At 36.6% G+C, this 62,079-nt stretch overlaps 1 protein-coding gene across 2 annotated transcripts; it reads right to left on the bottom strand.

Annotated features, from left to right (window-relative positions):
* Positions 1-5,671: 5,671 nt before the first annotated feature.
* LOC107096121 (SLIT-ROBO Rho GTPase-activating protein 3-like) lies at positions 5,672-58,557 on the bottom strand. Of its 2 annotated transcripts, none has more exons than XM_015392630.1 (22): positions 58,069-58,557; positions 44,234-44,429; positions 37,764-37,926; positions 36,513-36,575; positions 27,635-27,826; positions 27,196-27,324; positions 26,862-27,083; positions 26,199-26,300; positions 22,693-22,890; positions 22,519-22,603; positions 21,203-21,230; positions 18,479-18,581; positions 15,915-15,975; positions 15,420-15,497; positions 14,961-15,095; positions 14,774-14,879; positions 14,477-14,704; positions 11,074-11,147; positions 10,771-10,951; positions 9,360-9,506; positions 8,437-8,755; positions 5,672-7,719 (listed from the first exon to the last, which is right to left on the bottom strand). In XM_015392630.1, exons 1-22 carry the CDS (start codon positions 58,133-58,135, stop codon positions 7,255-7,257), a joined length of 3,342 nt encoding a protein of 1,113 aa, XP_015248116.1. In that variant the 5' UTR covers positions 58,136-58,557; the 3' UTR covers positions 5,672-7,254. The 2 variants fall into 2 exon arrangements, with proteins under 2 accessions (XP_015248116.1, XP_015248117.1); XM_015392631.1 differs by lacking the exon at positions 18,479-18,581 and adding an exon at positions 16,301-16,331.
* Positions 58,558-62,079: the final 3,522 nt, after the last annotated feature.

Here is a 62,079-nt window from a genome sequence, read left to right as displayed (position 1 = left end):
CTATCCAATGCTTTGTGTTGGCCTGTGACCAAAAATCTTGATATAACAGAAATTTACCATAGCCTAAATTTAATTGTTTAATTGATATGAATATGTTTGCGAAGCACTGTATACTTTATGAAACTTACAGTATAACATATTGCCAGAATCATAGGTGCTAAGCATGTGCACATTTCTCCTCATAATCAGATTTGATACCATTTTGGGTTATTGACTGAAAGTCCTCACCTGATATTTGCTTCAAACCTGTTGGTCTTACTAATCATATCACAGTGCTAATAAAAAGGCCTTCTGAACACAGAGCCCATAGCCGGTGAGATGGATGCTGATGTACAAGTAGTCTCCCTGAGCCATTCAGGCCTGGTTCCAGGTACTAATCTTGTTACATTCTCAGTCTAATCCCAATAAACAAACCTAACTTAATTAAAGCTGATCCTGGAGGCTGGCCATTACAAAAAAGAAAAAATAAACAATTATTGGCTAATCTTGATAAGGATGCGGAAAGTGAAACACCTGCCAGGCTGCTTAGGTTTTCAGGATGAAATTAAATGTAAACCATTCATTGTGTTGTGTTTACATAGGCTTGCTGTGTTAGAGTGGAAGCTGGGGAACTGTTGAAAGGTTTTCAACATTACATTTTAAAAACAGTAACCAGAAAGAGCAGGTTATAAGCTGTAGATCAGAAAGGAGGAAGTTTTTGTCTACAAATATAATCAGTGAAACAGTTTTACAACGAAACAATTTTAGGGAAGATGTTTTATCAACAGTCTTTTTCTCTTTCAACTTTATTTTTGTTCATCAGATAAACTTATAACTTTCCTTTCTATGCTTATAACTTTCCTTTCTATGCTTTTTGCATTACACTAGCTACAGGGAGATTGTATTATTATATTCTAAAAGTTAACAATGTTTCTTCTTAAACAGGAAAAAAATAAAGATTAAGTAGAGCAGATATCATAACTATTTCTTTGTTGTCTGATATATCCAGTTTGTATTTTGACAGGTCTGTGTTCACTTATTGTTGGGTAAAAAAACAAAAACAAATGTCCAACCATCAATATATGATCAAAAGAATGTCCACAATGCAGAACCAATAAATATATACAATCTGTATTCTCAAGTGACATCATTGACCGCTGTTGGAGTGCATGTGTTCAAGCACTAAAAAAAAAATACTTAATTAAAAAAAAAAAAAAAAGGTTAATAAACCATAAATAATCAAACCTTCCTCTGTGACCTGGCAAATTTTGATTGGCCTAGAGAAGGGGTCTTCAAAAATCATCCATTCTGGGACGTAAGATAGATGGAAAGACCAAAATCCCTTTGTTATGTGTTAACCCCAGCTAATGCTTAAAAAAGTTTTATTCCAATATGTAAGCAAATGTACCAAATGAAGCTTCACTATCTTTTATGAAGGATTTAACTTGGGTATTATTAAACACATATATCAACACAGTAAGGTTTAAAAAGAAAATAGTCCTCAATTTCATAATGAGTTTGTGATACCAGTGCAAACAAAAAACACTGCATGGCTCAAAGCTAAATCATTAAAACTGTTTGCCAAATGGTCGGCTTTCAGACAAAAAAGATGTAAAATCACAGAAATGCCAAACTAAGATATTTTAAAAAGACATTCACTCTGTATTGATCTAACCCAAATTACCTTCTGGAAAACAGCAAGATAAATTGAAAAAAAGTCTCCAACCCAGTTGTAATTGTGAAATACAGTTGATATTGTCATAATCTCAAACATGTTTTAAATGAGTAATATTTAAAATAAACATTTCATGAAATTTGTCTAACAATCAGCAGTCTATCTTTTTTATCATGTAATTACACAGCTGGAGTCAATTTCTGTTTCTGTCTCTTGTACACATTTTTAGCCTACAGCCAGTCTTAGAACAGTTCTACAAGAGTTAATAAGTCTTAAGCCAAAAAAAGGGCAGCCAGGACCTTTTTCATCAGGACTTGGGACTATTGTAGCAGTACCAATAAAGGATGTCATGAATCTCTCTTGAAATACTACTGACTTGAAAAGAAAACAAACAAAAAAACCTGTAGTACTTTCCATCTTCCAGGGCAGAGTTCAGTCTGACCATGATCATTAAAGGTCTGTTTCAGTTGTGCTCCAATGTTTGCCATGTTTGGCAAACTTTGCAGCACAAAAAAATAAACAGCTCACCAATATGATGGATTTAGATCAAGTCATTGCTGTTTAACAGCTTTGAAAGTGCTAAATGACAACCTCTGCTTTACAGAGTAAAATATCCAGTAAAATATGATAGATCTGACTAATGAAGCCTAGATGGAAGTTCAAATGAAGAAACTCATTGCTTTCCTTCATCCACCTGCAACCCAGCCAATCAGCTTTGATCATCCAAAGTTATTCTTAAAAGGCCTCCGATACGCGCCTGTCTGCTCCTGTGCACGGGCGGTGGATACGCTGTGTGACTTCATTCAGATGTTACTGTTTCAACCCACCTCCAGCCCCTTCTCCACCATCGTAGCTAAAGCTTCCATCAGAGTGTCATTCCTCCCGGACTCTTACCGCATTTCCTGTCTCATCTTAACCAGTCCGACAGAAGACTGCCATGTTGAGCCTGGTTCTGCCAGAGGTTTCTTCCCAACGGTGAGTTTTTCCTCTCCACTGTCGCTCCATGCTAGCTCATCTCGCAATCCTCATCTTCTCTCAACCTGTGTTATCCAACTGGACTTCCATCAACCAGGTCCCTGAGTGAAGCTCTTGTATCAGCTCACGCAGTCCACTGGATTTCCCCATAAAGCTCAGCATACCGTCTCGCTAACCAGCAGTCTACAGACTGACCAACTTCATCTATCTCCACTCCACCACCAGTTTCAGGCCTGGAGGGAAAACAGCCCTATTCTTTGCTCCTGTTCATGCATATAAGTCAGATTAAGCGCTATGTTTCCTGCCGAGGTCTGATTGCCAAAGACAAAGTAATTGTATCAATACATTTCTCTTAGTTGTCTTTTCTCTTTATGTGAGTTTTTCAGATTGAAATGTGATTGATAGAGAGGATCATTCTATTCTTTAAAGCAAAGAAGATTGTGTTGCAATGTATAACAACTTTCAGTTATCAAACATTTTAATAACATATACTGACTTCCCGGATGGACAAATTTCCCTTTCAGATAGAACCCAGTATCTAAATTCAGACCTGGACTGAGCTAAATATAGTTTATTAAATCTAGCAATCTTTTTCCTTAAAAAGTGTATTGAAAAAAAAAAGAAGAAAGGTTTGAGGGATAACATATCTTATATAGCTCGAGTCGTATGTGACGCTTTATGGAGTCGTAATGTGATGCTGTGTGCCACTTTACTTTACATTTTATTATCAATCCATCCTTTTGCAGACATCACTGCTGTCTGTATTCCGTTAACGGGTCATTCTTATAAAACTGAAGAAAATTCCACTGCTGAGTGTTTATTTACAAACGTCTAATATGTCTATGCCACCCTATCATTATAATTTGTTACAATTTTTAAGTTTTTCTTTAAAATATGTTCAGCCCAACTTAATATACTTAATGTTTCCCAAATTAAATTGGAATACCCTAAACTCCCCTAAATACATGCATGCTGCAGCAAAAGACTATAACAGGATTCAAAAAGCACTAAAACAAACAAAAGGGTTATTATGAATAAGATTTACAGTAACTTACTGGGTTAAATAGGTTAAAATGCATTCTTAAACTTACCAAGAGTCCAAGACTGTTTTTGATTGAAATTCACTACTTTTTCAGATTGATTTTTAAATCATTCAAGAGTTACTACATTCCACACACTAAAGATGTTTTGAGCATTAACTGTAAGTAGCTGTCTTATTTGGAGGCAAAAAGATTTTTTCAATATTTGATTGAGTTCAGGTACAATCAGCTAATGAAAAATCAAAATCCTATTGGGTAAGTTGTTAAAAAATAAGTCGGGGTTGGGAGGAAAGTAATTTAAAACTTTTCAAGATTTTTCAAAGCTACCGTATGCTTAAATATATACATAAAAAAAAATATGTGTTTAACAAATCTGGAATTACTTCAATTAGTTCAATATGGTCAGTCAGTCAACTTAAAGACAATGCCTCAATCAAGCTGGGATCAGACAGAAACTTGATGTACTAAAAAAAAAAAAAAAAAAAAAAAAAAAAAAAAAACACTTTTAATTTAAACCAATAAAAAAATGCACTGAAAACATCAAGTAAAATTAGGAATACTAAAGCCATAAGAAGACAGGAGCCTTGGTCAATGTTATGGAGTTTTTTTTTTTTTTTTCTCGGTTTATTGTTCAGCTAATATCTGTGCCTTGATAATAATTACAAAAAAATCTATGCATTACACATTATATATATATTTAAATAGATATACCATATTATATATATATGTACTGTTCCTTTAAAATGTCATATTTACAAGCAGTCTCTAACAGTCGCTTTAAATTCATTCAAACTGCATTACATTAAGCCTTTTCTAATACAGCCAGACCTGTACATTTTACCAAAAGCAAAGAACACTCACACAGCCTGCAATGACCACAGACAACCTAAACAAGCTTGTTTCTAGTACATCTCGTAATTGAAGACACATAAACAACTAATGCAGCTCAGCTTCATAAGAGGTTTATTGGTGCTTTACTCAACAAAATTGTGCAATTGCCTTATCCGTTTTTAGAGGTAACCAAGCTGATAATGTTGTAAAGAGAGATATTTTATTATTTTATGAAACTAATATTTACTTCACCCAATATTACAGAAAAGAAAGTGAAAGATAAAACGTTGTGTCAGCTGTCCATTTTAGCTTGGACTATATCGCCACCCTCTGGCCTGTTCTAGAATGACACATAAAGGGAAAGGAAAAAAGCAGTAGACTGACTTCATAACTTAAAAAAAATAATAATTCCTGTCAAGAACTAGCTATACTTCCCATTTCAATTGTATTAATAACCCTGGAACATTTTTGACATTTTCTTACTTTGCAATCACAGAATGGCATTTAGTTAGGATATTATGTGATTAGCCAAAACACAAACAAAAATTTTATTTTTCAATTCAGTTTCTTTTATTCTGGTATCCCTAAAGTTCACCTCTGTGTTACTTAAACTCTTAATCATCTCTTCTCTGAATGCTTAATAAACAAAGATGATGATAAAAAGACAACAGTAAATGGATCAGAAAAAAGGGTTTTAGAGAGGTTTAAAGTAGGATCAGCCTATAAAACAATATCCTAAGCATTGAACACCTCATACAGCCCTTTTCAATGAATCATCTGGAATAGCAAACCAAACATGCAAAGCATTAACCTGTGAAGGCAAGTGACCCTTTAACTTAAGTTAAAGAGATCAACATAAGCTGTTAGCCTTCCATTTGACAAATTTGGTCCCAGTGGAGTATAAGAAGAAAGGCGCTTGGTCTAACAAAAAAATAAAGTAAAAAGTAGTGCATACACAGAAAACATAAAGAAGAATGTGCTCTGGTCACAGGAAACCAAAAATGAAACTTCGAACCGTCAGGCAAAAACCTTTCAAAAATAAAATTACAGATCATAATGAACATCTCATAGTGTAGCATGGTGATGGCATACTCATGGTATGGAGAGGACAGGAACTCCAGTCTGAACTGGTAGGAAAATGGAAGGAGCAAAACAAAGGATCTTAAAAAAAAGTAAGTAAAAGTGTAATAAATTCTTGGTTAGGTATTTGCCAGCCATGTGCTTTACTGCATTTTTCAAGTATTTTCCTGCAGACACCTGACCTGAATAAGTTGAGTTATCAACAGACTTCTGCAGGATTTAATTAGACGCGGATGGGGTAATGCATTCAGACTCAAACATTTAGGTTGGAGTAGAGACAAATGTAAAACGGCAAGAATGTGACATTCTAAGAACCAGGATTTAGAACCAGCGTCTTAGCAGCTGAAAGTCACTTTTGTCTGGCACAAAGCATATGGGGAGAGCAACAATGATAATTCATATTAAAGTATATGCATGTGATAGAATCCTTCACCTAAAGTCTAGATCCAAATGCAATGCACGATCTGTCGCAAAACTTGAACATTGTGATTCAGATGCTTTATAACCAATCTGATTAAGTTTGGAGTGTTTTGCAAAGCAGAATTTCTGAAGCAGGTAAACAAAATACTTGGAATTGGAAATGCAGCAAAACAGTGGTTTGAGACATTGCTGCATTGAAGAGAATTTAATAAATTCATGCAACACTTTTATGAATTTAATTTGTATAAAATGTTGAGAAAACATATAGAACTTTACTTCCAATTCAAAATAAAAGCATCACACCGTTGCTCTACCACAAACAAAATGCTGTATCTGGTTGTAACACAATTTATGTATAAGGGGTATGAACACCTTTGCAAAGCACTATACTCCTCAAATATAAGGAAACAGGTTTACACGATTAGGTGGGTAATTGTACTGATGCTGCAGGCTGGAGAATAAAGCAGCACCATAAGCTGGTATCACAACAGTGCTTGGAGTTATTTTGTCACATTTGTGCTTTATTTGGCCTTCGGTGCCAGTAAATTCTCTGTGCTGCCATGAGTTTCTTCTGGGACCTGCAATATTTCCCAGACTTTAAAAAAATGTAACAAGTTTGAATATGTATCTTATCCAAAAGCCAAATGCCTAAAGGTTTTAGTCAATACAAAAGTTAATCAGAAGAACTGCAAACTGGAAGCAATTATCCATTAGTCATGTTTTCTTCCTCTATTGTTCTAAAGTGGGTTTTCTTAACAGCAACCCCTCTCCATCAGCATAAGTGGTTCTGAAGGGGATATTTAAACACAAGACAATGCAGACCCCCAGCACAGTCTCAATGTCTAAATGGTAAGTGGTGAAGTATTCCTGTAAATGTTTCTCGGTAATGGAGCTACAGTAGAAACCAGACACAAAGCACAAGCTTACAGCATCTTTTAATCTAATAATGTTTCAGTGAGATGTTTCATATCTCAGCAAACAGAAACACTCTCCAGTGCATCTCTTTATTCCAGCTCTATACAAGTCTATTAAATAATTTCTACAGTTTTAACCCCTAGTTCTGTGTAAAATAATCACTGTTAAACAGTACAGTTACTTGCTCCCAGTAGGTGTGGGAAGAAACCAGAACAAGTCATTTAGTGGTAAACATTTAGACATAGTGGATGTTTTTTATTTAAGTAAAGCCATCCTGTAGGGGCATGGTGATAAAATCAGTTTGTCTCAACATTGTTCTCATCAGGTGGCTGACTGGAGCTACATGTTACCCTGTTTGTCTGATGATGAGGAGGATGTGGACGGTGATGGGGAGGGGGCTTTTGGAAAGACCTTTTCAGTGGGAGTAATACTAGGGCTACCCAGACCAGAAGAGCTGGAGCTGCTAGAGCGGTGTGGCACGTGACCAGGTCCGATCACTGGAGCAGGTCTCACTGGCCTGACTGGAGGTGGCCTTAAAGGTGCACTTGGTCTACGTGAAGACAGGGCTGGTTTAAAGGTGGTCATGGTCTCGGAGGAAGAGCTGCTGCTGCTACGTCGTTGGGCTGCATCTGGATCCCTGATTACCATAGTGTGCTGGGGGCTGGCGGACATTTCCTGGGTGGCACCAGGATGTTTGAGGGGCTCCAGCGTGTCGAGGACAACATCTGGGGCATGCTTGGCTACATTCTGCCTCTCTAGCTCTCGCAATTCATGCAGGGCTGTATTCATGGTTTTCTCTATGTCCTAGCAAATAAAAAACAAAACAAAAAACAATATTTTAGTTCAGACAGCAAGTGTTTAAGTGGGGAGTTTTGTAGTGCCAAGCTCACAGCCAGTTAATATCAAAATAAAGCAAAAATATATAAAAAAAAAAAAGTGATATCAAATACTGAATTTATGCTTCCTAACATTACAATTATGCAACATGTAGAAATGCAAAACAGCTCATTCTTGATCATGAATAATTTGAAATATTCTAATCTCCAAGCACATAACTTTCCCCATTTTACAATTTAATTGGCTCATTCAGTTGAGTATTTTGAAAAAAATTTTTTTTTTACGATCCACCAATACTTCAATCCATCCATTTAATAGCTGAAATACATATTTACAAACACATGCATGGCAATCTGTGCTATTGATATGGGAACAACTTTACCTTAAAAACTGTACTGGTTGTTCATGGGTCTAATCTATCACATACTGTCATTACTTCATTAGTATCTTTTATCATAAAAAAACTATATAAGCAACTTAAAATTATTAAAAAATAGAAATAAAAGAATGATTTGGTTTCTATTAACTAGAGTGATGAAAAGTTTTCTGATTGGTACGATCATAAAGGACTATTACACCTGGCTGTTTCATGCTGAGCGCTCCTTTGCTTCCAAACTACCAAAGAGGATAATGAAAATTGGAAGTGATCTAACTATATTTCAATAACTTGTTGCCACCTCTCACCTCTGCGAGTGCCTCAGCCTCCAGCGCTTTGTGGTCCCCTAAACTTGCGTGCCGAGTCGTGCCCGGCGATGATCGCTGAGAGTGGCTATCGATAAATGCCTTCCTGTCAGGGTGATTTATGGAGCCAGAGCTGCCGAATGTGGTGAGGCGTCTTTTCTCCGGGCTGTCGGCGTGGCCTCTGTTGACGGTTATCTTGTGTGGGCTGCAAGGGCGAGGCATAACCCTGGGCGGCTGATCGGCTGCTCTGGTGGGGCTAAGGCTGTCTGCCCCATTGTTCCTATGGCGGGGAACTGCAGCCCCATCTGATCGCACCCTTAATCTAACAGAAAAGGATTTTAAGGGAAAATTAATGTCTTTGTTATGGATGGATATTTTTGCTTGCATTACTATACTTATTTCTTGATGCTATGGGGGGATTTAAATATGTAACCTTTAGGATCACAGGAGGAAGGACATGGGGAAGAAAGAGATAGATCTAGGGCAAAAGAATGAAAAGAAGGAAAACAACTTAGAAAACAAAGGTGAAGGAATGACATAAAAGAAGGTATATAGGACCAGGATGAAAGAACAGACAGATGACATTATTAAAGAGCCAAGGAAGGAAAAGGTTAAGATGAAAAGAAGGAAATGAACTGCATGAGGAAGGAAGGAAGGAAGGAAGGAAGGAAGGACAGAACAACATGTGAGCAGAATGGCAGATGATTATTAGGATGGAAGGAAACAACATGGAAGTGAAGGTGGTAAAAGAAAGGAATGGTGGTACGAAGGTAGTTTTAAAGTAATTGAGAAAATAAAATCTGGAAACGACATTATTTTACAAACTGATTTCTTTCTGTGATTACCCAGTATCATAATATATTGAAATCAAATTCCAAATGTTTCACTCAATTTTTTTATTTTTATTTTTTTTAAATAAACCCCACCTTCCTAATGCAGGTCCGAAACGGTTCTCAGCAGCCTGATCAGAAGGAGCCTGACGCTCATTTCTTGATGAAGTCCTGTCATCATAATAAGGGCCACTGCCAGTCTCAGCTTCTGTCCTTTGAACACTGTCTGAGAATGCATCATCCCTGTAATGAACATAAATCAGTGATTCATCTTTAATATTAACTTCTGTTTTTTTCTAATGCTTATTTATTTTGTAAGGTTTTTAAAGTATGTAAATAACAAAATAATAAAACAGCATAAGCATCCAAAGACTAGATAAAGTCTTTCTGCCACTAATATAAACTGATCAGTGATTCAGAAAGATTATTTACACAATATAATTCAGTCTCCTCTATCATGTATGTCAGATAATTAGCTTCGAATTACAAGTTCTTTCTGGAGAATTCTTTCATTCTGCAAAAAAAGGAGGGGAAACAGTGGAAATGAGAAAAGCATGATATCTGTTTTGTTCAAAGTTTCCTTTCAACAACAGACAACATTTTTACCATGAAATTTAAAATAATAATACATTTTTTTAATGAAAATAATATAATTTAACTAAATTTGCTTTATAAGTTGAGCTGCCCATTTCAATAGATTAATATAACCACATAAAAAGTTGGTCTCTTCCAATAATATTGTTCTTAAAGGGTTAGGCTTTTAGAATTTAAAGTGATATTTTATAAAAAAAAACAAATGGATGATTATGACTTGAAGCTATTTTTAAACCTATACACTACTGTTTATGCTCTAAAAACATTCTAAATGACTTAGTTTCGAGTAAATTCTGGATGCTACCCACTCAGGACACTTGGAATACATTGGACGAGCAGTATGGAGGAATATTGACACGTTTTTTGTGGACTTTTATGGACCTTTCTGCCTCGGGCGCCATAGACCTCCATTATTTGAATGTCAGCAGACAGCAAGAAGCCTCCCAGATCTCCAGATGCATTTGAGATATCAAAAAAGTACTCCAGAGTGTTGTTCAGCATGGGGGTGAGTAGAAAATGAAGGCTAATCATGTTTTGGGTGAACTATTCCTTTAAATTCTAAGAAAACATATATAATAAAAAAAAAAAAAAAAAAAGGGAAATTTAACAAAGTAATGGACCATATATGGACTGTCGCCATAGTCCTTCCTTCAAGAACCGCCACTCAGACATGTCCAAGACATCAGCTACAACTTAGACATTTTTTTTAAGCCACTGCTTATTCACATTTCCTATCATGATTGGTTACATTTTTGCACTGCCAAATGTGCACAAAAAGAGGGTTAAGATATCTATAAAATATGACTTGTCTTTCTTAGACTAATTAAAATATTTCATTTCATTCATTGAAATGTACCTGAACATTATATGTCATTTCATTATTTACACAATAAATGCAATGAATCAAACTTACATGTCTTGCACTACAATGTACTGATGTGGGATCAGCCCATCCACGCCATTGTGCCGGCCCTCCCACCAGTCCGCCGATGCTCTCATGTACAGCAGCAGAGACGCTCCCTTCTTAAAGGACAGCTCCCTGGAACTTCGACCCACGTAGTCATATTTAGCGATTGCCTCAATCGGCTCAACATCTGCAGCCACCGCATGAAAGGGTTCAATATATATATACACAACAAATCTAATTATTTTCTCTGTAAACTCCAAATGCCACAGCTGTGATCTTGAAAGTGCATTGATCGAGTTTGTGTCTGACCTTCATCGCTTGTGTTTGGTCCGGTCCCGTTGTCTATTTCATCCAGAGCTCCCGGCTCACTGTGAGGGCTTTCACTGCCAAAGAAAAAAAAAAAGAAGGAATACAATAAATTAGAAAGAAACACTAAAAAAAGCATAATTCATAATTGTTAACAACGTTTAAACAAGTTAAATATCAGACTTTTTCCAAACATTTAGGCCTCTAAAAGTTAGATCACAAACTGATTTACTCTTGAGGTCTGAATTACAGTGAAATTTGATCTGTGGACCCAAACTACATTTGCAGATGGACAGAAACATAATTAGAAAAATATAATCCAAGACTTGACGCTGCGTTCAAAAACAAATTGAATTTTGCAGATATAGCAACTCATAAAGACATCATAAAAAGAATGACAACAGCACCAAATCTAACCAAGGTACAACAGACATCTTATTGCCTTTTTGTCTTTACACCTTAGGAGCCCTAAACCTCCATATAACATGAAGATTTAACTGGACAGCTATTTTAATTTCAAACCAACATGAGTTAAATATGTTGTGCTTTTTTCAGGTGCAGTCTCTTTATTCTTTAGAATATTTTGTTAGGTCAGGGGCTCAAAGGTGAAAAGGATTATATTTTTATATAAGAAATAACAGAAGTCTTAAAGATTAGACTATAAAAATACTGCATTCTAGCACTTTGTGGGCCTTCCTATAATGTTGAACTTTTGGCATTTTTTCACATTATAATTAGAAACCATAGCGTATTTTATTTTCATTTTATAGGTGAGTTCAACCTACAGGAGAGAGTTGTTGCAAAAGAGAAAAAAAACAAACATGTTTTTCTCTTATGCTGACTTAAGTTGGTGGTGAAAGCTCTATATAAAATTTAGGGAACAATCTATCATGCTCCATCACGCTGCGGATTTTGTCCTATATTGTGACTTCCACACATAGCTAAAACTTGTAAATTCAATGGATCATTACCAAATTTTGATAAGTGGTTCCTTGGCATTAGGTGCATCTCTGGTAAACAAATCCTTAAAATCCACTTATAACATTTCAATTAATCCTGCTTCCTTTTCTTGTGTTTTTGTATTTTTGTCTTCAGTGTAGTACCTCCGTGAATCCGATGCTGAAGCTGTCAATACTCACTGCTGCCACTCTATGGTTTAGAGGGAAACTGCTAGTTCTGCCACATTCCTATCGCACAATTTTAAAAAATTTCTGTTTAAAAAAAAATTCAGTGTCTGGATTATGATCTCAATCATTACCAAATCTTTATTGAATGTTTTTTGGCATAAGGCGCAAAAAAAAAAAGAAAAAGAAAAAAAAATGTATTAAATAAGATTAAAATAAACGTATAACTTTTCAAGTAATCCCGCTAAAACCCAACAAAAACAACCAAAAAAATATATAACTGCCTTGGCAGGGTTAATCATTACTAAAGAAGGTCCAGCCAATTGCCATTCAAACTCTGTATGAACGCAGCTCAATAATGAGAGTCTGAGATACTGATGGAAAATGTAAAAACAGATACCAGAGAAAATAAGCTTATAACCATCAACCTAAACTGACAGGGTCAGGACATTATTAATCATAGGAACAGCAAAGAGGCTGATAGTGACTTGAAACAATCTGCAGCAAAAAACAAAAACATTTTGGTACCCTGATCAGATGGGACAAAATAATAACTTTTAGCCATACATACAAAACATGTGCTGAGAAAAAGAAGCACAGCACACCACCCTGAGCACATCTCCACGGTGAGACAAAGCTGCTGAGGTGCTTTTCTTCAACAACAGAAAACATGTTTAAAGTTGATAGAGAGACGGATTGAGCTCAATACAATTGAGAAAAACCCGATAAGCAAATCTCTGAAGAATAGGGAGGACATTCACATTCCCTAAAAATGCCAAAAGAATGGCCTAATCCAAAATTGAGAATCGGTGGTAACAACCAAAAATTTATGTTCATGAAGGTTTTCCATTTGATCTTAATAAAAATGAGCTATTTTGTAAAGAAGAGTCTTACAAATATTCAAAAATTCTGTGTGCAGATGTGCAAATCTGGTAAAGTCATATCCTGAAGCATTTGCAGTGGTAGTAGCAGAGAAATATGCTTTTACAAAATACCAATAGAGTCAGAAGGGCTTGAAGCTTATGCATGTCAAACTTGTCTGATTTAGATTTTTATAATATCTACATAGAATTCATATATTTTCTTCCACTCCACATTTATTTAGTTTGTGTCGGTATATCATATCAAAACTCAGCAAATTTCCTTAAACTTTGTGGTCCAAAGTTATAAATTATGAAAAAATAAATGATTTCAAATGGTGGAACAGAGACAATTTCAGGAGTCACAGAAAACAGGAAGCACATTTCTTACCATAAATAGCTGAACTGATACTTGTGAAATATTGGAGCAAAAATGTTGCCTTTAAGATAATGTGATACTTTCTCATCTGTCTACAGGAAAGATCTTGAACCGGTCCCTCTGGTAGACGGCAGCTCAAAGGAAGGCAATGGCATTTTCTTCACTGTTGGCCAGGAGATTGATCTTATTTAATTGGGTAAAGGCAGTTCCACCAACTCATAAACGATGGATAGAGGAGGTAATGGCACACCTAAAGCTAGAACATCTTCGATTTACGTCACAGGGTACCATTAAGAGATATTTCAAGATTTGGCAACCTTTTATTTCTTATTTTGAATCCGAGGTTCAATCTGCTTCAGCATAATCAGCAGGTTTTTTTTTGGCGGAATTATTATCATTATGATTGTTACTCATACTTATGTTTTTGGTTTTCAATCCATGGATGTCTGGAACATGGGTTGTATGTGCGGGTGTTGATAGTTTTTTTTTTTTTTTTGTGATGTCGGTGTGATGTAATTATGGAGTCGTTTTGTTTTGTTTTTTATGCCCTGGACTGGGTGTCTGTTGGTTTAATATGAAAAACTAATAAAAATAATTTGATTATTATTAAGATAATGTGATACTTAAAATGGAAATCTGATTTGACTGCTGTCAAAATTTATATTGTTAAACCAGGTTATTCATTGAAATACATTAAAGTAATCAGATGGTTGAAGCAAAAAATTAATAGAAACAATATCATAAATCTAGCTAGGAACTAAAAAGCAACCAGTTTTATGTGGCTTCTTTATCTTCCTTTACAAATCTAAGTGGGGGTATAAGAGACCATAATCATGTTCTTGTGGTACTCTATCAGCGGTAAGCCAATTTATACAGTGCTAAAGCTAATACGACATAAAAAAATTTTTGGTCCTTTTTTTCTGTTTGGCAAATGGTTTTGTTTATCTATCAGTAAACTTAAGAAAAAAAACTTATTTTATTGAAAGTAAAACTGAACCTCATGCACATGTTTGGGCTTTAAGATGCATTTTCTGTGTCCCTACCAGTACTCTTCCCCTCCCGCCATGCATTTTTCATAGACAGGTCCGTCCAACTCCCGCTGGCCTGGAAAGATGGCCTCATGGTGGATGATGATGGTCTTAATAACCTCATTTACGTGTGCTTGACAGGCCACTGGGTCCTGGTCATCCGGTATGGGCATCAGTGTGGGGCCGAAGCAAATAGCCAAGTTGTAAGGATCCATCATGTTCTCATCACTGTATTGGGAAAGACTGGAAAAGACCGCAGCACTAAGTAATAGTAATAGTAACCCTTTTAACTGTTATTGTGAAAGGACCTACTGATTAAGGAAGGCAAAGAGGTATCTCATGACAATGATCACTGGCCGCTGCAGAGTCACAATTATCTGCTGGAGATGATGTGCTCTTTCTGCACCAGATTCAAGCTCTGAAGAAAAATATGGAACAAAAATGGCAAAACTAAATATTTCAGTAAATCTCAGAGGGATTGTCCTGTCATGTGACTTACTGGTGGTGGAGATGAAGTCAAGGAAACGTTCTTTGGGGAACAGTGGTTTTTCCAGCCCTCGGAAGTAGAGCTTGAGTACGCCTGCCACAGAGTTAATGTCATGATCTGTTTGATCGTCCACCAGTGGATCTTCTCCTGCAGATGGACCAAACATTTAATCCTCCAGTTAACCATTGATTGCAGCAACTTTCATCTAACAAGGCTCATATGCAGTCTCTAATATGATTTAAATCAGAGAACCATAATGCAGTGATGCTTACTCATTTAATATCACTTCAGGATGCTAATCTTATGTTTTATGCAGTAGGTGGTTTTCATGTCCATTACATGGCTACAAGCGACATGCAGCCCTTTTAATTGCACTTTAGAGTCCTCTGAGAGCTACAGCGGTTTTAAGGTAGGCAAAATCTAATTTAAAATCGATCAAAGGAAGGTTGGAGATGCAACCAGGGGACTAACCTCTTTCAAATGCATTCTTAATGTCATTGACTTCGACCTGAGATCCTGGAACACGGAATATACCTTGCTGCTGAAGACCTGCAGACAGATAGAGTCGTTAAGATGAAATGAATAAAAAAAGTGCAATAGACAAGACTTGCTAAAAATATCACAGGTGTTTTTAAGCTGCATACCTCCCACCATATATATATATATATATATATATATAAATAAAGGCGCTGTACAGACCCTGTGGGTAGGGAACCTAGATGTCAGACAACATGAGTGTAGCAGCCTGAATTTTAGCATAGTGAGGAGAACTTTCAATGTAGGTGCTCAATATGCTGAAATACGCAGGCAAGAATCATTTTCATTACAACAGAATACATGTCTCATTCATAAACCAATTGAACCATATAATTTGCAAAGAAAAAACCAAAATGTACTTTGGTGTGATCCCACCTCTACTGTATATAAAAAAAAAAAGAGTATAAAAGGTTTGTAACAATGACCTACCATAGAGATTAATGTATCGAATGCAGCTCTCAACCACCACTGGTATAGGCTGTCCTGAATCCTACATAGGAAAATACATCAGAATGACTGGATGTTTGTAAACAGAAAGCAAGTTATAATAAATTATAATAGAGGAAATTAAAACAGTAATGTTAATCTTATTTTTACTAATTGGCAGCTAAACTGGTATAAAATAAACTAAAAAATAAACATAGATATCAAACATACATAAAATACATAGAATGGTATGAAACCAAACAAGTATATGTATCATATTCAGTATTAAACAGCATTTTACAGTGACAGAAAGATACTGAGGGGATGCTGAGAAATGTAAGCAAAAGAAACCCACAGAGATGATCCCACCCTGCTTAAAGACAAAGTACCTGACTCCTGGCACGGACATTTCTTCTTCCCCTGGGCAGAGAGCAGTAAGGCATGGAGAGATAGAACAGGAGAGGAAACAACAACCACAAAAAGATTAAAGAGAAAAAGAGACAGATCGTAACAGAGGCCTGGCTTGAAAGAGCAGCCAAAGCTTAAGCGCCTTGCAGGGTGAGAGACAGGAGCATAGGGCCTGTGGCAGGAGGGTGAGCTAGCAATCAAAGAGCTTTGGCAAGGTCCAACCAATTTTTAATTTTTTCATTTCTTTATTTCTTTTCCAGAATTAATTTTTAATCTCTGAGTACAATACAGTTGTTTCTTCTTCTGGTTCACAGTTGTGAAAATAAGCAATTTAGCGATGCAAATGTTTTTTTGCTATTTTTAAAACACCTTGTCAAACTTGGGGCAATTCACGTGCATTTTAAATACAGGTAACCTTTTAACCACAATTTTTGAGAAGTTATTATTTATAAGTAACAAAGTGGGGATTTAAACACGTTGTTTGGCAACTTTGCGAAACCCAAATTCCGAACAAGGCCCAGCGGAAAACAAAGGATTTTAAAGCTTCAACTGGTAAAATGGTCAGTTTATGTATGAGCTTGAAAAGAAAAACCTACTCAAGTCTTTCTGTGGCAATAAAAAAAGTTAACATCTGAATAAAATCAGTCTAGCAATGCCCTGTATAATCTAGAAATTCTCGTACTCATCATCTTCCTCTTTAGCAGGACTCTCCCAGGCCAGCTGAGAGATATAGTCCCTCCAACAAGTCCTTGGTTTTTCCCTGGGGATGCTCTCCGTGGAACATGTCTGGAATACCTACCTAGGGATGCGTCCAGGAGGCATCAAGAGAAGATGTCCGAGCCACCTCAGCTGACTCGTGTTAATGTGGATGAGAAGCAGCTCTACTCTGAGTCCCTCCTGGATGATCCAGCTCATCACCCTCATCCCAGCCGCTTGTATCCAGGATCCTGTTCTATTGGTCATGACCCAGATTTCATGACCATAGGTCATGCGTCCACATTTTACCAGCAGCTGCACCATTTCATCTATCAATCTCCCACTCCACTGTCCCTCACTCTTGAACAGGACCCGACAATACTTTAACACCTCCACTACATCTCCACTTGAGTCAGGAACTGTCTTCCAACCTGAAGAGGACAAGCCACCTTTTTTCCAGTCAAGAACCATGACCTCGGACTTGGAGGAGCTGATTTGCATCCAAACCGGTTCACACTTGGCCATAAACCACCCCAGAGCGTGCTGTATGTCTTGGCAGGAGAGAGGCGGAAGTATCACATCAACAACACAAAAAGTAGGGAGGAAATCTGCTGGTCCCCAAACCAGACCTGCTTCGGCCCATGGCTGTGCCTAAACATCCTGTCAGTTTAAGCATCTATGGATCATGTTGCCTAAATCTCTGACTGCTTCCCGAACCTCTTAGGATCAGTGCATCATGGTTCCCTCTGCAGGCAGTTGGCCCAGTTGGGGGATCACTCTTTCGGGCTTGACCTCGATCCGTCCGGGTTCCAAAAAGCACTTATGTTTGTTTGTCATCCTTTTGAACCTTTTTGAAAAAAATTCCAAACTTAACGAGACCGAGCAGTAATTTTGATTTAGGTTGTGACATGTTAATCCTGATTTTTCTTTTCTTTTTAAAAGGACCCAATCAAATGTATTTACCAATAAAAATTGTCGTATTTATTAGTATCTAAAAATGCTTTTTCAATTATGACTGAACTTTGAATTTATAGGATTTGCTTAGAAAGAACCAATATACTGCATCGGTGGTAACACTGTGCCTTTAATCAAAGAGCGGATTAAGCAGCAGTTTCAGCTTAATGTTATTGTTGTGGGCTGGTGGTGCAGTTGCCAAAAACATGAGGCCATGGATTTATTAGCAAAGCCAACTACTCTGTATCAAGCCAAATTAATTCAGTTTCTGCTAGCTGGAGGCTCATAAAACTAGGAATGAAAATTTACCATCACATCACAATTTACCAGCTTTAACCGTCCTGTCCAACTGGAGAACTGAAGACAAGGCATGGAGCAAGAAGACAGGGCATGAATAAGAGAGTTGTCACAAGCAAAAAGATCCCCTCCTCCCTCCCTTCCACCACCAAAGGCCAGCTAGTGGAACAGCAGAGTTCATGGAGAAACAAAGCACACAGATGGGCTGATACCTGAATGAAGGCCTCCATATTGCCGTTAAACAGCTTACGGTTAAAAATGGAACGTGGTCTACACTTCCGTATTCTCTGGGGTTTAGGGGGAAGAGTGGGGGGCCTGGGGAGATGATGGGGATTACAGTGTTCAAATAAACTCTTACAAAAAATACTTACAATTGTGATTCTTTTTCTAAAAAGATTTCATGACAGATTCTACCCCATTGAAATAAATCTACCAAAAACAGACGATATAATAAAAATAAAACAACTGTTTTAGTACTTATGCTGAACAGAAAAACAAAGTAAAATTTCAACTTAATAACATATCAAATTATTACATAAAGATGAAACTTAATTCATTATTAATGAATCAGTGATTGGTTTCAGTTGCAGTACTATAGCACTACATAATATTGCATTATTATAGATTTTCCTCACTAACACAGTTATATGAATAAAACTGTCTACTGATTAAAGGATTCAAGTCTTATTTAAGTAAGCATTAATATTGTGATGCTGAAGATAGCTAAACAATAGACTTTGCTGTGTAAGTCATGTGCTTTAGAACAACAGATATTATCTAATTATTTGGCAGTGCTGCTTTTGGTAAACAGTTAATTTTCTCTGTATGTTTCTGTGCAAACTAAAAGCATTACTGCTTGAGTATTTCCCAATTTATCAATTTTTTTGTTATTCATCTTGCTGAAGCTGAATTTCCTTAAAAGAAAAAAAAATACTAGCTTGAAAAAAAAATGGTTTTTAGATGGCTTCTGAAGGAGACACAAGAAATGTGGCCAATCATAAAACAGGGGAATTTTAATGGACACATTAGGTTTCCAGGCGGTGTTTCAGTCTCCTTAGATCCATAATGGTGGACGCAGCACGCGGCTGCATTAGTACCTTTTAACTTAAGATCTTGTTGGTAAACCTACATTAAATGACAGCATCATTAGTATTACTTTTTGATAACTACTTTTGTTTTGATTCATCTAAAAATGACGGAATGTAAATGTGTTTTCTTAACTTAGTCATTCCATTCCAAAGACAAAGACACTTCAAAGTACTCAGAGTTAAGATTAACATCTAGTTTCATGTCAGTAATGAGTACTTCAAGCTTTTATCTTTAGAAAGAGTGGCCACCTTATGAAAGCTGCAATGTTCTTTTTTTGTACTTTCTGGAACAGCAGCAAAAAAACATGACAGCTTGAGGGTTTACTTGCTGCTTGAGGTTTTCTTTCGCTTTTTGTGTCTATTTGGTGTACAAAAGAAAAACTAACAGGATGTTTACAGTGGCCTAAAAATGCAGCTCATACTCATGACAGTCCCTTCATTTTTCTTTCAATCTTAACATTTAACATACATTCAACATAAAGACTCAAAACCCCTACATTTTCATCTTCACTTTTACATTGAATATTATAGATATAATATTTAGAGGGATTTGCAGTGCCTATTAGAAGTGTTAAGAGAACCACAACTTTCAGACATCTTTACAATGTAATTCAATGTATTATGGGAGGACCTGTATGATAGACGATATTTGTGAATTACTGTGAAGTGAAATATATATGATATGTTTTCAATTTAACTTTAAACAATAAAACTTAAACGTGCTTTGATCTAAACAATTCCAATATGATTGGAGAAAACAAGAAAGGGGAACTGCAATAAACATCCAGCCAATCCAAACATTTTTACACCTGTTTAGTTAAGCTTAGCTTTCAGGTTCCTCTGACCAAGGCACCTACTTCTACAGGGTCCCTGTGTCCTCCATGGCTTGCAGCAAACCCCGAAAGGGACATCTTATGGCTTTTGTCAGCATTAGCTTTCTTTAACAAATGACACTCTAGCAACTAACAGCTGTTCTTTTTTCCCCCCCAGATTCTCCGAGCTGCAGATCTCTACAGCTCCTTCAGAGTTGCCATGGATTTCTTTGCTGCTTTTCTGGTTATCTCTAGTTCAGCATCAGGTTGGATGAAGGCCCTGCCTCTCAACAATAACATCCCTGACCCATCTCATACCTTCTTGGTCCGCCTGCTGTTGCTTAGTGATGTTCTTTCATAAACCTCTGTGACTTTCACAGTATGTATGTAGTCTTGCTGAGATAAAATTGTATGCAATTACACTGTACTTATGATAAGGTTATTTCTAAAAGCAGTTGGTCATCATGCATTCTGAGTAGGGGTATTCAAGGGAATGGGGCTAAATATAAATGCATACAAAACTTTCTGGTTTAGAAAGAAATGTGAAAAACCACAAATCATTTGTACTAATTTATGTTGGTCTATCAAGTAAGAATACACAGAAACAAACTGAATACTTTCTGAATCAACATGAGAAAACATGGGCTAGTTTGAAGGGTGTGAATACTTATGTACAAAGCACTGTATAATGATACAAGTACTAGTTCATAAAATGATAAAGCATTAAGTGTGTTGTTTAAAATGTATTAGATTAAAACTAAAACCATATTGATTTAATTAGACAATTCCCAGGCAATTACACATTTTTTCTTTTTTTCCCCAATCAAAACTTATTACTGTAAAAGTTTTCCTTTTTTTTGTCCAAGAGGAGTTTTATTTTACAAATAAAACAAATACATGTTTTAGCAATAATTAAAAATGTGAGGAAAACTTGTATTCCCACACTGTGTCTTATTTCAGCCACTGCTAAAGACACAGGAAGAATTTAACACATCAGCGCCTTCTTTATTCACCTTTTTGTCACTGAACATCTTACCTTGTTGTTCCATATTCAGCCCTCTCCCCTAGAAAGCAAAAGAAGCAGAGAAAAATAGGCCAAATTAGAATCAGCTAGTTCACAGTCACAGCAGTTAGCTGTATGGTTGAGTGCAGTCTGATTATACAAGGCTGGCAGATGGAGACGGAAAGGGGGAGTTATACGGAAAAAAGGGGGCATCTATTCAGCCAAACTGAATGGGGTGAGTGCCATAGCTGCATTTGACTTGCTGCCAGACAGCGGTCATTCAGCGGTCGTCCCCAGAAGGGGACGGCCTGTCTACTCTCTACATCCGCAAAGTGGGAAATGTAACCAGGGGCAACCGGAGAGGGAGGCTGAGGGAGCCGATTTACATAGTTCTGTGATTTCATGAATCCGTTGCACACTGGCTTAAAGGACTTTAGAAAACCATTTACAAAAAACTAGAATCTAGAAAATATATACTTTTGTATGAATTGATGCTAATAAGCACCATTATTTCAATCAATATTTCTCACACACATTTATTTTATTTCCAAATCATGTTAACAGTCAACCGAAATTCTAAAATATTATTTTGAAATATTTTTGTCTTCAAGCACAAACTACCTCAGTGCCAAACCTATGTAACTAAATTAACAACAAGTACTGTTTTACCTTACTGTCATTTATTTATTTTACTTTTTTTAAAGTTTTGCCTAAAGAATACATTCTTGACACCAGTTAAACAGTTACTGTCCTGGTTTTGACAGGGAAACATATTTAGCCATTAACTCGCCTAAGGTCCCCAAAGGTAGGGCAATGTAGCGAAAAGAATGCAGCCCTGCTGTAAACAAGGCTGCATAATGACTTTCTGCTCCAAAAAAGAAACCTGGGTTAGCTTCTTTTTGTCACTTGTGGTCATTTTGTTATATTGCAAGATAAATTGAAATGTTTTGCATGTTTTACAGAGATAATAATTGTCTGAAACAGCTCCATATTTCTGGAATTTATTGTCTTATAGAAACATTCTTCTGTAAAAAAAAGATCATATGGTTTTCTGGGGCATTTTGTGGTATTTATGGCTTCCTTTAAACCTGTCCTTTTCAAGTAAATATCTAACAGGAGGGTGCTGAGAACATAACAACATTTTAACAATGAACCGTAACCATTTTAAACACATTTGATGTGTAACCAGGGTGCAGGCCAGTGGATTTTAGAACACATCAAATCTTTTTATTCCACGGATATGCGTGGGTGTAATTTCTTTACTTTTACAGAATGACATGTTAATGTCATTGGCCTCTCTTTTCTCTAAAAATGTCACATTTAAAAAAAGTTTTTTTTACATTTCTCACCTTCTCCAAGTGTCTGCTTTAAAAGGTCATGCTTAGCTTGCAGTTTGACAATAAGATTGCTCCCGTTCAAGTACTCTTTGTATTTCTGCAGTTCAAAAGTGGAAAAAAAAATGTTTTTAGGATTTTTAAATTACCATCATAAATGTGTATTTCAAGCTTCTTCTGCTTACTTACAGTAAAGTAGAAGCCCTCTGTCTCGTGCTGATTGGCTCGTCTTTTAGCAATGCTTGCCTTGCTCATGTAGGAGTCAGAGGAAGCCGATTTTACAGACTCTGTAGATTGGCTGTGCTGGAAGGCGTCTGATACATCAAAATCTTCCACAGTTAGCATATCTTGAAGGGTTTGCATAGTAGCATCAAGGGTCTTCTTCACCTGAAAAAAAGACATCCAAGCATCCCATAATACCATTATTAACCACTTATTCTTTTATACGCAGTTTATGTGTCAAACCAAGTGATTTGCATGGAGAGGATAGCAAAGGAATACCTAAAACTAATGAGCATATTTCAAATGCAACAATCAGATTTTAGTTTGAACTAAGCCACATTATATCCTTTAACTTGAACATTGTAGGAAGCTGAGTGAAGTGCATCGCTTTGCTTGACCCCCACTGATGGTTCCTTCATATAAGGTATACAGGTAGAAATAAGCCATAACAGATTTGTGATTCATTAACACAGCACAGTGACCTTTAAAACAGTCTGGCTGAGTTACAGTGACATCTCTGTATTTCTGTGTTTAATCTTTACAGCTTTACATATTGAAACTTAGAACTTTTTCTTTTTAGCTGTGTTTCTCTGAGAGATAAAACCACTAAAGTAGCTACTGAAGGAATCATATTTGGACCAAAGGAAGAACACATAATGGTTGGCACGCAGCTTCAGTTGATTTAGCTGGAAACCACCAATTAGGGTTGAAATCTGGGTGAAATGAAGGAATAAACTACCCGAACTGTAAAAGTGCTGAAACCCTAACTTGATAAAAGGAAGTTGTTTGGTTGGAGTGACCTTTGGCTGTGTTATATGAACATTATTGGTATTAGTCTGTAGTCCAACATTCTTTCATTTTATTAATAATCTTATGTTCATATGTAATAATCAACACATTGTGATTATTAAATTTTATTCTCTTGAGTTATTCATTTTATTTGATCACAATGCAACTTTCTATGCATGTCTTTTTCCATGTACAGCACTTTGAATTGTCTTGGTGCTAAGGTGTGCTTTAGAGATAAACTTGCCTTGCCCTACTGTTTTCATTAGCTCTTTACGATTTTCTCTAGCATAGAAAATAATCCTGGAGCAGTGCTTCAGGCTATTTTTTAGTGCGCTCAGTCTTGTTAAACATGTTTTAGGTTGAGACAGAATGCTGTTCAAGGAATTCAGTTTCTGGTTTCAGGTTTCTTCTAATAAAACGTTTCAATATTTTTGTTCGTTTGTTTTTTTAAATAGTCACTGCATGTTAAATTAAGTCAGTGCAACTATCAATCGTACTCAGAATCTGTCTACTGTCACAATATGCTTCTCCGGAGGAGGTAAATAATGCAAATACAATGACTTCATCAGCTGGGTTTACTTAGATGGAGAACCTTTTAACCATTTCAATAATGAACTAAATCCAACTGTCTGGTTTAATAACTAGTGTTAGATTGGAACTAATCCAATTGGCTTTCTATCCGTTTACACTGTCTGTTTATCCATGAGTGTGGCTTAATTCAGGGGCAGAATCTTTCAAGGACCATATTTGTATACCGATTAAATCATTGTGTTTTGACAAACGCTTCCCCAATTCACGAATTCTCCTAAAACTCTATTATATACAATAAGCTCTCCTATTGTCTGATTTCAAGAATGAAGATCCAGAATATGCTCCACAGCCCAACATTTCCTATAATCAAGTGTGGGTGAAACCAAATTGGTCAAGCTCAGGGAAAAGTGAGCCCAGCTGGTAAGTGCTGTCACCTGCAACTCTAAGCAACTTCTCTGGTCTGAGTAAGATTACAATTTCTGTTAAAAAAAATCTGTTGTCCTGTCTCATGGTTATCTAATTCATATACGATTGTGAAGTAATGAAAAAAATGTCCGGAGCGATCTCTTCTCAGGAGAAGATCCTGGGAGAGAAAGCTTCAAGGTGTAAACACAGAGCTTTCCTTAACTGTCTACTGGAGGTATAATGAGCTCATCTTTAACATGTGCCTGTGACCATATTTCAACTGTGGCAAGTCCTCAAGGATTAATTATACAAAATCTGAACAAATAGTGGGGATCTGGATAACAATGTTACATTTTACTCAATAATGGGGTTTAACAATTGTATTTCATTATTATGAACCCGATTGTTTTTGCCAAATACCTTCTACAAATTTTTTCTTTTAAATATTGCATAACTAAAATAGTCCCATGCCATTTCAATTAGTGCTGAAACAGTTAATCATGATTAATCAGTTATTACTATATAATTTAGTAATCCAATATTCATTAACTGGAGAGTACAGAGTCTAATAAATGCCATTAACTAAATTAGCCACCCCACTCAGAGCAGTAATTACACCAAAATTGTTAAAAAATATATATAAACATTTTGCATTTGAGATCAAATTTTATTTCGTCCATGAATATGCTGTATTTATGATGTATTAGATTTTATTTAAGGCACCTTTTGCTTTATGATAATTAGACAAAAAATTATTGACACATTATTTAATCAGCAAAATATTATAAAGTTGCAGCACTAGCTTTATTATTATAACAAAACTATTTTAAAACAATCCTTTGCTATTTTTTTATTCAATCTCGGTGCAATTATTTAGCAGAAATTTTTTTCTTGTTATATAACATTTTTTTTCTTTTCCTACAAATCACCAAAACAACCCAGAACATGTTGTTCATGTAATTTAGGAAATGGTTGCTCAGAAATATTAGCCTGCCTAAACGTGCCCATACCCACAGTCAGAACAGTGATCAAAAGGATTGTGGCCCCAGTTATTAGGGAAGGATTGGCAAGGATGTAAAAAAATTAATTGGTAAAAGAAATGTACCAGTTCTCCCAACATAACACTTAGTTGCATTAAAAGATTTCTATAATAGATATTAAGCCTTTTGAAAGAACATGTGAAGCAATAAATGTAAAAGGTGAATTTCTGAAAAAGTCTTGCCATTCTTTCTACAATAATCTACCATTTTAACTGAGTAAAGGATAATAACTTTCAAGCTTTTTAATGATAAAAACCTTAGACAAAGATTCAAACAACAGCTACTGCAAAATATAAACAATAAATCATAGATTGGTTAAAACAAAGAAAAAAAAAAAACATCCAGAATAAATGGATTCTTCTGGGTTATCAGCCTGCTTACTTTAAACAAGCACAATAGAGCTATCCTAATGGGAGTGGTCCCTTTCAGCTTTACCATGCACTCATCCTTTGCCTAGGGGGAAATTACTACCAATTAGATAGTTATAACATTATGTGTTTAAATGCTATGGCCTTTAAAAACATGTAGCCTTTAAAAACTCAAGGCTACATTTAGGCAGAAATTCCTTTCGCCGTCTCATAAAATAATGACTAAAATGTGTTTGATTTTGTGGCAATACGCCATAGATATAAACATTAATATGACTGTGAGCAAGACACTCCACTGATGCAATCTACAGTTGAGATTCTGGTGTAGAGAAACTCTCACCTCTTCATTTTCTATCTTCAGTGTGGCGAGGCGGGACTGCAGCTGGTGGTAGCGCATTAAGAGCTCTGTCTGGACAGGCTGCTGTGCACTAACCTGACACACCTAGGAGAGAAAAAAAGATAATCTTTTATTTAACTAAGAGGAAGGGCTAAATAAAGCCAGGAACATCCATCTCTGATGCATCACCACCTCCAGGCCAATGCAGCTCTTCAGCAACTCCTAGCCACACTTTAGTATTTTTCTCCTGCTACTTTTATCTCAGACCCTTTTAAAGCCATGTTGTTAAATCATAGGGTTTAAACTTTTCTCTTCAGTCAAGAGATAAATTCAATTATTGTGATAAATGGAAAAAGAAAAGTTTAAAGATCATGTTTCAAGTCATTTTCTCACACATTATATAGTGAAACTTTGTATGCATTGTCCTTCAATAATTTTGGGCTCCTTAGCCTTTATGCACACCAGAATAAGAGATAACAACCCTTAGCAGCATTCTTTTCGTCATTAAAGGTTAATTAAGAAACCTAATACAGTTGCTTCCAAAAAGTTAGAATCAACTTTAAATTATTAATTATAAGAAATAACAGCAGACTATAAGTGGACAGAAGACCAAAAAATGAGAATGCAAAAAGTGGCAGAGGGTGAAACAACCAACAGCAGACTCACCTCATCCCCCATATGTGGTTGATAATCAAAGCGTGCAGGAGGACAGAAGATCTGACTGTGTGTGTCCATAAATCTTAGCTTGTCCCCTCTAATATCCATGGCATCTACAGCTCCTTCCAGTAGGTCCAAACCTTCATGGCGAGAGGTTTCCAAACTATATTCAGCAGACAGATAGGTCCTCATGGTACGTGCCAAGCTTGCATGGTAGCCTAAGTCACAGCACTGACCAAGAAAGAAATTAGATGGTTTAATCATTTAATATCACATTAAAGGCCTGAATAATGTACCAAAATAAAATGCAAGCGTTTCCTTAATCGAACTGGTTTCCACTTACATCTATCATGTCCGACACATCATGGATGTAATATTTGGCCACCAGGGCGTTGGTAGCCACCAGATTGAGTAGATAGTCATTCCGGGCCTTTGTGCATTTTAGCTTATTTTCAAAGTACTTTGCTTGCCTCTGGGGAAGGAAGAGGAAGGAAAAGTCCCATCAACAGGATGTTAAGTGTCATCCTAATGTGCTCAAAGAAAGCATTACCAACTTACATTGATTGTATCTCAGTAATGCATCAATATATGTGTTAAGTGCATGGTGCAATACAAAGACAGGGTTTTTTTCTGGCAGTGTAATATTTTAACATAAATGCAAAACTGAAATGCATGGATTATAGTCCACATGCATTCATAGAATAGGTTTGCATAATCTTTTCTTCATCTTATCTACATCACAAGCCTCTGTATCTCATGAGTGTATGTCAACAAAAACTGACCTTCTCCTTCAGTTTCTCCATCTTCCTGACTGAACTTCTTCGCTGGGGACGTTCATCATGTCCGTGACGCAACAGGCCCACGCTGATGTCATTAACTTTGCCGATGTGCTTCTCTTCCTGTTTTTCTGCCTCCTTCAGCTTGCTTTCAGCACTCAGACTCTCGCCGTGGTACATGTGGTACGTCTTCATCACCTAAAAAAAAAAAAGGACAAAAATAAACAGTAAGACCAACAGTGAATTTCTAAATATAGGATTCTGAAAGGGAGTACAGTTAGTAACTAGCTTTCTAAACATCTAATCACTTTTCATCCAATTAAAAATAAACAGAATTTGATCATAAATCTTAAGTCTAAATTGCTTTCTAAGTTTTTGGAAGTGGTCTTTTATGCGGTTTTCTAAAGTGGCTGCAGGAAAAAATAAAATAAAATATTGGAACCACAGAAAATGCTTGAATATAGTCTTAATAATCAGCACATTGATTTTATTCCTAGATACAAAAACAGTTAAAATTGCTCTGGACTTTGATGAAACCAAGTAAAAATACTGCTGATGGTAATAAAAATTTAAAAAAGAATTACGAATGTTTGACAAAATAAAATATTTTAAGGATTACTTTTGTGAACAATTACAAAAGCGAAATCTTACATTCAAAATCAAATTTTGGAATTTAAGATTTCGCTTTAGGTTTTAATAACAGTGGTACAAAAATTGTAAAATTATCTTTATACACTGTAGAACATACAGTTATCTAAAATGTCTACCTCCAATTACCTATCTAGATTTTTATTATAGCAGTAACAGGTTCGTCTGCATGATAACTTCTAGAGAAATTAAGTTACAGCTCTCATAGTAGCCTTGTCTATCAACGTCACATAAAATGTCTCAGAAGCACCTTTAAGAGACCTGCAGCTGTAGAACCGCTACCTGGAGGGTATTTTTCCATACTTTGTCTAAATGTACCATCGTTCTAGGCTGGGATATGGTATACATCTGGTCTAAAACTGAACGGTGATTCAGCACATTATGAGACATTTATTAGAAATCTAAATATAGACATGTTTAAGCCCCAGCTGACAAGCAAAACAACACCACCAGACCAAGCAGGCTATATATTCTTTACTTGATGACGTGCACATTTTTTACATTTCATGTGTGCAATGGCATGGAACTTTAGGAGGTTTGCATGCCTGTGTAAATTCTCAGTCATCTGTGTCATGGTAACACAAACAGGCTTAAATTGGAAGGCAACTGAACTTTCACTCAGTTTTTTTTTAAGACATTTTGACACCCATCCAGGAGTCTTCTGTGGGCTCAAAGGGCAACCTTTACAGTAGTTGAGGGGCTGATGTGTTTAAGATGCATGAAGTACCAACCTCCTGCACACAAGTCTGATGCTAATCAAATACCCTTTGTTCTCTGGATTGTTGGAGCCTTTTGTTGAGCATGGACTCTGTGATTGGTCTTTGGAATCATAATGGAAGTGCTTATGTAACCTCTTGGGAATGAGTTCCATGACTGAATTCTAAATGCTTGGAAGCTAAAGCCACAATCCTCTCCCTCTGTTCAGTAATGGCTTCTCTCTTTACATAAAGATAGATTCCTTGATGCCTCTTTCAAACCATCTGTCCTCCCTGTTCAAAATCCAAACATTTTAGTCTTCAAAAGTGTGTCCTTTGAGGTGCAAGTGTACAGTTGAATCTTTCTCAGGGCTGCTGGCTCTCCTATGCTGTGACATCCGTTTATGAATTTTTGTTTGGTTTCTCCAATATAGGAACCTGTACATACAGTCCTCACTGCATTGGATCACATACACAATGTTGCTTGACTTAGGTTTGGGTGTTCTGTCTGTAAGATGAACCAGTTTTTGTCTTAGTATGTTGTTAGGTATGTTAAAATTCACTGGTATGTTGTGTTTGGTGAAAATCTTCTCACTCTGTTTCTCACAAATTCCTGACACATATGGAATTACAATGATTTGCGTCTCTCCTCTTTTTTCCGCTATGATGTTCCTCCTGCTAGTTGTTTTGGCTGACTTAACAAGCGCCCAGTTTGATAACCACATGCTTCAAGTGATTTCCTAACAGATTTTTTTCCCTTTCATTTCTCCTCTGTAAATGAAGACATATTAGCAGGCTGGTAACTCAGTAACTCCAAAAGTGTTAAATTACGTTTTCAAGACTATGAACTGATAAAAACTTTGTTTTATGACACAAAGTTTAAATCTGAACTAAAATCTCTCTTGGTGTAAATATAGCTGCAGCCAAGAGCTAAACTTATGCAAACAGCAGAACATGCCACATATAATGACATTGCATAATGCAAACCAAAAATAACTAGTACGAAGAAAATACATTGCACAACAAATACTAAAAGTATTGCAATCTTAAAATACTGAATTATAGAATTTTGCAATTACAGGAAATAGAAAGAACTCAAAGTAAAAATACTGCAGTTTCTAAAAACAAATAATCTAAAAAAGCTGTAAAATGGTCCACAAATGGATGACTACCAGTGAGAGTTGACCAAGTCAGATGCAAACAAACCCTCAGTAAAGACATTGACAACAGCACAGAGGATATTTGGGGGAAATATTTGGGGGGGGGGGGGGAAAGGCATGTTTTACTTCAATTTCTTTTTAAAAATGTGGCAATAGCATTGTTTATATTCTCTGGTTGAAGCATTGTTCTTTGATGTGATACCTGCGTGTGTAGAATAACCTAAAGCAATAAAAGAAAAAGTTGGTATACACCATTCTTGAGATTATATAATAGTAATTTGGCTCAAAAAGATTGAGTGAAATTATTCTTTGGAGGAAGAAATCCCATGAATTTTAAGAAACACATACATAAAAAAATGCAAAACAAAGACAGTTAATACTTTTTATCTGACCTTTTTTTTCTCCCCACTGTGTGTTAGATAGTATCTAGTTTAGGGGTCCCAATACAACTTTTTTACTTCCTATATGATACCAATGTTGCAGCTAGGAGAATTGATGCATACCAATATTGAGCCGATACAATGTTGGCACAAATCATGCATATTTCTATTACTTATTCTGTACAGTAGAACGTTAGAAAAGGCTTGATCAGTGATATTGCTAAAACAGAGAACAATAGTCAAATGTAACCAGTATGAGAACAGCTGACAAATATTAGTGACCAATGTGATAAGGCAGTGTTTCCAACAGCATGACGATATTGGAGATTTTAGATGTAGACTGATATAATCAGATAAGATTTTTGATATTACATTAGAAAAGGTTACAATTATCTATTTTTTTTCCCCTGTAGGATTTTATTTTCGCTGACATGAGTTTTCATGTAGAAATATAGTTAAAGGTAGATTTGTTTTAGGTAATGAAAGACTAATGAAAGTATTTATTTTTATAGGTTATAGTTAGAGAACACTGCACATTTTCAATATATCTCTGAGCAATTAGAAAAGTAATTATGACATAAAAAGCAAGCAAGATATGAATTGCACTGTCTTGGAAAAAATTTAGGGTTTAACGTGTATTTTTTTTCTATTTGTAAGAAATTAACTAGCTTCTGTGTAAAATACTAGTTGTGATTAAGCTCATTTGAACATTTAATCAATAAATTCATTGGTGAACTTACTGCTCTGGACTTAATGCCTGACCTCAAAAAAAAAAAAAAAAAGGCTCCACATTGCGTAAACTGACTTAAGATATGCAAATATATAATATCATTGCTTAATAAAGTATCTCTGCAGGTTGCTCAATTTACAGACACATGATCATGACTTGGTGGAGTACAAACAATAACTGTATATGGTGCAGATGTGGTGTATTTTCATTTGACTTCGATAAAAGCATTGGCAGTCGTCTCATATTAACCGTTCGCATGAGTGTTGTATTATTATTGATATTTTAAATGTGTTTGTCCACCATCTTGTCTTTGTTGTATTTTTACACAAAAGACTAACGAGACTGCTATGATTGTCCATCCATTTAACTGCAAGTAGTAACATCAGACTCAACAGTCCGATCAAGCAACCCCAGCTTCCCCATCACTAGTTCTCAGGTTCTGGTTACCTAGCAACCCTGGCTGAAATGGGCGAGGAGAGGACATGAGATCGATCAGCAGGGGGTAGAAGGATGTAAAGTGACACAGAGACCGTCTGTGCTGCAGAAAAAACAAGTAACAACTGACTGCATCAAATATTTGGTGGATAACGGTTTCCTTACTTAATCAGCCCCTGAAAAGTCTTCCTAATACAACAGTTTAAATGAATTACATATGCATGTATAGCCTTTAGTTTCACTACTGAAAAGTTGAAAAGACTTTTGCTACCCACTGTGCTGTGTCTGTGTTGCAGACAGGCTTTTAATAATGCATGACTAAAAAATGAAACGAGAAAAATCAATAATGCTACTGGTGAGGTATACAGTTACATGTAAGAAAACTTCCTCTGATGTTTATATCGTGCTGCTTTATTCTCTTTTAACCTTTTTCCTAATATGAGCATTTTAAACAACTATCACTATCAGTATATATCATTTTAACTGGTGTTTCAGCTGCTGTGGTTTCACTTTGTCTACGCAAATCTCCTTGTAGTTCAGTCAAAAAGTTTCAATTCAAACAAGCATGCATCTGTTGGATCTATTAAAGGAATGGAAGTTACTTTAATGCTATAATTTCATGTCCTCCCCTGCCAACATGAAACAATCGTGTTAAGTAACTAAAGATGCTTGAATAGATACAATAAATGCCTGAATTGCTTCTTTTTTCATTTCTCATCCTAAACATTAGTTTAGGGGTTAGAATACATTAGGAGCATACAAACATACAGTTAGATGTTTTCTCCTCCTTTCTACCCCTTGGTCAAATCTCATTATTTAATATTTCACTTGAAAGCTTTATTTTCTTTACATATGTAATTTAACAACAATATCAAATTCACAGTTTATTTTCAGTATAAACAAAACCGTCAGTATAAATCCAATTCCTACCCTTTATGAAGGACTTTACCTGTAAACCCTGAGGGTTTCACAAGCAATTTCTGTCTTCAAATGCACAGCTAAAATAAATAAAAAGTAACGGCAGAATTATCAGGCCTACATGCCACCTTTTGGTGTCATTGTAAATGTTGCCTTTATCCTCATAACGGAATCTGGCTGATTAAACGTGCTGATTTCCATTGCAGGTGTCCATCTACCAGTGGCAGGCTTTGGTCATGACATTTAATCTGTATATCATCATCTATGTTCAGAGCACTCCATAAAGCTAACTGTGCATAAAGCCTGGGGGTTCAGAAAGTGACTGCTGCCGTTTAACCTTGCTTAGGTATGAACATTTCAGCACTTGACAGCATCCAAAAAATATGTACAATAGGTTGTTGGAAAGATATGACCGACTGGTTCCCGAAGATACTAGCTATGAGAGGCAAAGGCATATTATATACATGTTACACATTTTTCACAGAGAGTCTGCCATGTTTAATGGAGCCTTAAACTGCATATTCTGTGTTTAAGGGGTATTAAGGGAGTGATAAACAAAAATTCACTGCTAGGTGTGTAGTCAAGCTCTGTTTGTAGAGCAAGATTTCTAAAAATAAACTTCTTTCTCTACCTTTACTCCAGCGGTAACCTCGTTAACCTACTCACCCGTCACCTTAGATGGGGACATTAGCACAGGATGAACACACAACAAAACAGCTTCACTTTTCAGAACTTAACCAGTGAAGTAAGAAACTTGTAACTTTATAATGCTTTTACCAATGAGAGTTTACTTTCGCATATTATGATCATTAGATGAGTGTTTCGTTTCACTGGACACTCTCTGCCACTTTGCTGCTACGCTATGCTGCTCTGACCTTTAATAAGCAGGGAGGAGCTAAGCTCTGAGTGGCAGCTGGGACAATGGACGTTCCTCTACACATGGATGACCTGGCTTGTGAATAAGAGACTAGAGAACAATAGAAAGATAAAGTGTTTAACGTCATTCTATCTAAAATTATAAATGATCACATATTGCTCCTTTAAAGATTAAATCAAAAGTGTATTGAAGCAAATATTTTTCAAAAATCATCCAGTCTATGCTTTTTGTAAAACTGTGCATAATCGGCTAAATTATACTTAACCAATATTAATAAATACACATTTTAAAACATGACTTCAACTTGGAAGTGTTATGTTCTTTGGGATATTGCAGATATTGGGTTTTTAGGATTAAACAGTAAGTGGACATTGCTAATCTCCATAAAAACATAAAAGTTTCAATGTGTTTATTTTTTTTATTTCCCTATTACATTGGCTGTGCAGAGGGACACGCTACACACCATTGGGCATTTAAGGAGGAGTTGCCCAAGAGATTCCCCCAGCATAAAAACAAGAAGGGTTGTGGACATTAAAGAGTTGATTCTGCTCTAAACAAACTCTAAGAGGATTGCTGTTGTGGCCTTTTCTGCAAACTTCTTTGTAGTTTGTAATTTCTGCCAATTTAGTTTCTTCTTTTTTCTTCTTTTTCTTCTTTGGGTAGTTAGAATATATTTCAGTTGATTTAGAATCAAAATTTCTTTTTTTCTGGATGGGTGGTTTTGAAAAATGATTTTTGACAATTTTTTTAGAGCTTCAAACATTAAATTAACATTACTTTTCATTTCGACTAAGTTGCAAGACATTTTAAGTAATTATTTTGCCTCTGCTTTTACAATAAATAAGTCAAGTCTGAAGTGCGTACTTATCCCAAAACCACCCGTTACCAACCACAGCCTTTGTTGCAAATTTTGGTTCTGGCATAGGAAAGTACGCATATCTTTAAAATGATTTGTTGATTGTTTACGTCTGGGTCTGATGCATTTTCTTCATACACACTATGCATTTCCAGACAAACTTAAACATGGCAGAAGTACCTGCTTCTGCCTGGTTTACCTTGCTATTAAGATTTAACTTTTCAATCTTCCACAAAGCTGACATGTTTTATTTTGATACTGTGGATGGTCAAACTGACCATCCCTATGCATTTCAATGAGATGTAATTGCCACAACTTGATAGGGTCTAATTTTCAGTCAGATGAGATGCTACCTTGTCTCACTTGTGGTCTAGTCATAAAAAAAAGCAGCAACAGAAGAAGAAGAATGGTAAGTGGATGAGTCCAGTTCCAAGATGGTTTAGTGCTTCCCAATCAGTTGTTCAAAGCAACCAGAAAAAAATCTTCTGGAGTTTCATTCTTCTGCCTAATTGGTTAAATTATGCACGTTAAAGAGGCAGAAGTTTTTACAAGGAGTTGTGGTAAAACTACTCTGATCTTCCATCTGAGCTTATCCAGACATGCGTCTTTGAGCTCTGAGTCTGTACTTCACGCTCCACTCTGGTGGTTCGTTTTCACCAGTATGGCTCGTCCATTGCTACTTAATAAACTATGTGGCTGATCATCTTATGCCAAGCGTAATTAATCCCTTTACTATCAATTTGTTATTTCTTCCAGCTCACAAGAAGTGATACTAAACATTCTTTAAGGAATCCCTAAATTATATCCAAATAAAATATTTAATTTCATACTGTTTTTTTTTGGGATAAAGAGCTATCTTTCTCTCTGATCTTGTTTCTATTTATTTAAATATGATGTAAATAATTCCTTGTATTGTCATTAAAACATTTCCTTGTATTGTCATTAAAACATTTTCTATGTTTCCTTTCAATATTTCAACATTTAAGTTAGCATATTCATTCAATTTAGGTCTGGATTGCCATGGCAGTACGAGGCAAATACGTAGGTTCTCTTTGAATTTTTTTTATATCAAAACCCTGAGAATTTAAATCTACTTTGAGCCCTGAGCAGCGGTAACTAAGGTTCAAATTCTCAGAAATAAAGCAGATATTGCCAAAGTAGAAAGAAGAATGATTTTTTTTTTTTGTTGCTTTTTTGGAGCAATGATGATTTTTATTGATCTGTGTGTAATGTATAATTCATAGTAGATCAGAAGGTGTTTGCTTTGGGATGGATACCTTGTATGTCTAAAACAATACCTTTATTGTACATTATGTTACCTTGTCTGTCTGCTATAACACCCAATATGATGTGTTGAATTAGATCTGTTATTTTCACAACTTTTGTAAGACACTTTTTTTTTTAAAAAGTAGGGCACTAATTCATAAAAAAGTTTATTTATATTCTATAAATCAAAGTTTTCTGCCAACAGCAATGATGAAATGAATGGCAGAATTTTATACCCAGCTAATGTAGTATCTAGGCTAGAGCTGTCAATCTGGTAAGGAATCTGGTTGTTATTCCACATTGTAAAGGTGAACTTTTTTTTCAACATAAAACTGACTAAAACTACACTTTTTAGGTTGTAGTCGACTTAAACAGACTAAAACTATCACATATTGTAATGACTAAAATGTGACTAAATCTAAAAATAGTTTTCCTCCTGAAGATTAAGAATAGGACAAAATCTAAAATGGCTGTCAAAAACAACACTGGTTACATCATATACAATTTTAACCAGTTTTACAAAATAATTTGTCAAAAAATATAGCCAACAGTAAAAAGTGGTTACTGTGATTTCTGNAAAAAATATAGCCAACAGTAAAAAGTGGTTACTGTGATTTCTGCTGCAATTTACTGCTTAGGGTGAAAAACTGTTTAAAGCAAAGAAAAAACAAAAACAAAAAAAAACAAAGCTGTTACAGGAATCAACGACAAAAACAAACTTTCCTCTTCTTTCACAACCTCAGCAGAAGGAAGAGGAGATGGAGATAAAAGCCTGCTCTGTTGATAAGGCATATCTGCAGCATACAGCGTCTGGCCAGCTGCCTCACAGGTTATGGGGTGGGGTTTAAAAGAAGAAGTTGGGCTCCAGGGCACAGACAGAACATTTGGCTGGGAAGAGGAGTGATGTTGTATAACTTACTGTGTAGAGTTCATTGGTGACTTTCACCAACTCTTCATGCATCTGGACCCCAATGTCTTTACTCTGGAAGTAAGAGAACAACAATACCCTTAATGGAGAAATGAAATGCAGAATGTATACATATAAATATCACTACTGGTCTAGTAGTTATCACTTGAAAGCTTTGTGTTGGTTTTCCATCATTGTGAAGGATGTCAGTAAGTACTGAAATGCTGTCACTGCTCTGCAGCTCAAATGATCTAACACAATGCTCAGAGAGAGAAGGATGACAAAAATAGAACAGTGCAGTCATTGCAGACTATTTCTCATGACTGAGAGTCACCGCTTCAGCTCAGTTACAGAGAATAGGAGCATATGATAAATTGGACGTTTCCCACAATAGGGCATTTAGCCAAAGAGAGGAGGAGAACGGTGCCAGCTCCAGCGGTGAGTAACTCTGGAAATCCTGTGGAGTGGATAAAGAAATTTGCTATGGGCAATTTATCCTGTTTTGTTGTCCACTCTAAGATGCAAGTCTTCAAAAAATCCAAACCTTACATTTTCACAAGGCTAAAGAATAAGACTTCAGCACATTTGGTTCTTAAGAAATTGTCTTAACAAGTGCTAAAAGCGAATCATTCTAGTCACCGCATGTGTAATTCATTACCATTAAAACAGTACTGGAGCTGAGCCAGGATGCTGCAGCAAAACAGGATTATTAAGATTAAGAACTTTAACCAAACTTGCTGTAGTAGAGTTTCAGCAGGTGGCCATTAGGGAGCTCTTTTTACCCAACTAAATACACATCTTTATTTTTGTATTAATGCACCCTCTTAAGAGAAAATAAGAACGCTTGAAATTGTTTATTAAGTGTTAGTGAGAGACACATTTCAGCTATGCAGCAGCCTTGTTGTGTAGGCTGGCTGTACATTAGAGGGCAAAGCTACAGCTGTTAGTAAAGATCTGATGATTTATTTTTGTTCACAAAAAATGCATGAAAAATCTATTTTATAGAGGATTATAGTGATAAACATCAAAACATGACAGCAGGAGAAATTAGTAACCCATCTATAAAATCAAATATTTGTTCCCTTTACTAAAGACTATTATGCATGTCTGTTATCATACAGTCTAAAGTGTTATAAAATTAAATTTTATATATTTTTTGTGTTTGATGATGCCTAAACCAAGATCCCAACGGGGTACATAAGATATGTACTATGAGCTTTTCATAAATCTGCATGTTTTTAAGGGTCAGAGTTGCATTCTGACCTTTTTGAAGAGTCTGGTGACATCCTCGCCCACATGTGCCAAACGGACAATGACGTTGTTGTTATAGATGTCGCTGAGAGTGGCGTGGTCTCTGCTCTCCCGTCGGGTCTGGTCCAACACCAAATACCAGCAGTTCACAGTAGAGATTAAATTTTGGTCTTTTCTAAAACACACAAGTGAAAGACACCTTGTCAGAAGGAATACATTTCTTGAAGTATTGCTTATATCTACAAACAGCATCAAAAAGTCCAACATATACCAAATGTTTCATGTTTTATGGAAATCTGATCAAAGGGCATGGATTCTGAGAAACTGGCAAATAAGAAACATTAGGGACAATGACGACTTTCCCCCTCAATAAACCCTATGGTGCATCATTAGATACAAAGCAGTTAGTTGACCAATTATGGATGAGGAAGCCAGAGCATATAGAGAAGAATCAGTCAAACAAAGAAACTCCTTATACACACGCACACAGAAACACAACTGAGGTATGCTGGTTGCCTGGACGCTCAAAGAAGCATGTGATTTCAATTATCCTCAGACCAAATGGTTTGTTTATCTTGTTTGTTTGGTTTTTTTCCCCAATGAGGATGTGTTAGTGTTTTTTCTACCCTCTATGCTTTGGATTAGCCTTAGAAATGCAGAATGACATGACTATGTTTAATGCACTATCAAAAAAATCTTTAAAAGAACAAATAAAGGGCAAAGGGCTGCTTCATTTTTGATGTTTGTACACGTTTAGGTCAGATGTGCCTCCAGAGCATCTTTGATGCTCCTGAAGCGCATCTAGTAAAGTGTGTACTGATGCATCTGATGCCTGTGCTGCTGCTGTGTTCAGTGGTAGGGAGTGGCTTTGCTATATTTCCTGTGATGAGTTGGTAAAAACAAATTTTAACATGTTTTAAAGTCCACCTCAAAACATTGTCTGTGCATTCAGTTCATCAAGATTATGATCATAACAGAACTGATGATATGGAGAACCGGGAGTATTCTCAAAGAGCCGACCTGAGATTGGCCTGCTAGCCTGCGTCTCTCTCTCTCTCTCTTTTCTTTTCTTTTTTTTTTTTAAAGCCTGCCAGTGCAGTGGCGGCACGCCTGTCAGAGAGGTAGGCCAGACCACTTAGGCCAGTAGCATGTTAGGTTGGAAAAACAGATTGGTTTATTTCAATTAACCCTCGCCCCAACAGTCCATATCAATCACACAGAGCAGTGTGTGGAGGAAGGGGCGTGTGACCTGTCTGGTGCCGGCTGCTGCTAAGATGTGTGTAGCTAGCGACCTTTGCAAGTTAGGATAAGAAGCAATGGATGCAGTCTTCGAACGTGGTAAAAGGAAGAGGAGAGACTGGAGGCGGCAGTCAAATGCAGAAAAGTAGCAGCAAAAATGACATTTCTCCAACTCCAGCATGTGCTGCTGTTGAAGCGCATCATGCGCCTCAGATGCTCAGGAGTTCATAAGGCATTATTTCAGCTGCTCAGATATGTCAAGATGGGCTGCTCCTGCTGCAAGAAGCGCATGCGGTGTGAACGTAGCATTAGATCCACCACAGGAAATTAGGGCGTAGCTAAAAACCCTGGTTAGTTCATTAATTTTGAAGTCTGTTTCTGTGCTCAGTATGGTTAAGGCTTGGCTTTATACTCAGTATTATACTTTCTGATTTCGTCAGTGTTCTTTTGTAAAAATGGATGATGCTATAACAAAAAGACCATTCTACTAATGTCCTAATGAACTGTTCTGCATCAAAAGAAAAGGCAACCAAACAGCTGGCATCTATTTTTTTTGTTTCTTGAGCTCTCTAGGAAAATTGAAGCAAGAACCAGCTAGTCCTACAAGCTCTCCTTTCAAACTGAGCTGTTGTTTGATCCTGGACATGCCTTTGAGATTAATGAAAATGTTTGCCTGTCACCTGCTTGAGTTTTAGGATGTCTTTTCGCATTTAGGTCTCCACCTGAGCTGTTTAAGGAAAATGATAAAGAGGTTCTCCACTCGACACTAAAAGAAATATACCCGCTTTACAGCATAGTCCCTGCATTAAAGAGACAGAAAACTATGTTCAGCTACTTTTTACAGACAATGCAAAACACAAACTGAATTTCTAATTGTTAAACATGATAAACATGCTGTGCTTTGCAAAACTATTTATACTCTTTGTTTTTTACCATTTAATATATTTTATTGGGCTAACAGACCAGAAAAAGAGCGAGGGTAGTCACTGCATAACCATGGGTGGAGCTAAACCAACATTATTGCACAAAGCATTGGTGACATTACAAAAAAGACAGAATTCTGGTTAATTATGAGGACTTTCATGAGCTAATGCACTTTATGGAGCCTCTCCATAATTCCTCTGTGAGAACAAAATTAACCACCCATCCAGGAGGAGAATGTCCTGCAAGTCAATGATTCAATGCAATCAACTGGTTTTCGTTGACTTTTAACTAGTCCGACTGTATTGTCTCTATTAAGTTCATTGAAATGACACGTGCTGTGAACTGGAGCTATATAAATAAATAGAATATGATTTAGAAGAACGACAAACAGCACAGTGTCACTCCTACCACTAATTGTTGGCTCGCCTTAAAAACAGAGACCTATATTACAGTTACCCCATCTTTAATAGCTTTACATTCATGTTAGTGGTTCACATTTTTAATTCTATTCATCATATCCTTTTATTCATAATCTCACAAATATGTCAGCTCGCTTATCTGTGAATATACTGCTCTTTTCCCTATCCATGATTGTTTTTTGTTTTTTTATGTTCCTGTATCTGTATTTTGTATTTTCATCTCTTTTTATTTATCTTTTGTATTATTTGTAAAGTGACCTTGAGTGTCAAGAAAGGCGCTGTTAAATAAAATGTATTATTATTATTATTATTAATAATATGCAATAAAACTTTTTAGTTTATTCCGTCTGTATTTAATACATCTGGCGCGAAAAGCTGTTGCTGCAAATATAGTGATAATAATTTGCTAATCCAAGTGGAGTCCATACTTTTCTAAAAAAAAAAAAAAGAAGTTTTTGCATCTGGGATTAAATGTGAAAAGGCTTAGGAGATATGAAATACTTAATGGATATAAAGACATTGTGCCTTATCAATAATAAATGTGGTTAAAATAAATGTACCCTGTTAAATATGTATAAATACGCACCTTTTCCTCCTTTTTTTCTTATCTCTTATCTTATCTTAAATGCAGATAGGCTGTCCCAACAGTGGGATCATCATAGCTTTCTTTTCATACCAAAAATAAAAATAGAGGGTTAATATATGACTAACAGAGCTACTTTTAATTGTAGTTGTAATAATAAATTTGTTGTTTATGCGTCCATCCATCCATGTCCCGAAAAGCTGGTGTTTGGCAGTTTAATCCAAGAATTATTATTTTTTAATTAACAAGCTTAAGTCAAAATTTATGTAGGCAGTGTCTCCCAAATATTTTCTTGGTTTTCAAGAATGGCTCATTTTCCCGTTTTTTTTTTTTTTTTTCTTTTTACTGTCATAACAATAGTGAAAGCTTTGTGTCACATTGATGTTTTTTAAATAAAATCTTATATGCAAGTGTGAAAGTGCATTGACGTCCAATGCTAACTGAGTGCAGGGTTAGCTTATCTTTATAAAAAAAACTGCTGGGTCATAAGAAAAACAGTAGTTATAGAAAAACATTTCTTTTTATCAGGTAGACTGACGGGGGGAAGGTTGTCATTTGCTAAAAGACTAATAAATAAATAATAAAACAATATAAATAATTCCCTAAAATACATAATATGTTTCCAAAGTATCAGTTTCTGCAAGAAAAAAAATCACTTCGATGCAGTTTTAACTGCATTATCTTTACAGCATCTAAAATAACATTTAAAAGACGGGTAGGGAGCAGTCATTGTTGTGTGAAGCAGTCACACCAGTAGCCCTGAGTTCATATGTGATGATATAGAAAATATAAAATACATATCAGCAATTTCTGACTATTCCTGGAAGATGGCAGGGAGTTAAGGTGATGTGAGCTGAAAAATCCATAAATGTGTTCAAAGAAACAGAAATTGTCCACATGCTTAGAAGTTCAACATGTTTTAAATATGGATGAGAAAATTAATATTATTTCTTTTTGGGGGTGGGATTGGGGGTACAGTTTTCTATTGGTTCCTAGAAGGGGCTTACGCACACACAGTTTAAAACTCCTGAAACATCTAAATTTAACTCTTTTTTTATTGTATTGTAATACATTTGGTATTTGGCATTAGTTAATACTGGGAGAAAGAGAGCAGTTGACAATGCAATTTCCTTTACAATCAATAAAGTTGCTACATGTATCTATCCTTTTTTATTTTTCATTTTACTCTTCTGGTAATTTACCATTAGATCAATAAACTGAATGAAAAAAACTTCAGAACAGAAGTGAAAGTGGGTTATTAATTAAACCAACCAGACCTTCCAGTTTCTTTACAAACAAAAGTAGCTTTTGACAGTCAGTTATAATGGTGATCATTTATTGTGTGGGCAAAATGGGACAGTGGGGGGTGTAGCGAGAAGTTTCTACAGGAGTGTCACTCTAAGGGAATGCTCCATTAACTAACGTTCTAATAACGGGAGCTCTCAGCCACAATTACACTTTGGGCCCAAATGACAGAGGAGAGACTGCATGATGGCATTAAAAAGAGTTTCCCTTTATAAATTAGCATATGAATGTGTTATAACAACTGAACATTAATACTGAATGTGATACTGCTAATCTGATACTACTCTATATATTAGCAGCAACATAGAACNATTAATACTGAATGTGATACTGCTAATCTGATACTACTCTATATATTAGCAGCAACATAGAACAAAATATTATTGGACAGAAATCACATTTTGTAATCATAAGACTGACATTTTCAATCAATGTAAAGTCTCTGATGCGAAGCTCCATCTGTTATTCATACGAGTCCCATTTGAGAGGGGGAAAACATGTCACCCTGTTTTTTGAGACTTGAACAAAGTTGCCCATTTTTTTGATACCATGGCTAAAAGTCTGACAATACTCATTGTTTTAAAAGATTTTAAAAAGCTTTAAATGTTTTTAGCCTCTTACATCCTAAGGTCCATTTCAGAAAACCAAGATTAGAGATTCAGCTGGGGTTTTTATGGATATCCTGGCTTAATTAAGTCTCAACTCTGTTTTACAAAAGCATTAATACATACGTTAATGATTTATTCTGTGGAACTAAACTGCTCTAAAACAGTCTAATAGACAGACTTAGGTAATCCTGGTGCGTCACCGTTCATTCACACAGGCTCCTTCATCCATGCATCCTCAGTTCTGTCATAAAATGAAGCTTTTTTTGCCAGCGTCGTACTTTATTTCCTAGGGACTTTGTTGAACTGCAGCATGACACAGAGGTCCCCTCCATCAACCATCAGATATAAAGATTTAGTCTATTTGAGACGGATGATGGAGCAACATCTGTCAGTATCTAAAAACCTGACATGGAGAAAGTAAAGCCGATCAGCTAAATCGTAAATCAATACATTTTGTTATAAACACCTCTTTATACATGACTATTAGAATTTACTCTGCCGATATGATACACATGGCATATTTTCCATCCCTTATTAGCTAGTCAGCCGTTGATCGTTGCTCTTCATTGAAAATATTCATATAAAATGTGCAGAAGAAAACCTGTTATTTTAAAATGTATCACACAGCCTTCCTTGATCCATGTTTTCAGCTCCTCAGAAAATGTTTTGCCTAGAAGTAAGGATGGATAATATGTCCAAAACAATACAATATCATTTGATTGTTGATATAAACAAAATGAAAGATAGACTGCCAAGAATGCCCACAGATGCCTGTACAAAAATAGTATTTTGACATGTTTAATACTTCTACCACTCCTACCTTGAAGTCACATTAATGTCACTGTTATACAGTCATATTAATGCCAAGTTATTCTCAATACCAAAATTGAAGTGATCAGTATCTGGACCTAGACTGTCAGAGTGTATTGTAGGCCAGTCAAAGCCTTGTCTCCAGCATGCTGCTGGGTGTCTTTGTTGCATAACGAATAATCAACAATACACCAGAAAAAGCTTAACTTAGGAAAATTAGCAATATATCACCTTATTTCAGTACCATTACATTTGTAAATGCTGTATAAATTGAAAATTTGAACATTTAGGATTTTATTGTGAAGATTTTAAAACATGTAAATGAAAATATAGCCAAACAGAATAAAAGAATGGGGGCTGGAGGGGTTGGTAAAGAGTCTGACCTAGTTGGAAGAAACACAGCAGCCTGGGGCAACAAGGCTTCTTGGCCCTGGATTCATTTCAGGTCATTTCCTTAGCTTTTGTCCCTCCTCCCTCTCCACATTTTATTCCCCCTCTGTTTTCCATTGGGTCTGCAGTCACGGAGATCAGCATGGCACATATGTAACATTTGTTTATCTGGCATTTCTCTTAAAAAAAAAAAAAAAAACTAACTTGAAATGCTGATGTTCTCTTGAGCTGCGAATCTTGGAGGAGTAGCGCTCAGCTAGTTTATCTAGCCCTCGAGAGTACTCTAGCTGGAGTTCAGCCTTTCGACGGAAGAAATCCTGCAAGTCCTGCAGCAGCTGAAGCCTGGACTCTGACTGCTGTTCCAGACATCGGAACTGTTCCACCAGCTGGTTACGTATTTCTGCATAAGAAAGCAAAATAAAACACAATTAGCTGAATAAACAGAGACAATCTACATGTATTTCACCATCAACATAAACAGGCCCACCCCGTACCAAAACAAGGAGGATGTAAAAGGCATGTGAGGGCACACTTAACCCAAAGTTACACTACAAAACAGAACAAAGTCACCATAACCAGAAAAAGCTAACTTGTCAGAATTCATTAGCCTGCCAGCTTTGCATGCAAGTGTGTGGGGGTAATGAGAAGGGGATAGAACAAGAGTGTCTGCTTGCCATGGCTGCACACGTGCATACAGCATGAGATGCATGTCTGATGATTGCAGCAGACAGCACGGAAAATTTAGGTCAGCTTCACAAACTGCATTGTGCTGAGCGAGCCTTCAGAGGACTTTGGCAGAAAGACACAAACTGCAAGGATTTGTTTTATTTCATGATTTTACACTGGTCTCTCTTTGTTAAAGGCTCGAAAACTTAGCTGTAAAATCAGTTCAAAATACATTTTCTAAGCAAAACATTTTAAGTACAATTTAGTAATTTCATATTAACATTACATTAACACCTAAGTACTATCCACAGTAAAAATAAAAAAGCCCTGCATATTTTTTTTAATCAAACTGGATGTTAACCAGTTGATGGACAGTGTCAGAAGACAAGCCTGCCTTGTTGTTTTTAACAGTTCAATACGACAGCTACTAAAGACCTCCCGAGTCCCTCCTAATTAGCCTGTGGGTAATTGTGGGGAACTGCATATTCTTCCACCAATGCTCAAAGAAAACCTACCATTGCCTGCAAGACTGATATGTTTTATACAGGGTGTATCAGTCTGGCAAACGCTGGTAACGCTGGATTTCAAAGCAGGGACTGACAGGGTCAGCGTCATCAGGTTAAAACAAACCAGATAACTACGTATGTGACCAGATAACTATGTATTTGCTCCATTTTTGTAATTTTGTAGTCCGTGTAACAAGTCCAGTCATAGTCAAGCCATAAAAAAAAAAAAAAATTGATATAGGTTAACTGCAGAGATGCAAAATCCAATACCCAGGTCAGATATCAGCTTCGATATTGACTAAGAAGGTGGAATGGCTATCAGATAAATTATGCCGATTTTGATCCAGTAGTTTTTTTTATTAATATATACTGCATTACAGTTACAGTGTTCTAGGCACTTCAACTCCATGTTTGAAACACCAGTTACATCATCACACAAAGCAGCAAGTGTGATGTATATCTGTTTATATGTTACCAATTTAAGCATTGCTTATTTCAAGCCTGATGTCTTCACTACATGTCAAGGCATATGGTTAATTCATTCAACAATAAGATCGGTTTCAGGTATCTGTCTATATGGTCAGTCCAGCTCTATTTGGACAGGATAATAAAAAAAACTAGAAAATTTGAAAACACATAATAGAGATTTGTATGCTTCTATTATGGCATCTTCAGAATTTGAGAAATATGTTTACTTTGTTCAAACCCAAAGTACAATAATCTATACTGAATTTTTAAAACACAAATTTTGATTAAAAATTATGTTTGTAGTGAAAATCTACAAGCAACTACTTTTCCACATCGAACTATTGCTATATTTTAAGATGAATCCCCTTACATGTTGACCTCCAAGCTGGATGAAAACAGCCTAGCTTTGTTTTGTTTTTTGTTTTTTTATATTGTAGATTACTAAAGATTCCTTTATGAAACATTACAAGCATGCACACAATTGCTGCTTTGACAATAAATCCATGTTAATGTATGAATGGAAACGAGAGCTCGAAAGAAGAGAGGCCTTAATTCAAAATTCTTCATGTCATTTTCTGAATGCAGACGAAAGTCTCTTAAAAAGAATTACTCCCCCAATACCTTTGAGGAAAATTGTGAATGACTGAGCAAAGACAGAGACAAATAAAGTAAACATATAATCCCCTGATATGAAGAGAAAAGGAGATGTGCCCCTTTTGGTCCCCACAGTTGCCTAGTTGCCTGGTTACATGGCTCTGGAGGTATTTCAGTGAGAGCAGGCCAGTTCCCTGCTCCAACAGTCACAGCAGTCAGTCTGTTTAGCATAATGGCCAAGGACAGGGGCAACTTACTCTGCTTCAGACTATGCAACAAACAGTGTTTGATGATTAATGGGACAGTGATAAAGTCAAAAACATTAAGGACCGTTAATGTACTCTTGAATTAAAATAGACCACTGAATAACACAATTTGTTGGCCTTTATGTTTTAAGTGATTATTATTCCCACAGTGGTAGCAAGCAAACATAATAAGCAAACATCTTGAAGAGCATAAATATAACCGATTTAATTACATTAATTTAGAAGGAAGACCAGATGCACATTTGCTATTTGCATTTCCTCTCCTGTGTGAGAGTTATTTTTGGATCTTAAAGTGTTACTAGCAACAGAGCACTACGTTTAATGAATGATTCAAGCCTTTGCGGGGTAATGCATAATTACACATAGTCTTGCAAGGAATTTAAGATATGGGACTGAGAAATATTTTCCTCTCTCTTGCTGAGAGCAATAAAATGTCGTGTAGCATGTCATACCAGTTTCTTTGCCTGGGAACAGAGTGTGCTCCACACCCAAAGAAGGATGATGGAAATCCACAAACGGGATTTAGGACAATTGTTGCAATTCCTTTTCCTATGCAGGCTGGTCAAAATACTATATACTGATATTAACTGCTTTCTGTAGCTCTCCAATTATATATTAATAACTCTTAAATAAAAGAATGGCCATATAAATAGAGCCTGTTCCCATGAGTAGAAAAACCACTGGTGGGCAGAGATAGGTGTGATATGTCTGTACTGGATTGTTTCTCTCAAATATGTCTGTAAGTCAACACATATTCTGAAGAAATGTCAAATAAGTAAATTTCTCGATTATTTGAAATGTAAAGTAATTGATCAGTGGTACACTTTTAGATTTAAGACTTTCAGTTAAAACTACATTTTAAGGCCACTTTGTTGGGGGCATCTTACTTATGGCTTGTAACCCAAGGTAGTGAATTTGCCAATCACATGGCAACAACTCTATATATTAAGGCATCTAGATGAGAAAATAAAAAAAAATATTTGAGTTGATACCCTGTATCAAAATTTGGAAGTAAGATGATTTTATGAGTCCAATGGTCTTGTATGATGGTATAACATGGTCTGAGTATTCGAGAAACTGCTAATCTACTGGAATTTTCTCTCCAGTTTACTCAAAATGTTCCTGGAAATAAATAATATTCAATGAGTGGTGGTTGCCTTGTTGATTCAAAGTTAAATGGCCAGGCTGGTTTCAGAACACCAAAAGGCAACAATAGCTTAACACCGTAGCGGATGGGCCACAGCAGCAGAAAACCATAGGTGCCCGCTAAACACCAGAATCCAAATCTGAAAATCACATTAAAAGACAAGATCACATTTTTCCTGAAAATGGTGCCTGACATTTAAAATCATAATTTCAGATGCAACAATAAGATGAAAGGGTCAGAATCTGGTGACATAATATGAAAGCAGTGGTCTTACTCTCTTGTATAAATGGCTTTAGCTAGTGCTGCAGTGGTGTAGATAACTCCATGACACACTTTCAGCCCCCGAGTACCAGGGTGAATGTTGTTTGAATGTTTTTCCAGACATCATCCAGTAGGGGACTAATTACAGTATAAACCCACCTACATCAACCAAGTACTCCTGCTCTGTTGCAACACACCACATTCAAATGATTGCATTACCTCCTGAGCAGCGATCAAGACTGTGAATCCCTCATCAATATGTCAGGTGTATGGTAGCAAGAATGCATCTAGCATGCAGAACATGAATACTGAAAGAGCAGGGTTGGGAACCCTGCAATGGAGCAAATTTAAAATGAAATGGAACGAGACACTCCCTTTTTGAATGTGCAGCCATCAAATCTGCTGCAACTGCAAAAAGCCATCGTGTCAGAATGAACAGAATTGTGAGGAATACTTTCTCACACCCTGTTCAATCGATATCAAGAAGAATAGGACACTTTTGAATGCAAAAGGACAAAAAAGGGTTTAAGCTAGGTGTACCTAAAAAGCTGGTCGTTTAAAGCAAATTTTGCAGAGAATTATTACTCTTCTTTAACTGTATGTGCCATGCAACATGCAAATTGATGGCAAGCAATTGCAAAACCACATCAGCGTCAAGTTAATATGTAATCTAACACCACCTAAGTTGTTGAAATAGATATAATTACATTTTGAAAGGAATTTATATGTTAAAAGGTATGCCCCTCCTAAAATGTTAGAAGGTTGACCTGCCATGTTTTTACTCTTAACAGCCAGAAACACACTTTCACCAAACAAACAGCAGCAATGCTTTTGGTTGTTACCCTCCAATCTCTGGCAGATAGTCAAATGAAATAAGGGAAAGCAGTGGTCACGGTTTCATCTCAGCTTTGCCAGCTAGGCGTGGGCTTTATAACAGTTAGAGCACCAGATATCATGCAGAGAGGAGCTGCCGTCACCGCGGTTACAAAGTCAAAGTAGCCAAGCACAGTTATTAGTAAGCACAGTCTGTAGCAGTGACTGAGACTGTTGTTAGTTATGCATGGCTAGTCACAACGAACCTAACCCAGGATGACACATTGACATAATTTGGTCCAAACAAGGCTGTGTTATATGAGCACTTGTCTGCTGAATGAAGTAATGACTATGGTATTCATTTATAGTTGGTTTGATTAAGTTCACATAGCTTGCTCCTTCTCACTCCTAAAAAATGCTTTTAACAAAAAACTCCACTGCTGTTGGTGAAATCACACATGGAAATGTAATATTTACAGGTACAACACTAAGCGATTTTCTCCTTGGATTTTGTTACGCTGTGCTCTGAGCCTTTCACTGTCACCAAAGCAACAAATTACAGTCTTAAGCATTGGTGTTACCAAGAAACATACAAAAATATTAATGTAAATGTCAAGGATCAACTATAACACTTAAGGCCAGCATCTGTAAAAGCATTTTTTCGTTTTATGATGAATTCTGAGTAGAAGAGCTCGTCTGCTCTGTCTAAAAAAGAAGAATCTCCCAAAAAATAGCCACCCACCTGGCAAATATAATATAAGTATAGGCTTGATGATTAATCATACAATTCTAAGACTGTTTGAGATGGGCACCATCCTCCCCTGACCCTGACAGATAAGATGCAGAAGATGGATGGACAGACAGATGGATGGACATTTATAGCACAAAGTTGTATTCTCATTCATTCTCTCATTTTGTTATTCCTCAAAATGTTACATTATGTACAGCAGTCCTAAAATGATGCTTCCCCTATTTAATTAATCAAAGCCAACATCTTGGAGTACTAAAACAAATAGAATACACAAGGCTTGTGTCTGATTGATGTGCTGTGTAATCGGCAGCTGAGCTTTACTCTAGTCCAGAGTCAGCGCATAAATAAAGTCCAAGTAGCACCAAACCAATCCAAGCCCCTTTAGAAAATTAGCTTAAGATGTCAGCTTAAAAGCTTTTCCTGAAACTGAGACGAGAGATTGAGCTTTGATAGCTCTCTCATAGCAGTAGAGATGAGTGCAGACCAATCTCTGTGTGAGAGTGAAGACAGTGTAGGAATGAAAGCGTGACAAAGAGAAATTTCACCACACCTCTGACTTCAAATGCTCATCATGCCTTCAAGTCTTGACACACTTTAACAATCCTCTGTCATTTTAGCTGTTCAGTGGTTAGGTCTCACACTTAAGCCTGCCTTTATACCAACTGCATGTTTAGTGCGTTGAGTGTGCATCTGAGCCTTTCTGGCTTTAATGTTACATAACTAGAGTATAAACATATCTCAGCCTTATCATATTGATCTCATACCCAAAAAAATCATGTATCACAGAATCATAAGTGCTCAATGTGTCTGAAGTATAGCACAAATATTTAAAGGGGTCTTAGAATGCAAAACCAAGTTCCCATTGTCATAGATGAATAACGATAGCTTAGTGGGTGAAATGGACATACAGAGAAGGTCAAACACCATCGACACCCCCTTTCTCTGCAAATCTCACAATTCTAAACTTCCACCATTAAATGGGCAAATCCAAACAAAGCCCCGAGTTGACATATGAAGCGGATGAAGTGTTGCTCCATCCCCCGCTGGCTCAATGCCCCCGTCGCCAGCATTCCCGGACCAGCCCTGGAGCTGATGGCTTGATTTTTAGGTATTAAAAGCAGGACATGTCTGGGAAAAGGAGGGCGTCTGGTCACCCTACCATATCAACAACCTCTATGTTTCAGTGAGTGAGTGCTTGTTGCTATGATGCGTCTTTGCTCAGCAACTTCGCTTGTTGTAAACCAACCAATCAGCGCACCGCTCATCTAAATATTCATTAGCATACCATAAAAGGAAGAAAATCTGTCGTTTCGCTCTAGGGCTTCTAACCAGGCTTGCATTAGGGCTCATAGAGCAGCAAATATGCCATTTTCAGACCAACCAACGTTACACACCCTATTCAGAGACCTTAAGGACCAGCACCAAATACCATATATAATCATTCTATGACCCCTTTAAATTCTGTTCATTTATTATGATTACTGCATGTGAAGGGCCTCAAATCACAAGTAGTGTTTGGTACCCGGTACCTGGCTGTGCAGTATTGGCCGATACTGTTATCCTCTGTTTGAAATTGATGTGTGTGTGTGTGTGTGTGTGTGTGTGTGTGTATACAGTATATGAAGAACTGCATACTACTTGTATGTAATTCATTTGCCATCTTGGCTTTGTCAAGCTGCTGCCTACCTTTGTGAAGCAGGAAAAAGACTAATACAAAGTTAATCCAGTAGAACTTTATTTTGCCTACCGGCAATGGGTTACAATAATTGAATAAACTTTTGCTCTCAAAATGGTATCGGTGCCCTGCCTGATACTGGTATCGGTGCAACACTGTTCCCCTCCATAACATGATCATAATTACTCTTTATTTGCAAAAAATTAAAGGAGGGGAACCATATATTTCAGCTTACTGAAATAATCTGTTCCCCTCCTTTAATTTTTGCAAATAAAGAGTTAATTTGACCAAATCCACATGATTTGTTGTTGATGGTGAGAGGAATAAGCACAGTTAAAGACCTGCAGGTACATTTACTTCTTCCCATGTTATGGAGGGGAACAGATTATTTCAGTCAACTGAATCATGCATTCCTGCCTCTCCTCCTCCCATATCTTTGGGAAATAAAGAGCAACTGTTTCCAATTTCTCTAAAATTGATATGTGTGATATGTTATACTAGAAATGTCCTTAATCCAGTAATATTTCATATTTTACATTAAAAGGGGATTAACCAGAAATTCTAATTTGCGTGCCTGGCTATCAACCAGTTTCCATCCTCTTATATCAGCAATGAAAAATTTAAAATACACTACGTGCTGGAAATCTGTTTGGTAACTGACGTATATTTCTGTCAGGCTGAAGGGACAAAATTTGGAGAAATACCGATTCTCTTGGCGTTTAAAAAAACAACACAAAACAGCTTAAGAAGAACCTTGTTAATGTATTTATTTTACTAATTTGTAAAAAGAGCAACTGATTAAACTGTATGTTACAAAGTTGACATGATTATATGAGCTGTTTTCACCGAAAAATGATCAGGAGCGCCTTGAAACTGGTCAGATCCGACTCTCTGGCTGCAATGCACGCTCCCGACACAGGGGGAACATTTTCACAGGGAAACAGAATTTCGCACAAGACCGGCATCATTCAGTTTGCTTTTCAGAGACCTCAAGCTGATGTGTACACCATGTAAACATGACATCATGTCTACGATTACAGCGTACGAGTGACCCTCATTAAAATAATGTATGCACTGCTGCAGCATATCTGGTTCTTCCGTCTGTTCTGTACCATTTAAAAACTCCAAGGACCGACCACAGGAAAAACAAAACCGTGTTAAATTGCTCATATGAGTGCCGCAGAACGGGCGAAATGCAACTTGATCAGCTTCCATCTTGGGTCATCATGAACGGTCGGTTATCACTTTCGGGTAAGCTTCGAAGACAGTCCCTCCCTTTCCGTCGGATTTTGTCAGTTGTAAAAGTGTTTTCTGAAATGTAAATTTGTTTTATGATTTGTAAAAGTGTTTCGTTTATTGTAAAAGTGTTTCCTGAAATGTAAATTTGTTTTATGATTTGTAAAAGTGTTTCGTTTGTTGTAATTTTGTTTTCTGAAATGTAAATTTGTTTTATGATTTGTAAAAGTGTTTCGTTTGTTGTAAATTTGTTTTCTCAAATCTAAAGTTGTTTCAAGATTTGTAAAAGTGTTTGAGAATTTGTATTGTTGGTTTGCACTTCCCGGCCACCGTACCTGCGCTATATTTCGAAAAATCTAATTTTTTCCCCAAACCCATTACATTGCCTCTGATATTGATGAATTGGCTGAATCAGATATTGGATGAAAGGTGTAGATCCACTATTCTGATCCAGTCATTTTTATTTTATTGATATAATTCGCAGAAACACAGTAACATTTACTTCATTTGTATTATTGCAATGCTGATTACATCATCACGCAGAGCTCACTTAGCAGCTAGCGATGATTAATATTTGTGTTTGTTTGTCACCATTTTTTTTAAACAGTCTTTTAGTCAGGCATGATGCCTTTACCCACAAGGGACAATCATGGGGGGTCTGAAAGGTATACAGTTAATTCAAATTACAGTAGTATCGGATCAGTGTCAGCCAATACACTAAGCCCATGTACCAGAGCTCATTGTCCCAGGACTTTACTGTTGTACAGAAAAGTACTTAATTCTACCCGGATGCATGTATCTACTTTTTAGGTGCAAGCCCACTTTAATCTTATTAATGTCACCTACAAGGCTGGAGTAAGAAAATCAAGGTTTTGTTAAATGCAATTTTATCAAATCTGAATGGCTGTGAATTAAAAAAAATGTTTTCTCAAATATATTGCAGATGCAATTAATTGCCCAGCCCTAAATTTAAGATGCATGTTAGAAGGAGGAGATGTGGCAGAAGATCTCAAAATGTTTAAACAGGGTAATATCTTTCATCCAAATGGGATTTATCTTGTAATTTGTTTTTCAGTTGCTGTCACCATGTCTACTGGTGATATAGCTCATACTAGGAATGTTGAATATAAGTGGAATTTCTTCGAGTGTAACACCATGCTGAATCCACCTATCATGATCCTTAGGGAAAGATCAGGGGACTCTATTTGCAGTAAAACTGATGCAGAAAAACATCGGTGCTTTCGATACTTTTTGATTTACTGCAGTTTAAAAACACACTGGTAAAAGTTGAAGTATCAACTTGACCTCTTTACTCAAGTAAAAGTGAAAAAGTATGTGCTCCAAAAAATACTTGAAGTATAAAAGTATAAAGTAACCTTTAAAAAAAACTGCCAGATGCCACTGTATGATTTGAAAGCTCCATTTTTTTTTTTTTATTCTTTGAGATGGTGCCAAGGATGAGGGAGGTCTTGTTGGTCTCCATCTACGGTCTCGACTGTGTTCGACCTTTTAGACATTTCAAAATCTTTTTCTGAATCCGACATTGTAGCATGGCATAGACAATTCACATTTGCAGTTTGAAGAACACCTGATTGCTTCTGATGATTTCCTTTAGCTGACCAATGAGTGTTTGCGTTATATGACTCATCCAATTATACTATTTTTCACTAGATGTGGATGGCGCCAATGATCTGCATTGGATGGCGCACATGACCTGAAATAAATATTTATAAACAAACCGAAGCCAAGAGTAACGAGTAAGGTTTGTTTTAAAAATGTAAGGAATAGAAAGTACAGATACTTGTGTGAAAATGTTATGAGTAGAAGTCAGAAGTAGGAAGAAAAATAAGTAATTGAGTAAAGTATAGATACCTAAAAAGTGTACTTAAGTACAGTAACAAAGTATTTGTACTTGACACCTCTGGAAAATACTGATTCAATAAAACTTTAAAACAGTTTCACTGAACTCTTTAAATACATTCCTCTCAATTAATATGAAAAATCACTCCTAACTTTTAATGCTTCACCCACAAAAAGCAGTCAACACAGATGTCCTGCATAAAAAGAAGAGATTAGAGGTGCTATCCTAAATATAAATACATCTGGGTAAATCCACACAGGGAAATAAGAAAGGAAATGCATTTTTAACGGAGCTTGTCACACTCTCTGAAAGCTGTTATAAAAGTCACATAAGAAAAAAAAAAAATAGAGGCTATGAGTTCATCCTTGCAACTTCTTTTTTTATTTAGAAATTCTCCTGAGAAAGATATTCCTGTTTTAACCATCTTTGGTGTAAAAAAGCAGGACTTCGGAAATAAAGCAACAATAGGAAGATATTTTCCCATGTACAGTGAGGAAAATAAGTATTTGAACACCCTCCTATTTTGCCACTTCTCTTACATCTTAGGTATCACCCCCCTAGGCCATATATAGGGTACATTTTTCATAGTTACTGTTAAGATACGTAGGTGCATGTCCGCTGTTAGAGACATAATCTAAAAAAAATCCAGAAATCACAATGTTATTTTAAAAAAAATTTATTTGTATCATACAGCTGCAAATAAGTATTTGAACACTAGTTTATGAATTCCGACCCTCAAAGACCTGTTTGTCTGCCTTCTAAGGCTACGTTAACACAGCAGCCCTAAAGTGACCCAAATCCGATTTTTTTTTGCCCACATGCGACCTGGATCTGATCTTTTCATGGCAGTCTGAACAACATAGATACAATTTTTTTCCAATCCGACCCAGGCCACTTGGCTATGTGGTCCTGAATCCGAAACAGTCTGATCTTTTCAAATGCAAACTGTGTCTGAACAGCCAGGTCACATTCATCCGACCTGAACGCCATTAGTAACCGACATAGGTCATTATTCTGTGTTTTGCTACAAAGAGGAAAAACACTATGCCGGACGATGATGCGGAGAGCAGTATTTTTTTAAACCATCTTGAAAATATTGAGGTTTTAAGGTTTGGAAAGATCGCTAGATGCGATCCAGCACTACATCCTTGTTTACTTCCGTAAACACGAAGCACGCTGGCTTGTGACGTCATTGTGTCCTCTACTGTGGATGCAGGACAAATAAGCTGTATGAATGCATTTCACACAGGAGATTACATACCAGTCGTATACATTTGGAAATGTGGAGGGCAACGCAAAAAAAAAATCGGATTTCACAAAAAAAAATCAGAATCGAGCATTAAGGCTTGCAGTATAAATGTATCCCAAGTGTCCACCTCCATTCCATTTACTATCTTAAATTAGATGCACCTGTTTGAGGTCGTTAGCTGCATGAATACACCTGTCCACCCCATACAATCAGTACGAATTGAACTACTAACATGGCCAAGACCAAAGAGCTGTCCAAAGATACTAGAGACAAAATTGTAATCTTCCACAAGGCTGGAAAGGGCTACAGGGAAATTACCAAGCAGCTTGGTGAAGAAAGTTTCACTGTTGGAGCAATCACTAGAATATGGAAGAAGCTAAACATGGCTGTCAATCTCCCTCAGACTGGGGCTCTATGCAAGATCTCACCTTGTGGGGTGTCAGTGATCCTAAGAAAGGTGAGAAAGCAGCCCAGAACTACAAGGTAGGAGCTTGTCAATGACCTGAAAAGAGCTGGGACCACCCTTTCCAAGGTTACTGTTGGTAATACACTAACACGTCCTGGTTTGAAGTCATGCATGACAGGGAAGGTTCTCCTGCTTAAACCAGCACATGTCAAGGCCCATCTTAAGTTTACCAATGACCATTTGGATGATCTAGAGAAGTCATGGGAGAAAGCTGTGTAGTCAGATGAGACCAAAATATAACTTTTTGGTCATAATTCCACTAACCGTGTTTGGAGGAAGAATGATGAGTAACATCCCAAAAACGCCATATCTAAAGTAAAGCATGGGGGTGGTAGCATCATGCTTTGGGGGTGTGTTTCTGCACATGGGACAGGGTGACTGCACTGTATTAAGGAGAGAATGACCAGAGCCATGTATTGTGAGATTTTGGGGACCAACCTCCTTCCCTCAGTTAGAGCATTGAAGATGGGTCGAGGCTGTAACTTCCGTCATGAATGACCCGCAGCACACGGCCAGGATAACCAAAGAGTGGCTCTGGAAGAAGCATATCATGGTTCTGGGGTGGCCTAGTCAGTCTCCAGACCTAAAATCAAACTCAGTGTTTCTTAGCGACAGCCCAGCAACCTGACTGATCTAGAGAAGATCTGTGTGCTTGAGAGGGCCAATATCCCTCCTGCAGTGTGAGCAAACCTGGTGAAAAACTACAGGAAACATTTGACCTCTGTAATTGCAAACAAAGGCTGCTGTACCAAATATTAACTTTGCTTTTCTCAAGTGTTCAAATACTTATTTGGAGCTGTATCGTACAAATACATATTTTAAAAAATCATATATTGTGATTTGTAGATTTTTTTTTTCAAGATTTATGTCTGTCACAGTAGACATGCTCCTACGATGACAATTTCAGACCCCCCCATGATTTCTTAGTGGGAAAGCTTGCAAAATCCAGGGTGTTCAGTACTAGTTGATGACTGTGCCCATCTTTTTTTTATTGTTTAATATATTGTCATTCAAATACACATACTTGCATGATAATTACTCTCTTTGCTTTGCATTTGTTACATGCGTCAAATTTTGCCTAATGGTGCACACATTTCTGCGATCAAACTGCATTTAACCTACCTTGCATTAAAACAATTAATTTACATTTCAACTAGTTGGTTTGTTTGTTTGCTTTGTAAACTAAGTAATCAGTTAGCATACAAAAAAGCCCAACCTTGCTTATAATGGGTTCAGATAGACTTAAGTGACACAGCAGCAGGAAATGTAAGACTTACATTAAAACCACAACAATGAGCAGTGCAACAAGACAAGCCTGCCATGCAATGCTTGCTCTGTTCCTGACTCTCCTCTCACCCTTTCTGCTGGTTTATCCAGTCACATATTTAGTGTCAGACAGTGAAATCCTTTCTTGGTTTATAATTCATACTGGCAGCATGCATAATTCATGGACTTTCTGAACTGTTGGATGTGTGACCTTCTCAAGCATTCCCTCTTATTCGTTCTCATATCACACTGTGTCCTGATGTGGCAAAAAAGAAAACATAAATTTGATTACAAATTTGAAACAGATTATCAACATCTGTTTCAAATATATGATCCCAATGATAAGCTTCTGTAATGGATGGGAGGTCATTTAAGGAGTTGTTGTTTAGTTATCTAAAATTATAGCAGATTAATTGATCCTCTTGTAAAAAGCATATATTTCAAAACTTGCACAGAATAAATAAATTATAAACTCTAGCCTGGTTTGATTACATAGCCACACATGCAAGGCCAGGCATGTTGTAGCAAAGTGTCTAGAGCAGAGTCATCTGCAGTACAAGAATAGGTGCTTGCTTTATCTTTTGGTTTTACATATTTGAATTCAAATACAAACTCTAAATCTGAAAAAGTTACAGTGAAATGTGATGTCAGGGACAATTTCTGACAAGAAGGAAAAATAACTTATCTAAACCATCTGTCCCACCCCACACTGCACACTTGAGACACATAAAGCTTATAGTAAAGTTATGCAACGGTGATCTTCCACCAAAAAATAACCCAACAATAACAGCAGCGGGGACTGACTGTCACCCACCTTTCACTTGGGTCTCGTATTCGGCAATAATCTCTTTGTCCTTCTTGACTTTGGCCTGAGATGACATTTTGCAGAGAGCGGCTGGTGCGATCCTCGGGTGTCGGTTTCCACAATGCGGCGTTCAGCCCCTCCGCATGCAGTCTCCACCGGGCAGCTGCGCAGCGAATCAGAACCAAGTCATGTCCAAATCGACGCAACTTTAGGACGTTTAAACGCACTTCAGCTTCTAGTGAATGCGGTGCTGCCGCGCTGCGTTTAGGGCGACGTCTTTCTCCAAGCGCTTAATGATCTCCGACCCTGACCCCTCCTCCTCCTTCTCCTCCTCCTCCTCCTCAGCAAACCACAAACCAATTCACGTCTAATATATATTTAATGCAAACAAAAGTCAGTTAAAAAGCTGGAAAAGTATTCCCCAGTTTGTCTCTCTTGTATTTGTTGCTGGCCTCTCCCTTTCTGTGCGCGTTCAGTGTTGCTGCAGATTTGGCTGAATGGATGTGGAAGTCAGTGGGAGACTCCTCCCCCAGCCTCTCTATTATTTCATGGATGATTTAAGATTCTCCTGTATGGACTGAAACGAAAATCTGTCTCAATAACAGATTGTATGTTGTCTGCAGTCATGAACATTGGATATGTCTTTGTTGGCATGTAAGTGAATTGAATCTAAGCTCTCCAATGCTTCAAATGCTGCAATCAGTTTCACACACACATTGATTTTTATGGTATTATAGCATGTGTGGTTTTAACTCTGCATCTATGGTTCAGTTATGATATTACAGTCATGATTAAGCATTTGGCCATGTACTGTAGTTTCCTATTAACTGCATCATTGCTTCTTGAAGTGGGGGACAAGACCCCACTGCAGGTGATAAGACCCCAACTGTGGGTTTGGACAGGATGTATAGGAAACAATTTAAGTATAGAGTTATTGCTCAGGTATTTGGACAAAGATGAACAGGTGGTTAGTGCTGTAGGCATCTCTGCTGGAAGAAAAATATTTCTTAAATAATTATTAGTGAATTAGCTTTATGAATGGAAGCAGTTTGGTACATGTGGGCGTCTTAATTAATGAGACGAAGACAAGAGATAAAAAGGGGCACGGTTGTTTGTGCCAAATGGGCTGGTCGGAGTGTTTTAGAGACTGTTAGACTACTAAGATTTTCACCCACTATAATATCCTGTCCTGAAAGAGAATCGTCCAAAACAGAATGGTGTTTACAGAGGAGAGGCTGACTGGTTTGGGAAGATGAAAAGACAACAGTAACTCAGATGTCCACTTGCGACGTTCACAAACATCATTATTGATTACATTGTTATCTACTTGTGAACTATGCAGTTTGTGCACTAATTAAGATCTTTTACCAGAACAATTCACAATGCCTTTTTATTACTGTTATGTGAAACCCCATTTCATACAGTTGGTGTAAAAGCTATTCAACATGACTTCCTATAAAATATTTGTTGCTATGTGTTTTTTTATTTTGTTGCATTTCCTAAAATGTTGTATCACATGAGAACAAGACTTGACACAGAGCAAAGAGCAGCTGCCGAAGTGAGAAGATTGCATTCTATCTGAAAGAAATATCCCTTTCTTTTTGTAGCAAATCTCAATGAAATCTCCAGGTATATGGCAACTTTTAAACAGAAAAATAAAGAAGAGTATCTTCTGAAGAATTTCTATTGCGCCACAAACTTCAGAAAAAAATGAGGAAATGGGCCTCAGCATGAGACACAAACTAAAGTAGGTTTTAATTAAGTTCAAACATTGCATCTAACCAGGCAACGTTTCACACCTACAGTATAGTGCTATTTGGTAGGACTGTCTGACACAGTGTTTAACAACAAAACACCTGGTTTCTTTAAAGGCATACAGAAAACATATATAAATAACACAGAAAGCCACAATAACATACAGTTATTTTTGGTTATGCATAAAATGATTACTCATAAAGGACATTACCTTATGCTCTATTTCCGTTAAATAGCACAAACAAAATACATCCATGATTAACCTAATATGAGTTTTACAGTAACATATGGACAACACAGTATTTCACAGAGATCCCAATAAAAATAATGTCAACTTTAAAGAGCTGAAAAAGTCAAATTAGCTCAGTTTATTTTTAAAATGAAACTCTTAGTAGTTAATTTTAAGTCTGAAACCAAATTTTAGCTAAAGGTGATGCATGGCAAATACTTGTAAGAATTAGTTGTTTTATGTCTTAAATGCAGTTAAGATTGTGTTATTTACACTGTACTATTTGGTTTCTTAGAAAATATGGTTAATTGGGGAACACAATACAAAAACTAGTCTCTTCAAAAGAATATGTGTTGCATGTTTACATCCCATTTCAGTACACGATTACTTCAGGTAAGACACAGAGTGTCTCTTGCAAAGGTCACCGTCACAGGGCAACCCAGTGATTTATAGCCATGCAAAACTACTTAACATCTAAGAGCAAACTGGAGTCAATAGTTTCATGTAAAATACATTTTTGGAGGGCAATGAATTAATGCAAGAGTACATAATGTATTTAATACAATACATAATAATAATAATAATAATAATAATAATAATAATAATAATAATAATATAATGTATTTAATTTACATAATTGCTCCAAATCTTTAAATCCAAATAGAAACTGTACAATCTGATCACAGAAATGCTTTAGATAAGAGTTGAAGAAAATTTGCATTACACCACGTTATTATGTACGAACAGAAAATGACATTTACATTGACTTTTGTAGCAGTTTATAAAACATGTCACATTACATATAAATAAGAATGATCTTTTTAAAGTTCAAAAATGAAAAATATCGCAATATTATCTGTTTATTTGAAAAAATGATGCTAATTTCCATAAATGTAAATAATTTTGGACTCAGAACCTAGCAATTTACAGTTACGCTTATAACTCTAATATCTTTGTATGCAAGATGAAAGTAAATCTTGAACTTCATTTGGAAATTTAAGGTTTCAGAATTTGGAGGAAGAGTGGAAAGGCCCATAATCCAAAATGCCTGAGGTCCATAGTAAACATTATGAATGATGATCTGTGGAGCTGGCGACAGCTATCTACAAGGAATTGTTTGAGTTTTTAATATTTTTCCTTTGTTTAAAAACTGTAGGAAGAAGCTGAGTTCATTTCCTAATAGGTCTTAGAAGTTGCTCAATCTACCAAAACGATAAAAACCTGCTTTGATGGTCATGAGACACTTTCCTTTTGTCACTCAAAAGCCTGGAACTTTTGAAAGCTCACTAAGTGTTTTCAGGTCAATAACCATTGTTAAAAAGTGGTTTAAAGATGTTTTTAGGACCCCTTCATATTTTATCTTTGTAGTCATATGATTAAGATTATTATTGTACTTTTAAATATTTTATAGTGGCCAAGTACCTCTGATAGACCTGGTAGGCTAGTAAAGCTAACGGGGCAGTAAAAAACAGTACATATCCCAAAGACAGACGTCAGACCAGACCAAGAACTGTGGGATTTTCCGTTGGCTGTTTTTGCCTGTATTGTGTTATGAATTGTTTTAATGTTGGACTAATTACGCCCATTCCAATAGTTCATTTCTTTTAGTCACTTCCCAGCCACCAGATAGCACCATAACTAGCTCCAGCTTCTGCCACTAATTATCCCCAAGACTTCCCACCTACTTCACTCATTTTCATACCTGCCTCACTCTGCACTTACTGCCGCAATGTAAAATAATCATTCTGCTTGCATGTTTTCACAAAAGTCTGTTACTGTACTTGTTTCTGCCATTCAGTCTTATTGGAAACACAACAGATTCTGGCTACAACCATCTGTGCAGCTGCTGGCCATGTCAGATCTTTTTGGCAGTTGCAGGTCACCTCTGATCTTCTGATCAGCTGAAAGCCAAGTCTGACCTTCTGGGCAGCTGCAGGCCATGTTTGCACCTCTGGGCAGCTGCAGGCCACGTTTGCACCTCTGGGCAGCTGCAGGCCACGTTTGCACCTCTGGGCAGCTGCAGGCCACGTTTGCAC

This window comes from Cyprinodon variegatus, unplaced genomic scaffold, assembly GCF_000732505.1.
Source record: "Cyprinodon variegatus isolate N-32 unplaced genomic scaffold, C_variegatus-1.0 Scaffold599, whole genome shotgun sequence".
Lineage (NCBI taxonomy): Eukaryota > Metazoa > Chordata > Actinopteri > Cyprinodontiformes > Cyprinodontidae > Cyprinodon > Cyprinodon variegatus.
Note: the sequence above shows the minus strand (reverse complement) of the source record. Positions and strands in the feature narration are given on the sequence as shown.

Bases quoted from the DNA above. Each gene is read 5' to 3' on its own strand.
- LOC107096121 (XM_015392630.1), bottom strand. From the start codon at position 58,135: ATGTCATCTCAGGCCAAAGTCAAGAAGGACAAAGAGATTATTGCCGAA. The intron at 15,976-18,478 runs GTATCAGCCCAT...TTTCCTATGTAG, and splicing joins ATATGGAGGCCTTCATTCAG to GATTCAGGACAGCCTATACC. The intron at 14,880-14,960 runs GTAAGTCACATG...ATTTTTCTTCAG, and splicing joins TGACTTCATCTCCACCACCA to AGCTTGAATCTGGTGCAGAA.